Source organism: Electrona antarctica, assembly GCF_951216825.1.
Source record: "Electrona antarctica genome assembly, chromosome: 10".
NCBI lineage: Eukaryota > Metazoa > Chordata > Actinopteri > Myctophiformes > Myctophidae > Electrona > Electrona antarctica.
Genome location: NC_136791.1, coordinates 2,331,619 through 2,403,707, shown reverse-complemented (window position 1 = coordinate 2,403,707; position 72,089 = coordinate 2,331,619). Strand labels below are relative to the sequence as shown.

The 72,089-nt window shown below is 44.0% G+C and overlaps 4 protein-coding genes across 5 annotated transcripts; 3 read left to right on the top strand and 1 right to left on the bottom strand.

Moving 5' to 3' along the window:
* The first annotated feature begins 12,261 nt into the window (after nucleotides 1-12,261).
* LOC306931098 (non-structural maintenance of chromosomes element 4 homolog A-like) lies at nucleotides 12,262-34,203 on the top strand. The gene is made up of 11 exons (XM_079512299.1): nucleotides 12,262-12,520; nucleotides 14,944-15,145; nucleotides 16,183-16,263; nucleotides 18,396-18,526; nucleotides 19,338-19,489; nucleotides 21,166-21,265; nucleotides 28,100-28,190; nucleotides 28,296-28,390; nucleotides 31,403-31,451; nucleotides 31,926-32,011; nucleotides 33,775-34,203. Exons 2-11 carry the CDS (start codon nucleotides 14,974-14,976, stop codon nucleotides 33,838-33,840), a joined length of 1,023 nt encoding a protein of 340 aa, XP_079368425.1. The 5' UTR covers nucleotides 12,262-12,520; nucleotides 14,944-14,973; the 3' UTR covers nucleotides 33,841-34,203.
* Nucleotides 34,204-37,037: 2,834 nt separating this feature from the next.
* On the top strand, nucleotides 37,038-56,870 carry LOC306931099 (non-structural maintenance of chromosomes element 4 homolog A-like). 2 transcript variants are annotated; one of them, XM_079512300.1, is made up of 11 exons: nucleotides 37,038-37,153; nucleotides 39,759-39,867; nucleotides 44,992-45,078; nucleotides 47,766-47,896; nucleotides 48,282-48,427; nucleotides 52,174-52,273; nucleotides 53,447-53,537; nucleotides 53,622-53,716; nucleotides 55,187-55,235; nucleotides 55,740-55,831; nucleotides 56,652-56,870. In XM_079512300.1, the coding sequence occupies exons 2-11, from the start codon at nucleotides 39,762-39,764 to the stop codon at nucleotides 56,715-56,717; spliced, it is 963 nt and encodes a 320-aa protein (XP_079368426.1). In that variant the 5' UTR covers nucleotides 37,038-37,153; nucleotides 39,759-39,761; the 3' UTR covers nucleotides 56,718-56,870. The 2 variants fall into 2 exon arrangements, 1 of the variants encoding a protein (XP_079368426.1); XR_013790965.1 differs by lacking the exon at nucleotides 53,622-53,716.
* A 3,329-nt stretch (nucleotides 56,871-60,199) lies between these two features.
* Nucleotides 60,200-63,227, bottom strand: LOC306931495 (uncharacterized protein; the record flags this gene model as incomplete). The annotated part of the gene is made up of 7 exons (XM_079512894.1): nucleotides 60,200-60,240; nucleotides 60,399-60,574; nucleotides 60,731-60,879; nucleotides 61,184-61,355; nucleotides 61,470-61,730; nucleotides 61,910-62,096; nucleotides 63,162-63,227. 6 exons carry the CDS (start codon nucleotides 63,225-63,227, stop codon nucleotides 60,408-60,410), a joined length of 1,002 nt encoding a protein of 333 aa, XP_079369020.1. The 3' UTR covers nucleotides 60,200-60,240; nucleotides 60,399-60,407.
* Nucleotides 63,228-66,042: 2,815 nt separating this feature from the next.
* LOC306931494 (optic atrophy 3 protein homolog) lies at nucleotides 66,043-66,728 on the top strand (the record flags this gene model as incomplete). Its single annotated transcript, XM_079512893.1, has 2 exons — nucleotides 66,043-66,170; nucleotides 66,359-66,728. 2 exons carry the CDS (start codon nucleotides 66,043-66,045, stop codon nucleotides 66,726-66,728), a joined length of 498 nt encoding a protein of 165 aa, XP_079369019.1.
* Between the last annotated feature and the right edge of the window lie 5,361 nt (nucleotides 66,729-72,089).

Below are 72,089 nucleotides of genomic sequence, written 5' to 3'. Positions count from 1 at the left end.
CCTGGCATCATCCACACAACCTGACTCCATGAGGAGTCACACAGGGAAGAAACCTTTTAGCTGTACAGAGTGTGGCAAAATGTTTCAATACAAGGGTGATCTAAATAAACACACAATCATTCACACAGGGAAGAAACCTTTTAGTTGTACAGAGTGTGGAAAAATGTTTAATCTAAAAACCAATCTGAAGAGACACATGAGGATTCATACAGGTGAAAAGCCATTTTCTTGTACAGAGTGTGGCACAATGTTTAATCACAAGGGACATCTAAAAACACACATGATAAAAACACACATGAGGACTCATACAGGAGAAAGGCCCTTTTCTTGTACAGTACGTGGTAAAGCCTGTGCTAACACAAGTAATCTAAAAACACACATGGGGACTCATACAGGAGAAAAGCCCTTTTCGTGTACAGTATGTGGTAAAGCCTGTGCTAACACAAGTAATCTAAAAACACACATGAGGACTCATACAGGAGAAAAGCCCTTTTCGTGTACAGTATGTAGTATAGGTTGTCGTGACAAACATGCTCTAAAATCACACATGAGGACTCATACAGGTGAAAAGCCTTTTTCATGTACATTATGTGGTAAAGGCTTTACTCACACAGGTGTTCTAAAAACACACATGAGGACTCATACAGGAGAAAAGCCTTTTTTGTGTACAGTATGTGGTAAAGCCTTTGTTGACACAAGTAATCTAAAAACACACATGAGGACTCATACAGGCAAAAAGCCTTTTTCGTGTACAGTATGTGGTAAAGGCTTTACACAGACGTGTAATCTAAAAAGACACATGAGGACTCACACATGAGGGGAAGCCTGTTAGTATAAGTTAGTCACACACAGACACACATAGAGATAGATAGATCTTTATTGTCATCAACATGTAATGAAATGATTACTATATTCACCCAGGGTATCTGGGCTAAGCTCAATAACTTGTTTCCAGCCAGGCCCTGCTCATAGCACATTTCAATGTAGTGGTTCAATGCCTTGTTCAAGGGCACTTCAGCGGTGGTAATTTGAACGTGTCGGACCGCTGATTCGAACTGGCGACCTTCCGGTATCAAGACCGCTCCGCAATCCGTTCGGCCACCGCTGCCACACATGTACAACGACATTAAAAGTGCCAACCAATCAGTGCATCAGATCACAAAACAACATAAAGATAAAACTATGAAACAACAAAACACACATGACTTCCTGTTGATCATTCAGTCTTAATACTGGATGTCATGTTCAACCCAGATTCGGCACAAACAAGGGACTCAATGTTATTTATTTTTGCTTCTGCTTCCTCTTGGAACAACATATTTTCAGACGGGGTTCTGAGGCCAAATACAGATTATTCTTGACATGAAATAATATGATGACCACTGGCATAGAAACATAGGTTTTAATAATATGACAACCACTGACATAGAAACATAGGTTTTAATAATATGACGACCACTGACATAGAAACATAGGTTTTAATAATATGACGACCACTGGCATAGAAACATAGGTTTTAATAATATGACAACCACTGACATAGAAACATAGGTTTAATAATATGATGACCACTGGCATAGAAACATAGGTTTTAATAATATGACGACCACTGGCATAGAAACATAGGTTTAATAATATGATGACCACTGGCATAGAAACATAGGTTTTAATAATATGACGACCACTGACAGAAACATAGGTTTTAATAATATGACGACCACTGACATAGAAACATAGGTTTTAATAATATGACAACCACTGACAGAAACATAGGTTTTAATAATATGACGACCACTGACATAGAAACATAGGTTTTAATAATATGACAACCACTGACAGAAACATAGGTTTTAATAATATGACAACCACTGACAGAAACATAGGTTTTAATAATATGACAACCACTGGCATAGAAACATAGGTTTTAATAATATGACGACCACTGACATAGAAACATAGGTTTTAATAATATGACAACCACTGACATAGAAACATAGGTTTTAATAATATGACGACCACTGACATAGAAACATAGGTTTTAATAATATGACGACCACTGACATAGAAACATAGGTTTTAATAATATGACGACCACTGGCATAGAAACATAGGTTTTAATAATATGACAACCACTGACATAGAAACATAGGTTTTAATAATATGACGACCACTGGCATAGAAACATACGTTGTAATAATATGACGACCACTGACAGAAACATAGGTTTTAATAAACAGTTTGCATACAGAGTCAATCGCTCCACAGATGACACCGTCTCAACTGCACTCCACCTCACCGTGTCCCATTTAGAGAAGGAGAACACCTACGCCAGGCTCCTGTTCATTGATTTTAGCTCAGCATTTAACACCATCATTCCACAACAGTTGGTGGAAAAGCTGCGGCTGCTGAATGTGGACCATGGCACCTGCACCTGGATCCTCAACTTCCTGTCTCAGAGGCAACAGAGAGTCAAAGTCGACGGCCAAACATCTGGGACCATCACAGTGAGCACAGGATCGCCTCAGGGCTGTGTCCTGAGCCCCCTGCTGTTCAGCCTGCTGACCCACGACTGCACTGCCAAATTTGGCAGTAATCACATCCTCAAGTTTGCAGATGACACCACTGTGGTGGGGCTCATTAGTAAAAAAGATGAGTCTGACTATAGGAAGGAGGTGGATCTACTTACAGTGTGGTGCAGTTCACATAACCTCTTTCTGAATGTGGACAAAACAAAGGAGATGGTGGTTGATTTTAGGAGGAGAGCCAGCGGCTGCCATGATACACCACTGACCATCGGTGGTGCCCCTGTGGAAAGGGTCAATAGTATCAAGTTCCTAGGGGTGCATTTGGCAGATGATCTGACCTCCACGATCAACACCACGGCCATCATCAAGAAGGCTCAGCAGAGTTTTTACCCCCTCCGGAGGCTAAAGAAGGCGGGCCTTCCCACTCCCCTCCTCACCACCTTCTACAGGGGCACCATTGAGTCAATCCTGACCTATAGCTTCACATCTTGGTTCGGCAGCCTCAAGGCACAGGAACAATACCAGCTGAATCGGGTGGTGAAGACAGCTGGGAGGATCATTAGTGCCTCTGTTCCCCCCTTGTTGGTGCTCTATAAAGAGCGCTGTGCCAGAAGAGCCACCAGCATCATTGGGGACCCCCATCATCCCTCCCACGGCCTGTTTATGCTCCTACCCTCAGGGAAAAGGTACAGGAGTATTAGGGCAAGGACAACTAGGATGAAAAACAGTTTTTCCCAAGTGCAGTGAGGCTCGTAAACGAACTGCGCCCTCTCCCCCGGCAAAACTGAATGAAGCATTGGACTGAATTGGACAAAAAATGCACTTTTGATGCACAACAGCACTTTAAAAAAAACGGTGCTGGAAACGTTTTGTTTTTAAGGATAGCACCATGCCACTTTATTTATTTATAGGTTGTGCTGTTGGTAACTCTTAACTTTTCCATATGAATTGCACGTCATCATACATACTGGGGCTCTTTTAAAATGTTTGTCCATGTTTTGTTTTAGTTTTTAGCTTGTGTTTTTAAATAGGCTCTATGTTTTATGTTGCACTGCCAATAACTGAGGGGAAACGGTATTTCATGTTATTTTGTATGTAAGTACATAATTATGGAAAATGACAAATAAAGTGATTCTGATTATGGGGGTTCTGAATAAGCCAGACTCAAATCACACTGTCGTGGCTAATAAGCCAGACTCAAATCACACTGTCGTGTGGCTAATAAGCCAGACTCAAATCACACTGTCGTGGCTAATAAGCCAGACTCAAATCACACTGTTGTGTGGCTAATAAGCCAGACTCAAATCACACTGTCGTGTGGCTAATAAGCCAGACTCAAATCACACTGTCGTGTGGCTAATAAGCCAGACTCAAATCACACTGTCGTGTGGCTAATAAGCCAGACTCAAATCACACTGTCGTGTGGTATTTGAGTCTGGAGATGCTGTGTATGGATCTTGTTTCCCGGGGGGGCGGGTTCAAACATTTTCTCTTTGACGCAATTGGTCAGAGCTACTGTCAGTCAAAGGTCTCAAGCATTGAACGTCACTGTACCAAAGCCCGCACATATTGCATGCCATGTCCCGATTGGCCACACCAGTTCTCTGGTGTAGGAAATGGGCGTACAATTGAGCCTCTCCAGACCGTAATCCGCCGGCAGGTAATTTTTTTTTTGCCAACGGCTGATTTGGTCTGGCTTATTATCCAGGCTAAATCGAATGAGCTCTCCATGGTTTTGACCAGATGGATATACTAAGCTCTTCATTTCTGACTTCAACATGCCTCTCGTTCAAAATATGAACGCGAGGGATTATCCAGCGACTTTATCATAATCATAGCCAGGTAGGCAAGCAACATTATGCGTCCCGTTTTTTGTACGGAACTGAAATTGGGGGGCTTTCAGAGTAAAAGCTGCCATATCTGTGCGGCACCCCGAGCTGCTATTTTGAAGAAGAAATCCGTCTAACTGGGATAAAATCTGTAAAAGAGAAGTCCAGTTCTGGTCCATTTATTGCATTGTGCAACGTAATCAAAAAAGTCAACCATAGAACAAGATTCCTCTACAGGATCTCCTCACTGGTCAACAAAAACACCTTGAAGACCTTAACAGGAGCCCTTGTACAGGGTTTCTTTGACTATGCATGCACCTCCTGGTACCACAGCACCTCAAAGGCCCTTAAAACCAGGCTCCAGACTTCCCAAAACAAACTGGTCAGGCTCCTACTTGATCTAGCCCCCCGAACCCACCTCACCCCTGCCCACTTCGACAGGCTGGAATGGCTTAGGGTCGACGACAGAGTACAGCATCTTGCAATGGGTCTGGTCCACAAGATTCGATACACCACCAAGATACCCATGTACCTGTCTAGATACTTCCTTAATGTTAACGAAGTCCACACCCACAACACCAGAGGGAGTGCAACGAACCATGTACAACCCAGATTCGGCACAAACAAGGGACTAAATTCTTTTCGCTCCTATGCCACCAAAATGTGGAACGCCCTACCAACTGTCATTAAGACATGCGAATCCCTTGACTCCTTCAAAACCGCTCTCAAAGGGCACCTACGGATGGCTGCAATTCGAAACTGGCCCCCGTAAAATCTGAATCCCCCCCCCCCGCCCCCCCCCCCTTTTTTCCCCTCACTGTATATATTTCTTTTCCCTTTTTACCTCCTTTATGATGAATTCCTGTTCTGTCTATAGAAGTGTCTATTTGTCTCTAAATGTTTTGATGATTTGAACATGGTGGACCCTATTGGAAACAAGTGTAATGCTTAATTGGGTCGTCCACTCACAGTTAACAGCCTTTGTATTGAGTTTGTGCTTGAAATGTACTGTAATTCTGCAAACTGTTAATAAATTCTTCAATCAATCAATCAATCAATAGAGCGGACCTGGGTGTCACAGTCAAAGCGGTCCATCTAGAAAAGCGGCTCTGTGGTTTGTCTGTCCGCGCTGCACAATGCAATAAATGTACCAGAAGTGGACTTGGGAGACTGGGAGAGCTGCACAATGCAATAAATGGACCAGAAGTGGACTTGGGAGACTGGGAGAGCTGCACAATGCAATAAATGGACCAGAAGTGGACATGGGAGACTGGGAGAGCTTCATGGCTGTCTCTATATTTACACTGATTCTTCCTGAGCCGTGCACTCAGTAAACCATGTCTGAGACGAGAGTGCTCGTTTTTTCTCTTCCTCTAATTGGGATAAGCACCAGTTTGTCCATTTTTCAGTCATTTTTTGTCCTATGCCAGGGGTGGGAAACTGGTGGCCCGGGGGCCACATGTGGCCCCCACCTTCACTTAATGTGGCCCTCAGGTTGATGTCAGAATACTGATATAATATTGGTTTCAGCTGTTTACAATTCCACAACATGCAAACATGACCCGCTTTAATTACTTCAGTCTAAATTAGTAGCTCATTGCTCAACACAAGTATAATTAATGGCATTTGAAATGACATGAAAATGTTAATTTTCAGGATTCAAAAATAGCAAAAATTCAAGATTTCAATTTGAATATAGCAAAAATAGCCGATTTGAGCTTGTAGATCGGCTATTTTTGCTACGACAGTAATATATGGCCCTAGGGAGTGAGTGTGGAAATATAGTGGCCCTCTCCATGGTCAAAGTTGCCCACCCCTGTCCTATAAATATAGTGGCCCTCTCCATGGTCAAAGTTGCCCACCCCTGTCCTATATGAAACATAGTGGCCCTCTCCATCGTCAAAGTTGCCCAGCCCTGTCCTATGCATTCATATTCATGCAATACTTCTTCTGTTCATTGATATGCAGTAGATAATGGTGCTGACAAGCTGCTGGGTTTGTGTAGCTGTTCACTGTGTTGACATGTGTGTTGTTTACATTGTTACATTATCACAGTACAATATGGTAGATTCCACAGTGTTTACATTCTACATAGTTTTGTTGCCTTATAGCCTTAAACCCTTTTATAATTGGGAAAATAAATATTCGTAATGTTTGTGTTTGTTTTAATAAAGTTTTCAACACTACAGGTTCTCTGTGTGTGCTTTATCAGCTTGTAGATCTGTTTTTGTTTGTTTGTTTGTCTTCTGTTTCATTTCTATTTCACAGTATGTAGAATGGGTACATTTCATTATTTCACAGTATGTAGAATGGGTACATTTCATTATATTTCACAGTATGTAGAATGGATACATTTCATTATATTTCACAGTATGTAGAATGGGTACATTTCATTATATTTCACAGTATGTACAATGGGTACATTTCATTATATTTCACAGTATGTAGAATGGGTACATTTCATTATTTCACAGTATGTAGAATGGGTACATTTCATTATATTTAACAGTATGTAGAATGGGTACATTTCATTATATTTAACAGTATGTAGAATGGATACATTTCATTATATTTCACAGTATGTAGAAAGGTACATTTCATTATTTCACAGTATGTAGAATGGGTACATTTTATTATATTTCACAGTATGTAGAATGGGTACATTTCATTATTTCACAGTATGTAGAATGGGTACATTTCATTATATTTCACAGTATGTAGAATGGGTACATTTCATTATATTTCACAGTATGTAGAATGGGTACATTTCATTATATTTCACAGTATGTAGAATGGGTACATTTCATTATATTTCACAGTATGTAGAATTGGTACATTTCATTATATTTCATAGTATTTAGAATGGGTAGATTTCATTATATTTCACAGTATGTAGAATGGGTAGATTTCATTATATTTCACAGTATGTAGAATGGGTACATTTCATTATTTCACAGTATGTAGAATGGGTACATTTCATTATATTTCACAGTATGTAGAATGGATACATTTCATTATATTTCACAGTATGTAGAATGGGTACATTTCATTATATTTCACAGTATGTACAATGGGTACATTTCATTATATTTCACAGTATGTAGAATGGGTACATTTCATTATTTCACAGTATGTAGAATGGGTACATTTCATTATATTTAACAGTATGTAGAATGGGTACATTTCATTATATTTAACAGTATGTAGAATGGATACATTTCATTATATTTCACAGTATGTAGAAAGGTACATTTCATTATTTCACAGTATGTAGAATGGGTACATTTTATTATATTTCACAGTATGTAGAATGGGTACATTTCATTATTTCACAGTATGTAGAATGGGTACATTTCATTATATTTCACAGTATGTAGAATGGGTACATTTCATTATATTTCACAGTATGTAGAATGGGTACATTTCATTATATTTCACAGTATGTAGAATGGGTACATTTCATTATATTTCACAGTATGTAGAATTGGTACATTTCATTATATTTCATAGTATTTAGAATGGGTAGATTTCATTATATTTCACAGTATGTAGAATGGGTAGATTTCATTATATTTCACAGTATGTAGAATGGGTACATTTCATTATTTCACAGTATGTAGAATGGGTACATTTCATTATATTTCACAGTATGTAGAATAGATCAATACAATTCAGAACTAGTATATTCGTATGGTCCCTGTACCCAATATGGTGTACAATTCTCAATGCTCTTTTCTGGAGTATACATAAAAGTTGTTCAATAAGCATTCCTCCAAACCTCAGTAGGGGATAGGGCACTACAAGTGAACATTGAACGATATAAAATATACAACATGTCACCAAACCAAGCAGAATATAGGCTTTGCTGCCATCTTGTGGTGACAACGGGACATGGCAGAATACATCAAACATTCCTGTTCACACTTTAAATTGCATGAGTGAAGCTTATGTAAAACATAACTATGTTAACTACTAATATTGCTAGCGTTTTTAATGACTCACTGGATTCTTGTTGAGAGTTATTAATTTTGAATAAAATAATAATAATAATAATATATGTTTTTCTTGTTGATAATATTAATTGGTGTTAACATTAACATTTACTCCAGTGCTGTAAACTACTTAAGTAACATTCTTTTTCATTTTTCATTTCAACCTTTATTTCGTTCTCGGAGAACACACTGAGGGCTGAGACCCTCTTTTTCAGTGGTGCCGAGATTACAACACATCAACAATGTACAATGGGGGGGGGGGGGGGGGGGGGACAAAGAAAACAAAACATAGATGAATAAAGTAAATGACTGGTAATAATAACATAGTAATAACACATTACATAGTGATCAACTCAATTAAAACAGGTACAGTTGATATTTACCAACGTTGATATATCAAGTTGAAAGCGATATATATAGAGAAGGAAGAGAGCTGTACTTTAGTGAAGTTTGTAGGGTGTTCCAAGTGTGTGGGGCAGCGCACTTGAAAGCAGATTTTCCAGAAGTAGTGGAGGTATGTATGGTCTCAAGCATCAAATAATCTTGAGAGCGTGTATGTTTTCCATTGTAAAAGAGAGTTTAAATAAGAAGGTGAGTTCCCAATTAGAGCTTTATAGATAAATAAAAACCAGTGTTGGTCTCTTCTTGACGCAAGTGAGGGCCAACCAACCTTATTGTACAGTATGCAATGATGGGTGTTATAGCTGTCGCCTGTTATAAATCTGAGGGCAGAATGGTAAACTGGGTCTAAGATTTGAAGTGTGGTAGCTGATGCGTTTCTGTATATAATGTCCCCGTAGTCCAAAGCGAAGATGAAAAGTGCTTCAATTAGTCTCTTTCTAGTAGGCCAAGGAAAGCAGGATCTGTTTCGGTAAAAAAAGCCAAGCTTCATTCGCAATTTCTTTGCTAAAATTCTGAGGTATTTGTTTTACGTCACTGGAGTATTTCCAATTGTCTGTACTTTTACTGCTACTCCACTACATCACAGAGGCAAAGAGTACTTTTACTGCTACTCCACTACATCTCAGAGGCAAAGAGTACTTTTACTGCTACTCCACTACATCTCAGAGGCAAAGAGTACTTTTACTACACTAGAATTATTTGAAAACTTGAGTTACTTTGTAGATTTGTATTATTATTATTACACAACATAGGCCTACATTAACCATTTCAGCCTTATTTAAACTTTGGCCATTTGCAAATAGCAGATCTACAAGCTCACAACGTGCCACAATGTGACATATTGTGAGCTTATAGATCTGTTTTATATAGTAAAACAATACTATCATTCTGCTAACACTGTGAATACAGTAGCATCTGAACGTCTAAATAACAACAGTTAATTTTCAGATTAATTGAGTATGAACTGAAGGACCTCAATGGAAACAAGCCATAGGCTTTACTGAGTTATAAATCCTCTTATTGTATTGAACTCTACTTTACTGTGCTCTCTAAATGTTTTGATGAATTAAACATGGTGGACCCTCTTGTAAACAAGTGTAATGCTTAATTGGGTCGTCCACTCACAGTTAACAGTCTTTGTATTGAGTTTGTGCTTGAAATGTACTGTAATTCTTGTCCAAAATGCAGCAGCCAGAGTTTTAACTAGAACTAAGATGAGAGAACATATTATTTTTATTTTGTTATTCATGTCATCACTGTATTGCATTACTGCTCTTGTTTTTTTAATGTTTATGCCTTGCTTTTCTTTTCTTTTTTTCTCTCTTCATTGCTCTGTAAAGCACTTTGAGCTGCATTTCATGTCATGAAAGGTGCTATACAAATAAAGTTTTATTATTATTATTATTATTAATTCTGCAAACTGTTAATAAATATTTCAATCAATCAATCAATAAATCAATGCTTTTCTTTTTTCTCCTGCAAACTGTTTAAAGTCAATCAATTCAATTCAAATTAAAGCTGCAAGCAGCGATGACCAGGCCCTCGCGATGACCAGGCCCTCGCGATGACCAGGCCCTCGCGATGACCGGGCCCTCGCGATGACCGGGCCCTCGCGATGACCGGGCCCTCGCGATGACCGGGCCCTCGCGATGACCAGGCCCTCGCGATGACCAGGCCCTCGCGATGACCAGGCCCTCGCGATGACCAGGCCCTCGCGATGACCAGGCCCTCGCGCGTGTACGTTACAGGCAAATATCGACCAATCAGAACTGGGAGCAGAGACTCTACTGAATGACAACGATTTCCAACTGAGTCCAGTGAGGTGACTCATGACTCTGTACCACAATCTGTTCAAAGGTTATGGCAAATCATAGGAACTATAGCATATTGATCAGAAGAGGGGGCGGGGCTAAGTTTCACCAATGAAGGTCAAGGACTCAAAACCAAGTCCGATGACACCACCCACAAGTCTGGATGTAAAACCATTGAATGAAAGGTTATAGGACAAAATTGGAACTATCAAATATCGACCAATCAGAAGAAGGGGCGGGGCTAAGTTACACCAATGAAGGTCAAGGACTCAAAACCAAGTCCGATGACACCACCCACAAGTCTGGATGTAAAACCATTGAAAAGTTATAGCAAAAAAAAAGAACTATCAAATATCGACCAATCAGCTGCTATTATCACTTCCTTGGCGTTGAAATGTGACGCGTGGCCACGGTCACGGCAACGTTTGTGTTTTTTTGTGTTGTCTTTTGTGTGCAGAGCGAGTTTTATGTGGAACGGACCATCCTGCTAGGAGGAGTTTGTTAAAGTGCGACACGTGGAAATGGCATAAATTGCGGCAAACCACCACAATCAATTCAAAATGGCCTATTTCCTGTTCGGTTTAGGTCATGGCGCCAAGAGACTTTTTTATAAGTCGGGACATGATACAGGTGCGTATCGATTTGCATACATGTAGGTGAAACCGTATTGTGGGGCTTGAAGTGCAAAGTTGTGTAGGGGGCCATTACACACACACACACACACACACACACACACACACACACACACACACACACACACACACACACACACACACACACACACACACACAGAGAGAGAGAGGTAGAAATAGTTTGCTGTCGTTAGTTCAGACTCTCGCCTAATGTGGACCGGCAATATGCCGTGGACCAATCAGGGTCATGGAGTCGTTAAGCCTCTCCACCAACGGCAAGGTCACAGCAATGGGAGAGGGAGGTGGCCCTTAAAAGGGCCGTTGGGGGGAGGGGGGTGTTAGAGCTCCCTCCACTGGCAGACGCTGTCTCTGCACAGAGGACAGCGTGCCAGGCTGCCAGCCTGTGCCAGCCTCTCGGCACAGAGGCGGCAGCAGCAGGCGTGTCCACAGGGCACGAAGACCACCTGAGTCCGGGCGTCCATGCACACCACACACTGGAGAGGAGGAGAGGGGAGCGGAGCTGCCGTCCGACCCACAGCCGACCAGTGGCTGAGCTCACACTCCACTTCCCACTCCCTCTGCAGCGCGCAGATGAGCGCCCGGCGCCGTGTGGACACCTGGCGCTCCAGGCGGGACTCCAAGCCCAGGCGGAACTTCAGTCTGCGGAAAGCTGCAGCCAACGAGCGCATCCTGGACCTTCAGCCACTCTCACTCTGACTGGAGGAGATGTGATGATGGAGACAGAAACACAATGAGCTTCTCTGAAACACGCTGGTCCTTTTATCAGGACGTCAGCCAATCGCAGAGTTCGCTGACGTGGAACATTTGAATAAAATAATACACAAAACGCTCTGGCGTTGCCATGGGGATGCAGCGCTGCGCGCGCACCCGTCAACACCGCGGCGCGACGATGACGTCGGGTCGAGTGACGCGGTCAACTGTGATTGGTCGACTCAATGCTGCACAACTAGGCGTTTGTTGATACTCTATGGTGCTGTCCCATTCCTTTCACAACAATTTGGAGCCCTTGCAGCCTCTCCCTCAAGCACTTACAGCTGACGTCACTAAAGTCAATGAGGGTTCAGGGCTCAGGGCTTGAGGGAGGCAATTGGGATTGGGCCTTAGTGTGCCATCTAGTGTCTATATCTAAGGCTCTGCCCCAAACTAAGGCAGCAGAAGACAGACATCACAGACGGTGGAGAGATGACAGTGCTCCGCACTAACCAGAAGGTGGCGGTAATGCGACAATACTACCAACCAACTGCCATCAAAGGTGAAGAAAAGTCCGCCATTGTCATTACTTCCGGTGTTGATGCGAGCTGCAAGAAGGTAAACATTTATCGACATAAATATCAAAATATTATTATTTCCCCACAGAAACACGCCGTACGGCTAACTATGATTAAAGGCTTTAGTCGATCACTTAGAATAGATCATGGCTCCTTCCTGGCAAAACATTTTCTTCGCCATTCTAGTATCTACAGTGCAAAATATTAAAAAGTAAAAGATAGTTAAAACGGTCATAGCTACTCACAGATGCCAGTAGAAACACTGATTACGTTTTTCTTTTGTTTGTACTATGGATTACTTTTTTATGGGTACTGTGAGTCCGAAACAAAATCACTGGTGGTATTTCTAATCAGATTTAAGAACATATGCTTATTATCGGTGTGCGTGCGGACATTATTTTGGTTTTAAGGTTCAGGAAGAAGGAACTGCCCTTGCATTGCTCGCCTTGCTCACAGTACAGTCTTTCAGTGTTAATTTACATTTGTACAATCATAATGTAACGTAGCCTAAGATTTAGACTCATAGATGCATTTATCGATTCTGACTGAAATACATCTAGGCTACGAGAGTCTAAATCTTAGGCTAAATGTAACGCTGCAATGATGCAATCTGTAACCATTATGTCCTGGGATTTGTTTGATTGATTGAATACTAACGGTTTGCAAAGAAAAGCACAGACGCACATACAATACTAAGAGAGTGACAAACTAATAGCCTAGGAGACACACAGCAGGAGATAATCAATTTAGAAAGTGAGACAAAACCAAGCGTGGGAAAAACCAAACAAAAATAGAATCAACAAGCAAAATGTATATTTCAAATTCTATGCAAAAACATCAAACGAGTACGAGTGAAGTGGATCTTGTGCACCAGGACCATTGCAAGTTTCTGATTGATTGAAATATTTATCAACAGTTTGCAGAATTACAGTACATTTCAAGCACAAACTCAATACAAAGACTGTTAACTGTGAGTGGACGACCCAATAAAGCATTACACTTGTTTACAAGAGGGTCCATCGTGTTCAATTCATCAAAACATTTAGAGACGTACAAATAGACACTTCTATATAGACAAAGTACAACAGGAATTCATCGTAAAAAGGGAAAAGAAACATATATATATATACTCTCGTCTCTTCTACCGTGAGCCACCCCCACCCTTACAAAATTAGCAAGGGTTAGTTGAGTTGTAGGTGTGAGGCCAAGTAGTAGCCTGACCAATTTTCCTGGGGACCCCCTGGAACGCCCTCAAGGACCCCTGGGGGTCCCCCTACTTGGGGGTCCCCCTACCCCCACTTTGAGGTAAAGCAAAGAAAAGAAAAACAAACCACGCAGCGAACGCACAAAGGTTCTTGGTTCTCAGCACACTTGACTGACTGGGGGTCTCAACCGTGTTCTCTGCCAACATGGGGGTCTCAACCGTGTTCTCTGCCAACATGGGGGTCTCAACCGTGTTCTCTGCCAACATGGGGGGTCTCAACCGTGTTCTCTGCCAACATGGGGGTCTCAACCGTGTTCTCTGCCAACATGGAGGGGCCTTGAGGCGAACCAGAGAGGTGGAATGATGCCGTTTAGCAGATAGGTTTATCAGACGACCATGTGACTCGTAGGCTTCAATCCGCTTCATGCTGGCCTATTTGGTTTTTAAACCCATGCTTGTGGTGTGAACCGTTTAGTGCTAATAAAACCTTCATATAAATACTGGAATGGCTTACCTCTATGTGCATGCTTCATTGCTTTCCCTTACAAATTTAAGTTTAAAAGTCTCTTTATAGCTCTAAGTCAGCTCAGTTCAACAGACTAAATAATTCCCCAAACTCCACAACAAAACTCGGTGGCAGAAGCTATCTTCCTAGCCTGGCGGGGCCAGACTCATAGCAGAGATTCACTGACGCTTCCTCACCGCATATGAGGGGAGGAATCTTCAGTGAATACCCGCTATGAGGCTGGCCAAGCCAGGCTACTATCTTCCCCCAAACATATCTCTTGAGGCAGCATGTACTAACTAGGCAGTGTACCACCCCACAACAGCTATAAAGATAAATTCAGTGAACAAAAAAATACCTTCACTTTGTACCCTGCTACCTCTAAAATATGTTTCAAATATTGCAGTGATGTAAATAGGTTTTCAATGTAATGAGTAACTAACCCTAACCCGGGATGCAGGGATGGTCTTTTAGATGAGTCCCAGGGACATTTTATGAGTCCCACTTCAACCACGTTATAGGAGTCATATTTTTACAAATTGCAGAATTTAACAATTACAAAAGCATTTCATTTTATATGGTTATAATGTAGTTATATTCATGTAGAATAGAAGAAGAAGAAATGATTAATATAACTAAAGCTAGCAAAATAAACTAGAATTAAAAAAACAGTACAGTAGTACAGTAGACCTGCATCCTGTGGATGCAAAATGCACCCTATTTTAATCTCTGTATTGTATGTGTTTTTTATTAGTAGGGCTACTATATCTACATATCTACAGACATGAGACGAGGAGGAGGAAAGCGAGGTAGCGGAGGGGCCACACCTCGGCAGAATGGCAACGCTGGTCGAGATGAAGATGTAATGCCTGCTGGGGGGCTAGAGGAGGAGGATGATCCCGCCCTGAGGAGAGAGATCCGTACCAAGTACAGGGAGCTTATAAACTCGGTTCAAGGTGAGTAGCATGAATGAATGCCTTTATTGCAGACTTGGGGTCCATAGAGAAACATACAAAACACAAAATACAATATACATCCAATAAAAAAACAGTCCAAATGTACATGTTAGACAGGCATTTGTGACAGTTATAAATAAAGGCTTTTAAGCCAATGTCTTCAAAGGCTAGAGGAGTATCTAGTCCAGCTTTTGACAGGGTTACTTATACTGACGATGATGCTATTCACACACTCATCCAAGCGAACATGAATCTATGCATTAAGTTCCGGAGAACAGCTTGAAAAGTATTGACTCTTGCAGCCACAAACATTTCACTTGCACTGCACCATCTAGGCTTTTTGAGTAAAATTCTCATGGCATCATTATACGCTACTTGAAGTTTCATGAGTGAGGGCAGAGTGGGGTTATGCTGTAATTGATATTTAGAATTGTGGTGGTAGCTTTAATAGTTTCTACTTTGCTGCGTGTTGATTGATACAGTATGTCTTGATTGATACAGTATGATTGATACAGTTGATTGATACAGTATGATTGATACAGTTGATTGATACAGTTTGATTGATACAGTTGATTGATACAGTATGTCTTGATTGATACAGTATGATTGATACAGTTGATTGATACAGTTGATTGATACAGTATGATTGATACAGTTGATTGATACAGTATGATTGATAGTTGATTGATACAGTATGATTGATACAGTTGATTGATACAGTTGATTGATACAGTATGATTGATACAGTTGATTGATACAGTATGATTGATACAGTATGATTGATACAGTATGATTGATACAGTATGATTGATACAGTATGATTGATACAGTTGATTGATACAGTATGATTGATACAGTTGATTGATACAGTATGATTGATACAGTATGATTGATACAGTTGATTGATACAGTATGTCTTGATTGATACAGTATGATTGATACAGTTGATTGATACAGTATGATTGATACAGTTGATTGATACAGTTGATTGATACAGTTGATTGATACAGTTGATTGATACAGTGTGTCTCTTACAGAGGACCGAGAGCAGATGCTGAGTCCTGCCAATAACAAGCTGACCGAAGTCTTGGAGGAGGCAAACAAACTTTTTAAAGATGGTAGGTGCAGAATGCAACAAATCTCAATGTGGGGTGAGAAATGAGAATTAAGGTCCTTGCAGACTGGACACGTTTTTTTTGGAAAACCGGCGGAAAGACGCTGCTAAAAACCCGAAAAAGTCGGGAACCCCTTTTTCAAGCATCATGTCATGCTTTAGCTATTGAAAAATAGCAGATCTACAAGCTCGTAGCGCGCCACCGAGTGGCGCGCTACGAGCTTGTAGGTCTGCTATTTTTGAAAATGTGGTGCAAATCTTTCAATATATATTATTACAGAGTGAACATTGTAACTCAAATCTTTGCTTCTGGGTTGGGGTCCCTGGAAAAACATTTTTTCAGATGGGGGGGGGGGGGACGGAGGCATATTACATATAATTTTTGGGGTCCTTGAAATTAAATATTGAGCACCACTGATACAGAAACACAAGGTTTTTCAGAAAACTGTCAGGATTTTGAAGACATTTTTTAAATTTCGACGTCGGGCCTAAATGGGTTAAGAAGACTGGCATTAATATTGTTAATAATAAGAAATGTGTAAAACTCTGGCCTCTGTATAACTGAAGTCCCAGAAATCCTGAGTTCTGTCAGGGTTCATTCAGCAGCACTCTACAGCGGGACTACAGCTGAGTTCTGTCAGGGTTCATTCAGCAGCACTCTACAGCAGGACTACAGCTGAGTTCTGTCAGGGTTCATTCAGCAGCACTCTACAGCGGGACTACAGCTGAGTTCTGTCAGGGTTCATTCAGCAGCACTCTACAGCGGGACTACAGCTGAGTTCTGTCAGGGTTCATTCAGCAGCACTCCTACAGCGGGACTACAGCTGAGTTCTGTCAGGGTTCATTCAGCAGCACTCTACAGCGGGACTACAGCTGAGTTCTGTCAGGGTTCATTCAGCAGCACTCTACAGCGGGACTACAGCTGAGTTCTGTCAGGGTTCATTCAGCAGCACTCTACAGCGGGACTACAGCTGAGTTCTGTCAGGGTTCATTCAGCAGCACTCTACAGCGGGACTACAGCTGAGTTCTGTTAGGGTTCATTCAGCAGCACTCTACAGCGGGACTACAGCTGAGTTCTGTCAGGGTTCATTCAGCAGCACTCTACAGCGGGACTACAGCTGAGTTCTGTCAGGGTTCATTCAGCAGCACTCTACAGCAGGACTACAGCTGAGTTCTGTCAGGGTTCATTCAGCAGCACTCTACAGCGGGACTACAGCTGAGTTCTGTCAGGGTTCATTCAGCAGCACTCTACAGCGGGACTACAGCTGAGTTCTGTCAGGGTTCATTCAGCAGCACTCTACAGCGGGACTACAGCTGAGTTCTGTCAGGGTTCATTCAGCAGCACTCTACAGCGGGACTACAGCTGAGTTCTGTCAGGGTTCATTCAGCAGCACTCTACAGCGGGACTACAGCTGAGTTCTGTCAGGGTTCATTCAGCAGCACTCTACAGCGGGACTACAGCTGAGTTCTGTCAGGGTTCATTCAGCAGCACTCTACAGCGGGACTACAGCTGAGTTCTGTCAGGGTTCATTCAGCAGCACTCTACAGCGGGACTACAGCTGAGTTCTGTCAGGGTTCATTCAGCAGCACTCTACAGCGGGACTACAGCTGAGTTCTGTCAGGGTTCATTCAGCAGCACTCTACAGCGGGACTACAGCTGAGTTCTGTCAGGGTTCATTCAGCAGCACTCTACAGCGGGACTACAGCTGAGTTCTGTCAGGGTTCATTCAGCAGCACTCTACAGCGGGACTCTACAGTGGGACAGTTCTGTGTTCCCCAGAACTGTAATTATGAAAAAGATCATTAACATGGTGAAACACATCTTGATGATGTCATCAAGATGTGTTTCACCATATTAATGATTTTTTTCAGACCTCTAGTTCTAGGAAACACAGAATGGGGGGGACTTTTTTATTATTTCCACACAACAGCTCTAAGGTATATTAATGACATAGTAAAATGTTGAAAATTAGTGGAATGCCCCTTAATGAGTTGTTCCCTGGCAGTCCGCCAGGCTCGAGAAGCAGCCCTGGACACCCAGCTACTGGTGGTGACCGCAGACCTGTGCAAGGAGAAGGCCAGCCAGCTGACCTTAATGAGACCTTAATGAGACCTTAATGAGTTGTTCCTTGTCAGTCCGCCAGGCTCGAGAAGCAGCCCTGGACACCCAGCTACTGGTCGTGACCGCTGACCTGTGCAAAGAGAAGGCCAGCCAGCTGTTTGTTGAGGGCAGCGCCTTTGACCCGTCTGCCTTCGCGGAGCACCTCGTGAGTCCAAATGTGAAGTAGATTTCCAACCCGGTCTCACCCAAACACGGTGAAATGGCACGAATGGCACAATTCTGTACATACACGCCTAGAAACCCCCCAAAATCCGTACATATTACACTGAAATCCTCCCCATAGACTGTGTCTAGACTGTGTCTATGGGGAGGGGTGCCATCTCTACCGAACCTGAGCCACGAGAGGGACCACCAGTGAGTGTGCAATTTGCCGTGTCGAACGTTGCGAAGTTCGGTAGAGCCGACTCGGCTCTGTCCGAGTTAACCCATTTTGGGCGGGAACCCCTTTTGGTGTTAGCATTATGTTATGCTTTAGCTATTGAAAAATAGCAGATCTACAAGCTCATAGCGCGCCACCGAGTGGCGCGCTACGAGCTTGTAGGTCTGCTATTTTTGAAAAATCGAAGAATGACATAGCTTTTTCAGAAAACTGTAGGATTTAGAAGACATTTTTAGAATCTGATCTCAGGTCAAAATGGGTTAAACCCAATGGCACAGAATCGTGAATAATGTCAAACTCATGAAAAAGTGTCCATGAACATGCACTACTAGTGAAAGCCATGCCTCTGTCGTGGTCAAAACAGTAGTAGTATGATATGTATGGATTTGGGGTTTTTCTAGGCATGTATGTATGGAATTGCCAATCCGTGCTATTTCACTGTGTTTGTTTGGGTGAGATTGGGCTGCGATTTCACTAATTTGCACATTTCAATTGAACAATTACACATGGCCATTATTCACACATATATAACCGTGTTGGCTGATGTTTCTCTCATTATCATCTGTCCGTCTGAAAGCTGAACTTCATGGGGCTTAACCGACTGGAGAACGAGGACGAGGATGAGGAAAACGGAGTGGCAGCCGACGGCTACCTTCCCCAAGACGCCTGGCATCGGGTCGCCAAGAGAGCCCAGTGCTGCTTCAAGACGGCTCCAACCTTCCATTACATGTGAGTGGCCCCATCACTTCACCTGCCATTATCTACTGCAGGGCTGGGCAACTGGCGGCCCCCACCTTCACTTAATGTGGCCCTCAGGTTAATGTCAGAATACTGATATAATATTGATTTCAGCTGTTACTATTCCACAACATGCAAACATGACCCGCTTTAATTACTTCAGTCTAAATTAGTAGCTCATTGCTCAACACAAGTATAATTAAAGGCATTTGAAATGACGTAAAAATGTTAATTTTCAGGATTCCAATTCAAAAATAGCAAAAATTCAAGATTTCAATTCGAATTTTGCAAAAATTGCCGATCTACAAGCTCAAAACGCGTCGCAGCGCGGCGCGTTTTGAGCTTGTAGATCGGCTATTTTTGCGACGACAGTAATATATGGCCCTAGGGAGTGAGTGTGGAAATATAGTGGCCCTCTCCATCGTCAAAGTTGCCCACCCCTGATCTACTGTATCTTCATAATAATAATCTTCATTAATAATAATAATACTCTTCATTCTCTACTGTAGTTGGGTCTGACTGTTTCATACATTTACCTGCAGAGTAATATCTTTGTGGATTCCTGAAAAACTCATATTTTTGTCGGAAAATTATAAACTATTTTCTCCCATTACTCTGTAAAGACAATATCATTATATTATATTACAATTTATGATTATGGTATAATCCTACAACAATGTAGGAAGATCAAGGAAATTGAATGGTTATTGCTTTTTGATGTCTGTCTATTTATGCTTTTTGATTTCATTTCAAGAATCGAGCAGAATTTGTAATATTTGTTTGAGAGAGAGAGAGAGAGAGAGAGAGACAGTCTAGAGCTGGCAGAAGGCACTGTAAAGCAGGGTGGCACAGTTGGTAGTGCTGTCGCCGCACAGCTAGAAGGTCCTGGGTTCGATTCCCACTCGGGACCCTGTGGGCGCTGGCGGCGTGTTTCCTCCTCTGCGTCATCAGTGCCCATAACCGAGGCAGGGTTGGCGAAAGGGCCTTTCTGTGTGGAGTTTGCATGTTCTCCCCGTGTCCCCCTAGGGTATAACCTGACTCCGCCAGATGGGGCAGCAGAGAGTACACTGGGTTCCCCCCTCCTGCTCCCATCTGGGAACTCTCAGGCAGACTTGATGCCCGGCCACCAAATGGCCTGGCCAATCAGCAGCAGCTATCCTGCCTATAGCTGCTGCTGATTGGCCAGGCCATTTTGTACCCTCACAAAAAACATGCAGTAATCCTGGTCTCTAAACTGCCTCCCCCTGGCCAGCCGGGGCGCCTGATGGAGGGGAAAGGAACTGGTTGGAATAACGTGTTCCTTCCACGCACTAAATCCAACCAGGGAAACTCCCCCCTGTCAGGTGTAAAGGAGCAACTTGGACACTCAGGCATGAAGGAAGCATGAGTTCAAGTCCGTTGCTCTCCCCATGTCCCCCATATATGGGGACTAGGTTGGCGGAGGGTGTGTAGAGCCCAGGATCACATTAGATCATTGACACAGGGGTGAGAAATGGGTTACAAAATCGTGGGATAATTTTTATATATATATATATATAAAAAGAAGGCTGCTATTAGGGGTGGCAGTCCAAGGGTTAATGTTTATTACATCTCTTCCGCAGATGGCATCAAAGCAATCTGTTATATATGGTGGCTCTATTATGTTTCCATTGTTCTGGTTCTGGTAGGATGGGCTCATTCCTCGCAGAGCCCCCTCCTCCGAAGCAGAGGGTAGAGCGCCAGAGGAAGGCACCCACTAAGGAGACCCAACGGACCATGCCAGCTCAGGTACATTTCATTAAGTCACTAAGGAGACCCAACGGACCATGCCAGCTCAGGTAAGGAGACCCAACGGACCATGCCAGCTCAGGTACATTTCATTAAGTCACTAAGGAGACCCAACGGACCATGCCAGCTCAGGTACATTACATACACCCACTAAGGAGACCCAACGGACCATGCCAGCTCAGGTACATTTCATTAAGTCACTAAGGAGACCCAACGGACCATGCCAGCTCAGGTACATTTCATTAAGTCACTAAGGAGACCCAACGGACCATGCCAGCTCAGGTACATTTCATTAAGTCACTAAGGAGACCCAACGGACCATGCCAGCTCAGGTACATTACATACACCCACTAAGGAGACCCAACGGACCATGCCAGCTCAGGTACATTTCATTAAGTCACTAAGGAGACCCAACGGACCATGCCAGCTCAGGTACATTACATACACCCACTAAGGAGACCCAACGGACCATGCCAGCTCAGGTACATTACATACACCCACTAAGGAGACCCAACGGACCATGCCAGCTCAGGTACAACCCTAACCCTAACCCTAACCCACCCACTAAGGAGACCCAACGGACCATGCCAGCTCAGGTACAACCCTAACCCTAACCCACCCACTAAGGAGACCCAACGGACCATGCCAGCTCAGGTACATTACATACACCCACTAAGGAGACCCAACGGACCATGCCAGCTCAGGTACATTTCATTTAGAAAGGCACCCACTAAGGAGACCCAACGGACCATGCCAGCTCAGGTACATTTCATTTAGAAAGGCACCCACTAAGGAGACCCAACGGACCATGCCAGCTCAGGTACATTTCATTTAGAAAGGCACCCACTAAGGAGACCCAACGGACCATGCCAGCTCAGGTACATTTCATTTAGAAAGGCACCCACTAAGGAGACCCAACGGACCATGCCAGCTCAGGTACATTTCATTTAGAAAGGCACCCACTAAGGAGACCCAACGGACCATGCCAGCTCAGGTAAGGAGACCCAACGGACCATGCCAGCTCAGGTAAGGAGACCCAACGGACCATGCCAGCTCAGGTACATTTCATTAAGTCACTAAGGAGACCCAACGGACCATGCCAGCTCAGGTACATTTCATTTAGAAAGGCACCCACTAAGGAGACCCAACGGACCATGCCAGCTCAGGTACATTTCATTTAGAAAGGCACCCACTAAGGAGACCCAACGGACCATGCCAGCTCAGGTACATTTCATTTAGAAAGGCACCCACTAAGGAGACCCAACGGACCATGCCAGCTCAGGTACATTTCATTTAGAAAGGCACCCACTAAGGAGACCCAACGGACCATGCCAGCTCAGGTACATCTCATTTAGAAAGGCACCCACTAAGGAGACCCAACGGACCATGCCAGCTCAGGTACATTTCATTTAGAAAGGCACCCACTAAGGAGACCCAACGGACCATGCCAGCTCAGGTACAACCCTAACCCTAACCCTAACCCACCCACTAAGGAGACCCAACGGACCATGCCAGCTCAGGTACATTTCATTTAGAAAGGCACCCACTAAGGAGACCCAACGGACCATGCCAGCTCAGGTAAGGCACCCACTAAGGAGACCCAACGGACCATGCCAGCTCAGGTAAGGCACCCACTAAGGAGACCCAACGGACCATGCCAGCTCAGGTACATTTCATTTAGAAAGGCACCCACTAAGGAGACCCAACGGACCATGCCAGCTCAGGTACATTTCATTTAGAAAGGCACCCACTAAGGAGACCCAACGGACCATGCCAGCTCAGGTACATTTCATTTAGAAAGGCACCCACTAAGGAGACCCAACGGACCATGCCAGCTCAGGTACATTTCATTTAGAAAGGCACCCACTAAGGAGACCCAACGGACCATGCCAGCTCAGGTACATTTCATTTAGAAAGGCACCCACTAAGGAGACCCAACGGACCATGCCAGCTCAGGTACATTTCATTTAGAAAGGCACCCACTAAGGAGACCCAACGGACCATGCCAGCTCAGGTACATTTCATTTAGAAAGGCACCCACTAAGGAGACCCAACGGACCATGCCAGCTCAGGTACATTTCATTTAGAAAGGCACCCACTAAGGAGACCCAACGGACCATGCCAGCTCAGGTACATTTCATTTAGAAAGGCACCCACTAAGGAGACCCAACGGACCATGCCAGCTCAGGTACATTTCATTTAGAAAGGCACCCACTAAGGAGACCCAACGGACCATGCCAGCTCAGGTACATTTCATTTAGAAAGGCACCCACTAAGGAGACCCAACGGACCATGCCAGCTCAGGTACATTTCATTCACTAAGGAGACCCAACGGACCATGCCAGCTCAGGTACATTTCATTCACTAAGGAGACCCAACGGACCATGCCAGCTCAGGTACATTTCATTAAGTCACTAAGGAGACCCAACGGACCATGCCAGCTCAGGTACATTTCATTAAGTCACTAAGGAGACCCAACGGACCATGCCAGCTCAGGTACATTTCATTTAGGTTTCAACCACTAAGGAGACCCAACGGACCATGCCAGCTCAGGTACATTTCATTCACTAAGGAGACCCAACGGACCATGCCAGCTCAGGTACATTTCATTAAGTCACTAAGGAGACCCAACGGACCATGCCAGCTCAGGTACATTTCATTTAGGTTTCACCCACTAAGGAGACCCAACGGACCATGCCAGCTCAGGTACATTTCATTTAGGTTTCACCCACTAAGGAGACCCAACGGACCATGCCAGCTCAGGTACATTTCATTTAGAAAGGCACCCACTAAGGAGACCCAACGGACCATGCCAGCTCAGGTACATTTCATTTAGAAAGGCACCCACTAAGGAGACCCAACGGACCATGCCAGCTCAGGTACATTTCATTTAGAAAGGCACCCACTAAGGAGACCCAGCGGACCATGCCAGCTCAGGTACATTTCATTTAGAAAGGCACCCACTAAGGAGACCCAACGGACCATGCCAGCTCAGGTACATTTCATTCACTAAGGAGACCCAACGGACCATGCCAGCTCAGGTACATTTCATTTAGAAAGGCACCCACTAAGGAGACCCAACGGACCATGCCAGCTCAGGTACATTTCATTTAGAAAGGCACCCACTAAGGAGACCCAACGGACCATGCCAGCTCAGGTACATTTCATTTAGAAAGGCACCCACTAAGGAGACCCAACGGACCATGCCAGCTCAGGTACATTTCATTTAGAAAGGCACCCACTAAGGAGACCCAACGGACCATGCCAGCTCAGGTACATTTCATTTAGAAAGGCACCCACTAAGGAGACCCAACGGACCATGCCAGCTCAGGTACATTTCATTTAGAAAGGCACCCACTAAGGAGACCCAACGGACCATGCCAGCTCAGGTACATTTCATTCACTAAGGAGACCCAACGGACCATGCCAGCTCAGGTACATTTCATTCACTAAGGAGACCCAACGGACCATGCCAGCTCAGGTACATTTCATTAAGTCACTAAGGAGACCCAACGGACCATGCCAGCTCAGGTACATTTCATTTAGGTTTCACCCACTAAGGAGACCCAACGGACCATGCCAGCTCAGGTACATTTCATTCACTAAGGAGACCCAACGGACCATGCCAGCTCAGGTACATTTCATTAAGTCACTAAGGAGACCCAACGGACCATGCCAGCTCAGGTACATTTCATTTAGGTTTCACCCACTAAGGAGACCCAACGGACCATGCCAGCTCAGGTACATTTCATTTAGGTTTCACCCACTAAGGAGACCCAACGGACCATGCCAGCTCAGGTACATTTCATTTAGAAAGGCACCCACTAAGGAGACCCAACGGACCATGCCAGCTCAGGTACATTTCATTTAGAAAGGCACCCACTAAGGAGACCCAACGGACCATGCCAGCTCAGGTACATTTCATTTAGAAAGGCACCCACTAAGGAGACCCAACGGACCATGCCAGCTCAGGTACATTTCATTTAGAAAGGCACCCACTAAGGAGACCCAACGGACCATGCCAGCTCAGGTACATTTCATTTAGAAAGGCACCCACTAAGGAGACCCAGCGGACCATGCCAGCTCAGGTACATTTCATTTAGAAAGGCACCCACTAAGGAGACCCAACGGACCATGCCAGCTCAGGTACATTTCATTTAGAAAGGCACCCACTAAGGAGACCCAACGGACCATGCCAGCTCAGGTAAGGAGACCCAACGGACCATGCCAGCTCAGGTAAGGAGACCCAACGGACCATGCCAGCTCAGGTACATTTCATTAAGTCACTAAGGAGACCCAACGGACCATGCCAGCTCAGGTACATTTCATTAAGTCACTAAGGAGACCCAACGGACCATGCCAGCTCAGGTACATTAACTAACACTAAGGAGACCCAACGGACCATGCCAGCTCAGGTACATTTCATTAAGTCACTAAGGAGACCCAACGGACCATGCCAGCTCAGGTAAGGCACCCACTAAGGAGACCCAACGGACCATGCCAGCTCAGGTAAGGCACCCACTAAGGAGACCCAACGGACCATGCCAGCTCAGGTAAGGAGACCCAACGGACCATGCCAGCTCAGGTACATAACCCTAACCCACTAAGGAGACCCAACGGACCATGCCAGCTCAGGTACATAACCCTAACCCACTAAGGAGACCCAACGGACCATGCCAGCTCAGGTAAGGAGACCCAACGGACCATGCCAGCTCAGGTACATTTCATTTAGAAAGGCACCCACTAAGGAGACCCAACGGACCATGCCAGCTCAGGTACATTTCATTACTAAGGAGACCCAACGGACCATGCCAGCTCAGGTAAGGAGACCCAACGGACCATGCCAGCTCAGGTAAGGAGACCCAACGGACCATGCCAGCTCAGGTACATTTCATTTAGGTTTTTTTCTGTGTAAATTAACACTTTATTTTTGCCTAGGAATCTTTCAGAATAAAGGCGCTAGAGTGCCCAGCAGATGAGGCAGATTTTACTTTGAAAAGCTGCCTCAAACCTGTGTCTTTTCCCCTTTGGACGAGACACAGTAACAGCTGATACATAATAATTACTGCAAGAATCTGCATCCTGGTTTAATATGATGATTTAGAATTTCAAAATCAAACTTTTAATTTCAATTTCAGAATATAAATCGTGAGCACATTGAGTATGATTGCAAAGAAAACGGTTTAGTGCTGCAACATAACTAGAGTGCCATAATAACTAGGGTGCCAACATAACTAGGGTGCCATAATAACTAGGGTGCCAACATAACTAGGGTGCCAACATAACTAGGGTGCCAGCCACCAGGTAAAGGTTTAGTGCTGCAACATAACTAGGGTGCCAGCCGCCAGGTAAAGGTTTAGTGCTGCAACATAACTAGGGTGCCAGCCGCCAGGTAAAGGTTTAGTGCTGCAACATAACTAGGGTGCCAGCCACCAGGTAAAGGTTTAGTGCTGCAACATAACTAGGGTGCCAGCCGCCAGGTAAAGGTTTAGTGCTGCAACATAACTAGGGTGCCAGCCACCAGGTAAAGGTTTAGTGCTGCAACATAACTAGGGTGCCAGCCACCAGGTAAAGGTTTAGTGCTGCAACATAACTAGGGTGCCAGCCACCAGGTAAAGGTTTAGTGCTGCAACATAACTAGGGTGCCAGCCGCCAGGTAAAGGTTTAGTGCTGCAACATAACTAGGGTGCCAACATAACTAGGGTGCCCGCCGCCAGGTAAAGGTTTAGTGCTGCAACATAACTAGGGTGCCAGACACCAGGTAAAGGTTTAGTGCTGCAACATAACTAGGGTGCCAGCCGCCAGGTAAAGGTTTAGTGCTGCAACATAACTAAGGTGCCAGCCGCCAGGTAAAGGTTTAGTGCTGCAACATAACTAGGGTGCCAGCCGCCAGGTAAAGGTTTAGTGCTGCAACATAACTAGGGTGCCAGCCGCCAGGTAAAGGTTTAGTGCTGCAACATAACTAGGGTGCCAGCCGCCAGGTAAAGGTTTAGTGCTGCAACATAACTAGGGTGCCAGCCGCCAGGTAAAGGTTTAGTGCTGCAACATAACTAGGGTGCCAGCCGCCAGGTAAAGGTTTAGTGCTGCAACATAACTAGGGTGCCAGCCGCCAGGTAAAGGTTTAGTGCTGCAACATAACTAGGGTGCCAGCCGCCAGGTAAAGGTTTAGTGCTGCAACATAACTAGGGTGCCAGCCGCCAGGTAAAGGTTTAGTGCTGCAACATAACTAGGGTGCCAGCCGCCAGGTAAATGGCAAAACCTGGCATCATGTCTATAAACGGCATGCTATCTTTTGAAAGTATTTTGAATACAAAACAATAATATATACAACTGATTTTGTTTCAGCTACATTGTATATCCACTGCTGACTTTCTTTGCTACACTCGCAGTGCATGCTGGTCAAAGACAATGTTCTTGTCATTTTGTTCAGCATGTAATAACCCATTTTGACCTGAGATCAGATTCTATAAATGTCTTCTACATCCTGACAGTTTTCTGAAAAAGCTATGTTTCTATGTCAGTGGTTCTTCGATTTTTCAAAAATAGCAGTCTGCTATTTTTAAATACCTAAAGCATAACATAATGCTAACACCAAAAGGGGTTCCCGCCCAAAATGGGTTAACAAAAACAACACACACACACACACACACACACACACACACACACACACACACACTGAACAGTGGATCATTGACAATAACCCATTATTCAGCTCAGCATGTACAGTAATTGTAATTTATTGAGACTCACTTATGTCCAAAAGATACATTACACTAGATGTTATTATTCAAGTCTACAAAGTTAATGCATCTTGTCCATTTTCTTGTCTTCAAGTTGAAGCAAATGGAAGAGTCTCACCAAGAGGCCACCGAGAAGGAGGTAGAGAGGATTCTGGGATTCTTGACGAGTTACCATGCAGAAGATCGTGAGTTCAAACTCCACAACAGGAATAATAACTTTCAAACTTTCAAAAGAATAATAAGTTTCAAACAGACAAATGTCTCATTTAAATTTTTCTGTCAATTTGCAGCAACTTCACCCATATCCTACTATGAGTTTGTTATTGATCCCACGTCGTTCTCACATACAGTGGAAAACATGTTTCACACATCGTTCCTCCTCAGGGTGAGTCATCTGTTTAAATGTTCACATCAGAGTTTGGAAGCTTGAGGGGACTTAGCTCTGGTCCATAGCCTTCTACTGCTTCTACGATTCTGCCCTGCAGTAAAGGCTATGGGACTTTCGTTTTTTTCTTTAGTGGAAATCTCACAAACGTTTGACCTACTCACCAATACAAAGACGGGCTGTGTCAATAGAAAGCCTACTTTCCTTAGTGGACGCACTCTGAGCCCCCCACCACACGTATAAACGGTACTTTTTGGTCAAAAAGGGATTTTGTTTCCACCGGGAAAGAAAATACTTTTAGTTACTCCAGTTACTTTTAGTTACTTTTAGTTACTCCTCTACCGATATTTCCCAGAGAACTCCCTCATAGAGAATATTTTTCCTCCGGTGAAAAATAATCTCTTTCTGGCCAAAAAGTACCGTTTATACGTGTGGTGGGGGGCTCAGAGTGCGTCCACTAAGGAAAGTAGGCTTTCTAATGACACAACCCGCCTTTGTTTTGGTGAGTAGCAAAAACGTTCTTTTAAAATACGCTAAAGAGGAGAGGCTGGTCTGATTTCGATTTGAGATTTAAAACCGAAAGTCCCATAGCCTTCTACTGCAGGGCAGAATGGTAGAAGCAGTAGAAGGTCCCATAGCCTTCTACTGCAGGGCAGAATGGTAGAAGCAGTAGAAGGCTATGGACCAGAGCTTGAGGGGACTTAGCTCTGGTCCATAGCCTTATACTGCAGTAAAGTTCTCAAACTCTGCCCGAACCCGACCAGGCCCGACCAGGCCCGGCCCGACCCGACGTTTTCGGGCCGGGCCGGGCCCAAACAATTATGCTAATTAGTCGGGCCGGGCCGAGCCTCGGGCTCGGTGATTTTCCGCGATTTTTTTCTTTTTTCTTTCTTTTTTTAAAAGAGTGTTATTATAATAAAAATAGCAATTCTGTTATTTGTGTAATGTTATTGTGTTGTACTGTATGTATTTATTATGAAGAGGGCTGCGCTAGTCGATTCACTTGTGACAGGAGGAGGACTGGAGACGGGGGTCGCATCGCACTGGCATTTCAGACTCAGAGGCCTCTTACACACATGTCGAACCACGTGACTTCCATTGGAAAAGCATTGAGCTTGAGGCGGCCATGAACACAGACAGAACAGATCATGTCCGTCCGGCATGTGTGTACGAGGCCAGAGCAGCAATTGCAAATTTGCAGCCTGCCCCGCAGTCCTGCACTGCGCGCAGGCAGTACAGAGAGAACAGTGAATGGTGTGAGACTTGCTTGCTTGCCTTGCTACCGCTGGTTTCCCTCTGGTTTGCGCACCAAAGGAGCTACTAACCACCAGTTAACTTGCCAAGTTGCCATATGCTTAAATATTTTATAAAATCAATCGGATTATCACAGCTGAAGAAGCGTCAGGTTTTCGTCATGTTGCACTGAGTCTCGTTAACCCAGCTGGCTGCGATAAATAAAACCTAATTATTAATCAACGTAACCAAACGACCCATGGTGATATATAACTACACGCTACACGTATAGCAACTTCACTTCAGAGGAAACTAAGGGAGGGAGCTGCAGCTGCTATTCGTGTTTAGCCTACTCACCAGTCAGTCACCACCACCACTGTATGGAATCCATTAGAATGATTTGAAATGGAAGTTATGGAACATTAATAGCCTATTCTAACGTGAGTTACATACATCCTTTATTTCGATAAATCCGTTGATCTCCGTTCTCACTTTCACACAGAGACACGGCGCCGCTGTGCCGCAACGCCGATCTACAAGCTCACAACGCGTCGCGCTGCTTTTTTTTCTCTCTTTTTTTTCTGTCGGGCTTTTGTCGGGCTTCGGGCTTAACATTATGGTAATTGTTAGGGTCGGGCCGAGCCTCGGGCCGACCCAGTTAGGGTAGGGTAGGGCCGGGCCATAATTTTTGGGCCCGTTGAGAACTTTATACTGCAGGGCAGAATGGTAGAAGCAGTAGAAGGCTATGGACCAGAGCTTCTACTGCAGGGCAGAATGGTAGAAGCAGTAGAAGGCTATGGACCAGAGCTTCTACTGCAGGGCAGAATGGTAGAAGCAGTAGAAGGCTATGGACCAGAGCCTTCTACTGCAGGGCAGAATGGTAGAAGCAGTAGAAGGCTATGGACCAGAGCTTCTACTGCAGGGCAGAATGGTAGAAGCAGTAGAAGGCTATGGACCAGAGCCTTCTACTGCAGGGCAGAATGGTAGAAGCAGTAGAAGGCTATGGACCAGAGCCTTCTACTGCAGGGCAGAATGGTAGAAGCAGTAGAAGGCTATGGACCAGAGCTTCTACTGCAGGGCAGAATGGTAGAAGCAGTAGAAGGCTATGGACCAGAGCCTTCTACTGCAGGGCAGAATGGTAGAAGCAGTAGAAGGCTATGGACCAGAGCTTGAGGGGACTTAGCTCTGGTCCATAGCCTTATACTGCAGAATGGTAGAAGCAGTAGAAGGCTATGGACCAGAGCTTCTACTGCAGGGCAGAATGGTAGAAGCAGTAGAAGGCTGTGGACCAGAGCTTCTACTGCAGGGCAGAATGGTAGAAGCAGTAGAAGGCTATGGACCAGAGCTTGAGGGGACTGTACTGTATCTTCATTGTGATGTTTGTTTTGCAGGATGGTATGGCCAGGATGTACCTGGATGTTATGTTATGTTGTGTTATGTTGTTTTGCAGGATGGTATGGCCAGGATGTACCTGGATGGTTGTATATTCATTGTGATGTTTGTTTTGCAGGATGGTATGGCCAGGATGTACCTGGATGTACTGTATGTACTGTATATTCATTGTGATGTTTGTTTTGCAGGATGGTATGGCCAGGATGTACCTGGATGTACTGTATGTACTGTATCTTCATTGTGATGTTTGTTTTGCAGGATGGTATGGCCAGGATGTACCTGGATGTTATGTTATGTTGTGTTATGTTGTTTTGCAGGATGGTATGGCCAGGATGTACCTGGATGTACTGTATGTACTGTATATTCATTGTGATGTTTGTTTTGCAGGATGGTATGGCCAGGATGTACCTGGATGCAAACAAGCTGCCCTGTATTGGTAAGACTGCTGTTTTGTCATATCAGCATTTTTACATTTTTGAGAAATACAAATCTATAGTTGTCTAGATACAGGACAGAATATGGAATGGAAATGCAAACGACATCAATGGGTGCATGGTGCGTTTGTGGAATATTGGATGAACAATAATCTTATTGTACAATAATGCTTAGTGACAAAGGTAATATTAATTGATATTCTTTCAATTACTATTTTACAATGATAATAAGTATTTTCCATATGTTTTTACCATGGCTGAGTCCCCTTTTGGCATCTCTTCTATGCTTGTCAAGCTTTCAACCCCGCAGTGATAAACAAGACTGTGGCATATCAATCATTTTCAACTATTTCAATGAGTTTTGCGTGTGTGGCCAGCAGAGACCAAACATATTTGTGAATTAATAGAGTGTGTGTGTGTGTGTGTGTGTGTGTGTGTGTGTGTGTGTGTGTGTGCGTGCGTGTGCACGCTTTCAGCCCCTGTGACATCAGGGGAGACTGACAAAGCAGAATCGGCCATCCGTAAACAATGCATCATGTCCATCAGCATGCAGAGCTGGAAGGTGAGCGACTGTAGCCTGGCTAATAAGCCAGACTCAAATCACACTGTGTGTGGTATTTGAGTCTGGAGATGCTGTGTATGGATCTTGTTTCCCGGGGGGCGGGTTCAAACATTTTCTCTTTGACGCAATTGGTTAGAGCTACTGTCAGTCAAAGGTCTCAAGCATTGAACGGCACTGTACCAAAGCCCGCCATATTGCATACCGTGTCCCGATTGGCCACACCAGTTCTCTGGTGTGGCCAATCTCCAGACCGTAATCCGCCGGCAGGCAATTTTCTTTTGCCAGCGGCTGATTCGGTCTGGCTTATTAGCCAGGCTAGAGCGACTGGGCCATTATGGACCGTTTCAAGAATACAAGTGGTGCCTCTAGATCCAGAACCACTGCTTGTGTCACTGTGGCATAAACCAAATCATTCTGGTATAAAAGCATAAAGAGACATGCATGAACAGTACAGTACAAACAGGGCTGACATACAGGACATGGCATACAAATACCTAGTGCATTTCTAACGTATTAAGACTAGTAAGAATAAAAATAAGAAAAGATTAAACCCTAATAATAGTTTAATCTTTTCTTATTTTTATTCTTACTAGTCTTAATACGTTCGAAATGTACTAGGTATTTGTATGCTATGTCCTGTATGTCCGCCCTGTTTGATGTACTGTTTGATGTTCGATGTCTGGGGACTGCAGATGGAAATTAGCATGTTTTGCTAAATCTGGTATATTTACACTGCATTTTTAAAGGTATATTCAGTGATTTGACTTAATTCAAATATCACTTATTTTTTTCTGGATAATCCTCCTAGAGTGTGCTGACCATATAAGGAAATCCTCCCTGTCCCCAGTGAGCCCCTGGGGTCAAAAAACCCTAGTTTCAGTTTTGGTGGCGGGTGGCAAAACCTTCATCCAATCAGGATGAGAGGGGCCTTCCTCCATCATGATCGAGTGGGGGCGGGCCTTGGTGCACATGCTGTTGGCCTGTTGCACTTCCCCCCACTGTAGAGCGTGCATGTGCACATTTTGTTACCGGGGCGGACTGGGTGGTTTTCCAAATCACCCAAATCACTGAATGCTCCTTTAATGTAATGTTCATTAATGTACATTGTCCCGACTAAATAAACAAATAAAGTAAAGTATGAGACGTGCATCCAATAGTACTTATGTATTACTTGTATGGTCTGAACAATCTCTATCATAATTAAATTCCGTTTCAGTTGAACCTGTGAACACAAGGCAGTGACGGCACTCCTTCACAAAGCTAGAAAACAAAGAACAATGACTTTAACCCGTTTTGGGTCGGGAACCCCTTTTAGTGTTAGCATTATGTTATGCTTTAGCTATTGAAAAATAGCAGATCTACAAGCTCATAGTGTGCCACCGAGTGGCGCGCTATGAGCTTGTAGGTCTGCTATTTTTGAAAAATTTAAGAACGACTGACATAGAAACATAGCTTTTTCAGAAAACTGTCAGGATGTAGAAGACATTTTTAGAATCTGATCTCAGGTCAAAATGGGTTAAATTGGGATGATTTTAACTATATTCAAGCTGCTGCTAGAGAACGCATACTTTCCTTACTGTGACTTTAACAACATGCCCTTTTTTAGAAAATGTTTGCAAAAGTAATTCAAAATTGCACCTTTTATTGCAATGGTGTGCTTCTCAATTCCTGTTTTTTCCTGTGGCCCATAACTGTCACACTTGGTATAACATTGTATTTTGAGACGACACATAGTAATTTTTATTTTATCATTTTTTTCCTAGGACCTAATTGAAGCTTTTGAGATCACGGCGCCCATGATCCCAGCAAATAGTCAAAATGTGGAGTAATCTTTAATGTTGTTTTTTTTTGTTATGGCTGCATAAAAATGTATCTATGGAATGCAGCACGTGTAAATACTAAATACACTATTTAGTATTTACATGTGCTGCATAAAATATTGAATAGCTGATCTACAAGCTCATAATGCGTAGCATCGCGATGCGTTGTGAGCTTGTAGATCTGCTATTTTCACATGTGTTTCCTTTTTTACAATCATTTGATTCATCGTTGTTTTGGTAATCTTTAGAAAATGTATGTTTGTTGTAATGTTGTTTTATCGTTATTGAGCCACACATTCTTTGTGATTTTAAGGCATATTGCCCAGCCCAACTGTAATTTTATATTTTGAATAATAAAAGAGAAAATAGTAAGTGTTTTTTTTTTTTATTAACTGCTTTTCAAGTGAATGCCCTAATGCATTCTGAGCAGTAGAGCCTTCTGACTTGAGTACATTTACTCAAGTATGTACAATTTCATGGTACTTTTACTTTACTTTTTATTTCCATTTCTTTATACTTCTACTCCCACTACATATCAGTGGGAAATATTGTACAAATGACTGCTACAGTTATAGTTACTAGTTCGTAATTTATGAAGTTATTAATAAATCATATCAATCTTCAGAAAATGGCAGATCTACAAGGTCAACACATTGCAACGCAACATGTGAGCGTTTGAAGATCGGCTATTTTAAATGTTTTAAATGGGGCTTCAGTAGTTAATGGTCAAGTACATGAACTCAAGTACTGTACTTAATATTGTTTAATATTGTACATTTTTGAAGTATTTTTGCTTTCTTCAGTATTTACATTTACTTCTACCCGACTAAAGTATTGTACTTTTACTCCACTTTACAATTATATGGAAATTAGTTACTTTTTTTATTTTGATAATTATTTAAAAAAACACTAACCACTTCAGCCGAATACTCCCCAGTCACCCCGGTGGACACCGGCGGAACTGCTCAGCCTGGTATTACTACACATAACGTAAGTAAACTGCTTAAACGGTTAAACCTAACCTTATTCCCAACCTTCACCTCAGTAAAACGGTGCCAAAACCTAACCATTGGTGTGAGGTTGGGGAGAGTGTTTTAACCCATTCTGGACGGAAACTCCTTTTGGTGTTTTAACTAAGCATTATGTTATACTTTAGCTATTGAAAAATAGCAGATCTACAAGATCATAGCGCGCCACCGATATATCTCTATATCGGCCATTTGAAAATAACAAATGTATGTATTTCTACATTGTGGCATTGCTACTTTTGTTTTTTAATTTTACAACAAGAGTTCTTTTCTTATTCCACCACTGCTTCTGAGCAGTGGCTCGGAAGAGCGTTGTAAGCTTGTAGATTGGCTATTTTCACTACTTTGTTTTCTAATTTGTGGAATTTCTTTTAATTTTGTATTAATTCATGCTATCAACTTGCTTTTGGGAACTTTTTAATTTCTTTTACACGTTTCGAAATAAAATGTAGGAAACTACACAATTAAATGAAAGGGACTCATGTGTCTGTGAGCCACAAATGGGTCTCGACCCAGTGTTTGGGAACCAGTACTCGATCACTACACCAGCTCAGTGGCCTTGTGGTTAGAGTGTCCGCCCTGAGACTGGGAGGTCGGGGTTCAATCCCCGGCCGGGTCATACCAAAGACTCTAAAAATGGGACCCAGTGCCTCCCTGCTTGACACTCAGCATCAAGGGTTGGATTGGGGGTAAGGCCCTGCGACATACTAGCGTCATGTCCAGGGGGTGTACTTGTACATCAAGCTGCCTCACGCTACAGAAACAGGAGATAGGCTCCTGCCCTGTGGGCCTCATGGCTCGGCAAGGCTACTTTACTTTACTCGATCACTGAACCCGTAACCGACCAATTAAATGGTTTCTGATCACTGAACCCGTAACCGACCAATGAGCATGGTTTCTGCTGGTGTCTGTTCCCATAACCGACCAATGAGCATGGTTTCTGCTGGTGTCTGAACCCGTAACCGACCAATGAGCATGGTTTCTGAACCCGTAACCGACCAATGAGCATGGTTTCTGAACCCGTAACCGACCAATGAGCATGGTTTCTGAACCCGTAACCGACCAATGAGCATGGTTTCTGCTGGTGTCTGAACCCGTAACCGACCAATGAGCATGGTTTCTGCTGGTGTCTGTTACTATGAATGGGGAAATGTAATGCAGGCTTTGGATAATGCACCCTTTTGTCATTTAATGTCAAAGTTCTATTCTGTGAACTTTAATTTTCATACATTTTAAGGCGAGAAAGGATACTGCCAATGTGTTCTTTTTATTCAGTCGTATGCATTTAACCCATTTTGGGCGGGAACCCCTTTGTGTTTTAAACATGTTATAATTTAGCTATTGAAAAATAGCCGACCTACAAGTTCATAGCGCGCCACCGAGTGGCGCGCTATGAACTTGTAGGTCGGCTATTTTTGAAAAATCGTGAAAATGTGGCACAAATCTTTGAATATATATATTCTTTCAGAACGTTTTTAACTCAAATCTTTGCTTCTGAGGGGTTCCTGGACCAACATATTCTCAGATGGGGGTCGGTGGCCGATTATATATAATTTTTGTGGTCCTTGACTTGAAATATTGAGCACCACTGATACAGAAACATAAGGTTTTTCAGAAAACTGTCAGGATTTTGAAGACATTTTTTAAATTTCAACGTCAGGCCTAATCATATATATATATATATATATATATATATATATATATATATATATATATATATCATATCCTGACCCCAATCAAAATCTCTTGTCAAATTGTTTTCACTCAAATACTGAATGGCTAGTTCGCACGAGAGACAGAAATTATGCTTATTCCCATGTCACATACCCAGCATAAGTTCTATTGATCTTTTCAATAGTGTTATGAATATGAACAGCACATTTAAATAGTTTTGATTACTTGAAAGGGACTTACTTTACATTTACCCAAAGTGGCCATGCTAGATTCAAATTAACTGTTTTGGTATCAAATAGCCTGCTGCTATTAAATCCCAGGTCAATAATGGGTCAAACTCAATAATCTCATATATAATTCATAGCCTATTAATGTTGACACAAGTACTAAATATGAATGTCCACGAGTGCACTACAGTGCCACCTACTGGTGTAAATTGCACATGCTTCGCTGCAAGTTTGCTTGGTACTCTCTCGTTGACTCACGTGACACGTCAATAAAGAGGGCGGTGCTTTTCCTTTGTTTTGCCAATGGGTTCCCAGATTGTTTGATTGGTGACACGTGTTCATTGGACAGCAGGTTAGCCTATAATCATCTGCTGAGACCGGCTGAGACTGTCTGTAAGTACTCTAGCATTTGTACGTAACCTAAACCCAAAACATTTCTATGAAAAGCAGTAACTAAATATGTAATATAGTCTTAACTCTTAAGTGTGCCTATTTGATTCATGGTAACTGTAAAAAATGCCAAACCGTTTTGCTGGCTTATGTAGAGAGTTAGAAACAGTTTAACCTAGCTAGGAAAATTCGGCATTTAGCTACAAACAACGATCTGCTGTGAAGGTTTTGGTACTGTAGACACAGCTAGTAAAGCAATAGGTTTACCAATGACAGCCAGCCACTGTAATAAGTTAGATTTATTGAGGCTGGAGTGGAGAAGATAATTGTAAACGTTGTTGTACCTGCTTGTTACGTCCCGATATGGCGGCCTAGGCAGTAGGCAATGAATCGTCGGACCAAATACATGTAACCGGGCTCTAAAGGGACAATATAACATATCCAGTGAAAGAATGGAGGAATTGATTGAAATATTTATTAACAGTTTGCAGAATTACAGTACATTTCAAGCACAACAACTCAATACAAAGACTGTTAACTGTGAGTGGACGACCCAATAAAGCATTACACTTGTTTACAAGAGGGTCCACCTTGTTCAATTCATCAAAAAAACAACTGATGGATGAAATGCAACAAGAGTTTATTTTAACATGTTAACCTCTGAACAAAGCCAGGGGAACAAACTGGTGAGTGCCAAATCAAAATAGCCTACCATAAAACAACATACTGTCAACTGAAAAATGTAAATAACTTCTAAACCTGCTATACACAAACAAAAATACAGAGGGTGGCACTCACACCTAACCTAATGTTTTTAACAGAAAATAACTACGTGTTGAAAATGTACATTGTACAGGGTACCCTAGCTCTGGTCCATAGCCTTCTACTGCTTCTGCAGGGCAGAATCGTAGAAGCAGTAGAAGGCTATGGACCAGAGCTAAGGGTACCCCAGCTCTTACCTAGTTTCCCTGAAAGAAACAATTTAGTGAAGGCTGAGACACAAAGCCTGTACAGTGTACTGGTTGTGTCTCTGTCTGACATGGTGGAAGGGACAGGGGCTGTGATTGCAAGTGTTGACCTTTATTTAACCAGTAAAAACCACATTGAGACTGAAGTCTCTTGTGAACTGGCCAAGAGAAGAGGCAACATAAGTGACACAGCTCTGCCAGTAACAATAAATACAAGACAACAACAAAAAAACAGGACAAACATACAATGCTCATAAATACAGAACCCACTACCGAAGAAGCTCAAAGGGAGAAGAGGAACGTCTAGTAGTAACACAACCAATAAAGACTAATCAATAAAAACGATTAAAGCAACTATGGCGACTGTGGCTCAAGAGGTAGAGCACGTCGTCCAATGATCCAAGGGTCGGCGGTTCGAATCCCGGCTCCTCCTGTCTACATGTCGAAGTGTCCTTGGGCAAGACACTGAACCCCAAATTGCTCCCGATGTGCTGGTTGGTACCTTGCATGGCTTCCGCCGTAATCGGTGTATGAATGTGTGTGTGAATGGGTGAATGTAATGCACAATCTATGTAAAGCGCCTTGGATAAAGGCGCTATATAAATGCACCATTTACCATTTATGAAATTTGTTAGTAAACTAAAAAGAAAGAGAGCATTTGCTATACGTCAAAGCTGCAGTGTTTGGGAAGTATGTGCCCCATGATGGCAATCCTTTTAACCCATTCTGACCTGAGATCAGATTCTAAAAATGTCTTCTACATCCTGACAGTTTTCTGAAAAAGCTATGTTTCAATGTCAGTCGTCAGTCATTTTTCAAAAATAGCAGACCTACAAGCTCCTAGCGCGCCACTCGGTGGCGCGCTATGAGCTTGTAGATCTGCTATTTTTAAATAGCTAAAGAATAACATAATGCTAACACCAAAAGGGGTTCCCGCCCAAAATGTAAAGCTCACTAGGGGAATCACAGCAGCCAGTCTGAGTCTGGTCTGTAGGTCATTCCAAGACCAGGGTCCGAAATAAGCAAGGTTTTTTCCCCAGCCTCAGTACACAAGTACACAGGTGCTTCTGGGACATTGAGATGATTGGTTGGCTGATTATTGGCGGACCAATGAGATAGTGAGGCAACACAAAATGTGGCACTCCTCAACAGCTCAATAGCATTGCTACAGCAACTTTATTTTCTTACTGCACATAATACTAGTAATATATTATGTAAAATGTGCTGTCTGGTACAACCTATAGGTAGTACCATTGCTATATGTCGGTGACAGTAAAGGCTCATACATAGTCTGGATTTTCGGTGGTTAGGTGACCACCGAACTACAACATGACGTCACTGAGCCGCGGTGAAGAGCAAACCACCGCCACCACTCCAGCCCTTCTCTCTGTTTTTACTCACCACCGCTCAACGTTATTTGAGCTCCGGTGGTCAGCTCACCACCGGAGCGGTGGTCACCTCACCACCGGAGCGGTGGTCACCTCATCACCGGAGCGGTGGTCACCTCATCACCGGAGCGGTGGTCACCTCACCACCGGAAATCCAGACTATGAATAGGCCTTGAAGCAACAGTTTATCCACACTGTGACTTGAGTGAAAATGGAACAAGCACCTTTTTTTTGTTTTGTTTTTTTGTTAAGAAAATGGAAGGCAGTGGTGAAGAAGAGCTGGGCACATCTCAGGCTCACTCCCAGGAGGGCTTAAGAGATGTGAAGGGAAGGTACAGGGCGCTGTTCAACTTAGTTAAAGGTGAGTAAGACAGAGATGTGAAGGGAAGGTACAGGGCGCTGTTCAACTTAGTTAAAGGTGAGTAAGACAGAGATGTGAAGGGAAGGTACAGAGCGCTGTTCAACTTAGTTAAAGGTGAGTAAGACAGAGATGTGAAGGGAAGGTACAGAGCGCTGTTCAACTTAGTTAAAGGTGAGTAAGACAGAGATGTGAAGGGAAGGTACAGGGCGCTGTTCAACTTAGTTAAAGGTGAGTAAGACAGAGATGTGAAGGGAAGGTACAGGGCGCTGTTCAACTTAGTTAAAGGTGAGTAAGACAGAGATGTGAAGGGAAGGTACAGAGCGCTGTTCAACTTAGTTAAAGGTGAGTAAGACAGAGATGTGAAGGGAAGGTACAGGGCGCTGTTCAACTTAGTTAAAGGTGAGTAAGACAGAGATGTGAAGGGAAGGTACAGAGCGCTGTTCAACTTAGTTAAAGGTGAGTAAGACAGAGATGTGAAGGGAAGGTACAGAGCGCTGTTCAACTTAGTTAAAGGTGAGTAAGACAGAGATGTGAAGGGAAGGTACAGAGCGCTGTTCAACTTAGTTAAAGGTGAGTAAGACAGAGATGTGAAGGGAAGGTACAGGGCGCTGTTCAACTTAGTTAAAGGTGAGTAAGACAGAGATGTGAAGGGAAGGTACAGAGCGCTGTTCAACTTAGTTAAAGGTGAGTAAGACAGAGATGTGAAGGGAAGGTACAGAGCGCTGTTCAACTTAGTTAAAGGTGAGTAAGACAGAGATGTGAAGGGAAGGTACAGGGCGCTGTTCAACTTAGTTAAAGGTGAGTAAGACAGAGATGTGAAGGGAAGGTACAGAGCGCTGTTCAACTTAGTTAAAGGTGAGTAAGACAGAGATGTGAAGGGAAGGTACAGGGCGCTGTTCAACTTAGTTAAAGGTGAGTAAGACAGAGATGTGAAGGGAAGGTACAGAGCGCTGTTCAACTTAGTTAAAGGTGAGTAAGACAGAGATGTGAAGGGAAGGTACAGAGCACTGTTCAACTTAGTTAAAGGTGAGTAAGACAGAGATGTGAAGGGAAGGTACAGAGCGCTGTTCAACTTAGTTAAAGGTGAGTAAGACAGAGATGTGAAGGGAAGGTACAGAGCGCTGTTCAACTTAGTTAAAGGTGAGTAAGACAGAGATGTGAAGGGAAGGTACAGGGCGCTGTTCAACTTAGTTAAAGGTGAGTAAGACAGATGTGAAGGGAAGGTACAGAGCGCTGTTCAACTTAGTTAAAGGTGAGTAAGACAGAGATGTGAAGGGAAGGTACAGGGCGCTGTTCAACTTAGTTAAAGGTGAGTAAGACAGAGATGTGAAGGGAAGGTACAGAGCGCTGTTCAACTTAGTTAAAGGTGAGTAAGACAGAGATGTGAAGGGAAGGTACAGGGCGCTGTTCAACTTAGTTAAAGGTGAGTAAGACAGAGATGTGAAGGGAAGGTACAGAGCGCTGTTCAACTTAGTTAAAGGTGAGTAAGACAGAGATGTGAAGGGAAGGTACAGAGCGCTGTTCAACTTAGTTAAAGGTGAGTAAGACAGATGTGAAGGGAAGGTACAGGGCGCTGTTCAACTTAGTTAAAGGTGAGTAAGACAGAGATGTGAAGGGAAGGTACAGGGCGCTGTTCAACTTAGTTAAAGGTGAGTAAGACAGAGATGTGAAGGGAAGGTACAGAGCGCTGTTCAACTTAGTTAAAGGTGAGTAAGACAGAGATGTGAAGGGAAGGTACAGAGCGCTGTTCAACTTAGTTAAAGGTGAGTAAGACAGAGATGTGAAGGGAAGGTACAGAGCGCTGTTCAACTTAGTTAAAGGTGAGTAAGACAGAGATGTGAAGGGAAGGTACAGGGCGCTGTTCAACTTAGTTAAAGGTGAGTAAGACAGATGTGAAGGGAAGGTACAGAGCGCTGTTCAACTTAGTTAAAGGTGAGTAAGACAGAGATGTGAAGGGAAGGTACAGGGCGCTGTTCAACTTAGTTAAAGGTGAGTAAGACAGATGTGAAGGGAAGGTACAGAGCGCTGTTCAACTTAGTTAAAGGTGAGTAAGACAGAGATGTGAAGGGAAGGTACAGGGCGCTGTTCAACTTAGTTAAAGGTGAGTAAGACAGAGATGTGAAGGGAAGGTACAGAGCGCTGTTCAACTTAGTTAAAGGTGAGTAAGACAGAGATGTGAAGGGAAGGTACAGGGCGCTGTTCAACTTAGTTAAAGGTGAGTAAGACAGAGATGTGAAGGGAAGGTACAGAGCGCTGTTCAACTTAGTTAAAGGTGAGTAAGACAGATGTGAAGGGAAGGTACAGAGCGCTGTTCAACTTAGTTAAAGGTGAGTAAGACAGAGATGTGAAGGGAAGGTACAGGGCGCTGTTCAACTTAGTTAAAGGTGAGTAAGACAGAGATGTGAAGGGAAGGTACAGAGCGCTGTTCAACTTAGTTAAAGGTGAGTAAGACAGAGATGTGAAGGGAAGGTACAGAGCGCTGTTCAACTTAGTTAAAGGTGAGTAAGACAGAGATGTGAAGGGAAGGTACAGAGCGCTGTTCAACTTAGTTAAAGGTTAGTAAGACAGAGATGTGAAGGGAAGGTACAGAGCGCTGTTCAACTTAGTTAAAGGTTAGTAAGACAGAGATGTGAAGGGAAGGTACAGGGCGCTGTTCAACTTAGTTAAAGGTGAGTAAGACAGAGATGTGAAGGGAAGGTACAGAGCGCTGTTCAACTTAGTTAAAGGTGAGTAAGACAGAGATGTGAAGGGAAGGTACAGAGCGCTGTTCAACTTAGTTAAAGGTGAGTAAGACAGAGATGTGAAGGGAAGGTACAGGGCGCTGTTCAACTTAGTTAAAGGTGAGTAAGACAGAGATGTGAAGGGAAAGTACAGGGCGCTGTTCAACTTAGTTAAAGGTGAGTAAGACAGAGATGTGAAGGGAAGGTACAGAGCGCTGTTCAACTTAGTTAAAGGTTAGTAAGACAGAGATGTGAAGGGAAGGTACAGGGCGCTGTTCAACTTAGTTAAAGGTTAGTAAGACAGAGATGTGAAGGGAAGGTACAGGGCGCTGTTCAACTTAGTTAAAGGTTAGTAAGACAGAGATGTGAAGGGAAGGTACAGAGCGCTGTTCAACTTAGTTAAAGGTGAGTAAGACAGAGATGTGAAGGGAAGGTACAGAGCGCTGTTCAACTTAGTTAAAGGTGAGTAAGACAGAGATGTGAAGGGAAGGTACAGAGCGCTGTTCAACTTAGTTAAAGGTGAGTAAGACAGAGATGTGAAGGGAAGGTACAGAGCGCTGTTCAACTTAGTTAAAGGTGAGTAAGACAGAGATGTGAAGGGAAGGTACAGAGCGCTGTTCAACTTAGTTAAAGGTGAGTAAGACAGAGATGTGAAGGGAAGGTACAGGGCGCTGTTCAACTTAGTTAAAGGTGAGTAAGACAGAGATGTGAAGGGAAGGTACAGGGCGCTGTTCAACTTAGTTAAAGGTGAGTAAGACAGAGATGTGAAGGGAAGGTACAGAGCGCTGTTCAACTTAGTTAAAGGTGAGTAAGACAGAGATGTGAAGGGAAGGTACAGGGCGCTGTTCAACTTAGTTAAAGGTGAGTAAGACAGAGATGTGAAGGGAAGGTACAGAGCGCTGTTCAACTTAGTTAAAGGTGAGTAAGACAGAGATGTGAAGGGAAGGTACAGGGCGCTGTTCAACTTAGTTAAAGGTGAGTAAGACAGAGATGTGAAGGGAAGGTACAGGGCGCTGTTCAACTTAGTTAAAGGTGAGTAAGACAGAGATGTGAAGGGAAGGTACAGGGCGCTGTTCAACTTAGTTAAAGGTGAGTAAGACAGAGATGTGAAGGGAAGGTACAGGGCGCTGTTCAACTTAGTTAAAGGTGAGTAAGACAGAGATGTGAAGGGAAGGTACAGAGCGCTGTTCAACTTAGTTAAAGGTGAGTAAGACAGATGTGAAGGGAAGGTACAGGGCGCTGTTCAACTTAGTTAAAGGTGAGTAAGACAGAGATGTGAAGGGAAGGTACAGAGCGCTGTTCAACTTAGTTAAAGGTGAGTAAGACAGAGATGTGAAGGGAAGGTACAGAGCGCTGTTCAACTTAGTTAAAGGTGAGTAAGACAGAGATGTGAAGGGAAGGTACAGAGCGCTGTTCAACTTAGTTAAAGGTGAGTAAGACAGAGATGTGAAGGGAAGGTACAGAGCGCTGTTCAACTTAGTTAAAGGTGAGTAAGACAGAGATGTGAAGGGAAGGTACAGGGCGCTGTTCAACTTAGTTAAAGGTTAGTAAGACAGATGTGAAGGGAAGGTACAGAGCGCTGTTCAACTTAGTTAAAGGTGAGTAAGACAGAGATGTGAAGGGAAGGTACAGAGCGCTGTTCAACTTAGTTAAAGGTGAGTAAGACAGAGATGTGAAGGGAAGGTACAGGGCGCTGTTCAACTTAGTTAAAGGTGAGTAAGACAGAGATGTGAAGGGAAGGTACAGGGCGCTGTTCAACTTAGTTAAAGGTGAGTAAGACAGAGATGTGAAGGGAAGGTACAGAGCGCTGTTCAACTTAGTTAAAGGTGAGTAAGACAGAGATGTGAAGGGAAGGTACAGAGCGCTGTTCAACTTAGTTAAAGGTGAGTAAGACAGAGATGTGAAGGGAAGGTACAGAGCGCTGTTCAACTTAGTTAAAGGTGAGTAAGACAGAGATGTGAAGGGAAGGTACAGAGCGCTGTTCAACTTAGTTAAAGGTGAGTAAGACAGAGGCCAGTCTATGCTCTAGTCAGTATTTTTGAGTGGTGCAACCGCTCCAAGGAACAGCAATGTCCGTGTTGTTCACCTATGTGTTGTTCACCAACCACTCCCAAGGAACAGCAATGTCCGTGTTGTTCACCTATGTTTGTGACTATGTATGTTTGTGTGTGACTCATGTGTGTGACTCATGAGTACCAGTAGGGGCGCTGTTGTGCCAGAAACAGAGACAGAGAGATAGTATTGCACTGTTGACTGTTAATTACAGAGAGAGAGAGAGAGAGAGGTGGGGGGTGGAAGGGGGGGAGTTGCACCACTCAGTTCACACGGGTGTGATTTTTTTTTTAGACCTGTTCTTTTTGGTACCACTGACAGCTTTCTTGTATGTTTGATCTGTGTTTTCCAGAGAACAGAGATGAACTGATGAATCTGTCCAGCGATCATGGGCTCAATGAGGTTATGGATGAGGCATCCGGTCTCTATTCACATGCAGGTAGGTCCAACATCACACATCCGGTCTCTATTCACATGCAGGTATAGGTCCAACATCACACATCCGGTCTCTATTCCCATGCAGGTATAGGTCCAACATCACACATCCGGTCTCTATTCACATGCAGGTATAGGTCCAACATCACACATCCGGTCTCTATTCCCATGCAGGTATAGGTCCAACATCACACATCCGGTCTCTATTCCCATGCAGGTATAGGTCCAACATCACACATCCGGTCTCTATTCCCATGCAGGTATAGGTCCAACATCACACATCCGGTCTCTATTCACATGCAGGTATAGGTCCAACATCACACATCCGGTCTCTATTCACATGCAGGTATAGGTCCAACATCACACATCCGGTCTCTATTCCCATGCAGGTATAGGTCCAACATCACACATCCGGTCTCTATTCACATGCAGGTATAGGTCCAACATCACACATCCGGTCTCTATTCCCATGCAGGTATAGGTCCAACATCACACATCCGGTCTCTATTCACATGCAGGTATAGGTCCAACATCACACAAGTCATCTTAACCCATTTAGGCCTGACCTCGAAATTAAAAAAAAGTCTTCTAAATCCTGACAGTTTTCTGAAATACCTCATGTTTCTGTATCAGTGGTGCTCAATATTTCATGTCAAGGACCCCAGAAATTATATTTAACTGGCCACCGACACCCATCTGAAAATATGTTATTCCAGCAACCCCCCAGAAGCAAAGATTTGAGTTAAAAACGTTGGCTCTGAAAGAAAGATTTGTGCCACATTTTTCAAAAATAGCAGATCTACAAGCTCATAGCGTGCCACCGAGTGGCGCGCTATGAGCTTGTAGATCTGCTATTTTTCAATAGCTAAATTAAAACAATGTTTACAACACCAAATGGGGTTCCCGCCCAAAAACTAAACCCCTATATACTTTTTTTGGTCAAATTCTACAAGCACACAACACATTGTGAGCTTGAGGTTCTGCTATATTCACAAACATTTCTGTCAAATGTTATTCTATTTTTTGCAGAATGTTAACATGCCCAGAATAGGGGTTCTAGGCTTCATGTGTACTCTTACAGGCCAATGTCTACAGGTGTGGAGAGAGAGATTGTGGTATAGCTGTATATAGTTAATATTCGAGTGGTTTCGGATTAACAATTTCAGGTCATTAATTTAAGCAGGGACATGCGATGCGAAAATGTGATGGTCCGACATGCGCTGCTCCCGTGCTTGCGATTATGGTTAGGTTAGGGATTGAGGTTTCGGATCAATAGTATGTCGGAACTAAAGCCTGTACCCCAGTCACCTGTCTCATCACAGTATGACACCCACATTAGTAAACGTCACCCTCTGGGACATCACATCACCATAATCAGATGATCATCATATTAATAATAGCAGCAATAACTAAGAAACAATGGAAAAGCAAAAGGTCTTCTATTATTATTATTATTATTATTATTATTATAATAATTCAGTTCACTCTTTTTCCGTATTTTTTTGGTTGCACTTGCACATAAGTTAAATGTGTCCTGGAAGTCCCATTCTAACTATTTGGAGCAGTATGTGCTTTTAATAGCATCGCCCTTAGAGATAGGGTGAGAAGTTCAGTCACGCGAGAGACTCGGAGTAGAGTCGCTGCTTCTTTGCCTGGAAAGGAGCCAGCTTAGGTGGTTCGGGCATCTCGTTAGGATGCCTCTCGAGCGTCTCCCTAGGGAGGTCCTCGATGCACGTCCCACTGGGAGGAGACCCCGGGGCAGACCAAAAAGCAAAGTAAAGTAAAGTTCTTTGTTTACCCAGGGTGAATGGACTAAGCTCGAGATGCTTGTTTACAGCCAGGCCCTGCTCATAGAACATTTCATGGTAGGGGTTCAATGCCTTGCTCAAGGGCACTTCAGCGGTGGTAATTTTAACGTGCCCGTCCGGGGATTCAAACTGGCGACCTTCCGATAACAAGACCGCTCCGCAAACCGTTCGGCCACCCCTGCCACCAAGGATCACGTCCCACTGGGAGGAGACCCCGGGGCAGACCAAGGACCACGTCCCACTGGGAGGAGACCAAGGCGCAGATGGAGGGATCACATCGACTCACTGGCCTTATAGCGCCTCGGGACCCCCCCCCAGGAGGAAGTTACTAATGTTGCTCTGGAGAGGGAGGTCTGGAGCTCTCTGGTGGAGCTGTTGTCCCCGCAACCCGACTACGGATAAGCACCGGTGGTTGAAGGATTTATATATGGATGGATGGAGGTGCTTTTAATACAGCTTTTATTTTATTTTTTTAATTCTTTATTTACCCAGGGAAGTAGCTGAGCACAGGTGCTCATTTTCAGCAACGCCCTGCACATAGAAACAGACAGACACACACACACACACACACACACACACACACACACACACACACACACACACACACACACACACACAGGTTGGGGGTTCAGTGCCGCACTTCAGCGGTGTTGGGTGAGTGATGACAATCACTTTCCTGCCCATCCGGGGGAAATGAGGGAAACCTCAATGTCTCTCGAGAACAAATAAAGGTTTGAATGAATGAATGAATTAGTTTGTATTTACTAAATAAATAGCTAAATAAATAAGTTACAGTATATCTTACAAAAAAAAAGCCTTCCATCTTTGACTCATGTGCATATTATGTCTGGTAATAGTTTCTTCTTCTAATGTTCCTTGCCAGGAGCTTCTGCTCAAATACAAGCCCTGGATGCCCAGCTACTGGTTGTGATCACAGACCTGTTGCAAGAGAAGGCCAGCCAGCTGTTTGTCGAGGGCAATGCTTTTGACTCGTCTGCCTTTGCTGAGCACCTCGTGAGTGATTATGATTATGTGGAGTAGATTTCATGAAGAAACAAAGTGGAATGTCCGCACACGATATATCTGCTCCCCTTTTATTACAACCTATAAATACAACAACGTTTCGCCCCTCCGGGCTTTCTCAAGTAACGTTGTTGTATTTATAGGTTGTAAAGACGGGGAGCAGATATATCGTGTGCGGACATTCCACTTTTTATTCTTCATTCAGTCATTGTTTGGGTCCAGCACCGTATTCTGAAACTGGGATGTGCATACCGTTTTCCTGCTTTACAAGTAGATTTCACTAATGTGTACATTTCACATAACCATTATTCACACACACATACCGGTACCCGTGCTGGCGGATGTTTATCTCGTGATTGTCTCTTTATCCGAACAGCTGAACTTCATGGGATTTAACCGACTGGAGGATGAGGATGAGGAAAATGGAGTGGCAACTAATGGCCGTCTGCCCCAAGACGCCTGGCTTAGGGTCGCCGAGAGAGCCCAGTGCTGCTTCAAGACTGCTCCAACCTTCCATTACATGTGAGTGGCCCCATCACTTCACCTGCTATTGTTAGGAAAGCGGAAGCAAATATCCCATTTCAACCTACTTTATAGCAATGTATATGTTGGGGAAATAATGTGTTCCAGACTCCCTTTTAATATTTTATTAGGGTAGGACAGGCTCAGAGGCAAAGGCTATGTTTTTGCTTGTGTGCGTGTGTGTGTGTGTGTGTGTGTGTGTGTGTGTGTGTGCGTGTGCGTGTGTGTGTGCCCATGCCCGTACAGGCAATCTCCTAGTTAATCTCGGACACTGCGATTGTTGTTGATTGCGATCAAAGTTGCCGTGTACGGTGTACCATGATTAGGGGTGTCAAAAAAAAATCAATTCGAATTAAAATCGCGATTCCCGGTATTCATAATTTCCAAAAAAGAATTTCTGGTTACAGTTACAGGAGTTTTCACTACATGGTGTTTGTGATATGAAATGTAAGCTCACCCTAATCACAGTAAACATCATGTCTTCAGTCATTTTCAAGTTACTGTAGTCACTTCAGTTGGCTGGAGTAGATTGTGATGAAATCCTATTCGATTTTGAATCGAATCGTGACCCCCAAGAATCGGAATCGAATCGAATCGTGGGACACCCAAAGATTCACAGCCCTAACCATGATGCAACTCCTCACAGGCCACGCCCATTTCCGCCTGGGCGTGGCCAAGAATGTCCATGTCATCTTCAAAAACCCACTTTTTTTGCTGCTATTCCTAGATCCAAACTCACACCAATAAATACACAATCCCTGGAGTCATGTGATTAACATGACATAACATTTATTTGAGGATACGAGTTCACACAAAGGCACCAGATGTCCTTCCTCCCAGGAGAACACACTTTACCAGAAGAAATAACTTTTTTATTGTTTGATGTTTGATTTCTTTGTTTTTTTATGTTATTTTAGAGTGGTCCTCTTGAATCTGTAAGAAACATCATAATTGTCTCCACCAGGCCGAAGGCATGGGGAGAGAGTATGTTTTGCACTCCGTCCGTGTGTGTGTGTGTGTCCGTCCGTCCTTCCGTCCGTTACCAGCTAATCTCCGGCACCGTTAACCCGATCGATGCCAAACTTTGCACACACACTCCCTGGATGCCAACGATGAACCTCTGCCCCACATTTTCCAGAACGGCCTGTTATAGCGCCACCATGAGGCAGCTTTTCACATTTTGTACCTAAAACTGCACCTATCTGCGTGAAACGTTGCATGCACACTCCCTAGAGGCCAAGGACAAACCGTTGACCTGCATTTTCCGCATCTGCCTTTTATAGCGCCACCAGGAGGCCGACTTTTGTAAAACACATTTTTTGATATTACTCCTCCAGATTCTGTCCAAAAATCTCACAAATCGTTACACAGTATCTCTATGGTCATGTGCTCAAGTTGGATCTGTCCGATATTTCATATTCCATCCTAATTGGCTATAATTGGCTTTCACAGTTTGCAAGATTGCCCCGTTTTGAACAAAAGCCTCAAATCATGAACGCAGCATGCAATTTACGTGAAATCTTTCACACATTTTCTTACTAGGCTGAGGAATATATCCCACCCTTTTCACATTGGCCTGTTATAGCGCCACCAACAGGTAGATTTTTGCAAAACACATTTTTGGAACAAAATGCCTCAAAAACATTTATATTAATCCTAAACATTTTGCCAAACATCTCACACAGTCCTATCCTCCTGGTGGAGACCTGTGCCCAGAAGGGCACTTTTTCTAGTTCATACTGATATGCAATGATGTTTTCTAATAAAACCTGAACTTAAAAGGTGTAATATTATTTAGATTACATTCTGATTGGCTATGATTGCCTTCCAAAGTGGAGTCGACCATTTTTATAAAATATGCCAAGAATTACCCCAAATTTCAGCGACACATTGAGTGGCCCTAGCATTACGTTATGCTTTAGCTATTGGAAAATAGCAGATCTACAAGCTCGTAGCGCGCCACTCGGTGGCGCGCTATGAGCTTGTAGATCTGCTATTTTAGAAAAATGGAAACATAGCTTTTTCAGAAAACTGTCAGGATGTAGAAGACATTTTTAGAATCTGATCTCAGGTCAAAATGGGTTAAATACAAGAGGCAACAATTCCCCATGCTACAAATGTCAGTGCATGTTATGGAGACTCATTAGAGCGCACCTCCAAGAGTGCTTCCTCCAGTTTCTTCAAGTTGAACGGCATGTCGCAGAGACACACGACAGACTGACACACCCCTGGATAGTTCACCCAGAGACACACGACAGACTGACACACCCCTGGATAGTTCACCCAACCTGGTGGACATCTGGTGGGCCCATAATTCAGCCCGGGAAGTGGAGTTGTGGAGGCCCTCTAGGGGCCGCGCGCCTATTTTATTAATACAAAAAAAAAAAACGGCTGGCCCAGACCGGCCTGGACTGGGAGTTGTCCCGAATTTCCCAATGGCCTGCACGCCCCTGGTTGAGGCACCAGGGAATGGCCAGCACGTCTCCCTGGTTGAGGCACCAGGGAATGGCCAGCACGCCCCTGGTTGAGGCACCAGGGAATGGCCAGCACGCCCCTGGTTGAGGCACCAGGGAATGGCCAGCACGTCTCCCTGGTTGAGGCACCAGGGAATGGCCAGCATGTCCCTGGTTGAGGCACCAGGGAATGGCCAGCACGTCTCCCTGGTTGAGGCACCAGGGAATGGCCAGTACGTCCCTGGTTGAGGCACCAGGGAATGGCCAGCACGTCTCCCTGGTTGAGGCACCAGGGAATGGCCAGCACGTCTCCCTGGTTGAGGCACCAGGGAATGGCCAGCACGTCTCCCTGGTTGAGGCACCAGGGAATGGCCAGCACGTCTCCCTGGTTGAGGCACCAGGGAATGGCCAGCACGTCTCCCTGGTTGAGGCACCAGGGAATGGCCAGGACGCCCCTGGTTGAGGCACCAGGGAATGGCCAGCACGTCTCCCTGGTTGAGGCACCAGGGAATGGCCAGGACGCCCCTGGTTGAGGCACCAGGGAATGGCCAGCACGTCTCCCTGGTTGAGGCACCAGGGAATGGCCAGCACGTCCCTGGTTGAGGCACCAGGGAATGGCCAGCACGTCTCCCTGGTTGAGGCACCAGGGAATGGCCAGCACGCCCCTGGTTGAGGCACCAGGGAATGGCCTGCACGCCCCTGGTTGAGGCACCAGGGAATGGCCAGCACGCCCCTGGTTGAGGCACCAGGGAATGGCCAGCACGCCCCTGGTTGAGGCACCAGGGAATGGCCAGCACGCCCCTGGTTGAGGCACCAGGGAATGGCCAGCACGCCCCTGGTTGAGGCACCAGGGAATGGCCAGCACGCCCCTGGTTGAGGCACCAGGGAATGGCCAGCACGCCCCTGGTTGAGGCACCAGGGAATGGCCAGCACGTCTCCCTGGTTGAGGCACCAGGGAATGGCCAGCACGTCTCCCTGGTTGAGGCACCAGGGAATGGCCAGCACGTCCCTGGTTGAGGCACCAGGGAATGGCCAGCACGTCTCCCTGGTTGAGGCACCAGGGAATGGCCAGCACGTCCCTGGTTGAGGCACCAGGGAATGGCCAGCACGCCCCTGGTTGAGCGCCCTTGTCTTGCTGTACCTTCCTCACAGGAGCCAAAGACACATTTTCGTCCTAGTTATTCACTTTTTCAATTGTTCTTATTCCCATGTTTATTTGATTGCATAAAGACAATCTGTTATACTTATGGTGGGTGTATATACTGTCTGTTTCCATTGTTCTGGTTCTGTCAGGATGGGTTCATTCGTCGCAGAGCCCCCTCCTCCGAAGCAAAGGGTGGAGCGCCAGAAGAAGGCACCCACTAAGGAGGCCCAAAGGACCATGCCAGCTCAGGTAGATTCGTTTTGGTTTTTTGTGTCAATTAACATACCGTTTGGTGCAGTGTTGTTCTCGTCAACGGAAACTAAAACGAAATATGTTCGTCAACGCCCATTTTTCACCGCACGAAAACTAGACTAAACGAGACAAAAACCCACGTGTATAAACAATAATTGGACTAAATCATTATGCAATTTTGTTGATAAATAAAGACGAAACGAAAATGTAGTTAACAAAAATAAAGACTGAACTAAAATCTGTCTTCATTTTGTTCACTAACAAAGACTAGACGAAATATATTTTATTTATCGTATCATTTTCTACCTGTGAGCACATCATGCATGTGCCACGCACGCACGCAGCCACGCGCACACACTAGAGTTGAATGGACATGCATGCTGTGCTCAGAACAGCTACAAAAGTTACTAAACTACGGAACGCACTGGTGCAACTCACATCTATAACATTGCTTATTTTCTTTCTGAATAGCTAACACTATTATCTTTGATAACTGAAAACATTCAGGATGTTATGTTCTCAAAATATGGTTCATATACATGGAAATATTGAGAATGCTTATCGTGTGCAAAGAAAACTATTTAGTGCTACAACATAACTAGGGTAAACTAAGGTAAACATCAGACCTAGTCTTAACATCTAAATAACAAGTATAAGTATTTTGAATTAAAAAAATCACCTGTGTGAACTGAGTGGTGCAAATCACCCCCCCCCCCCCTCTCTCTCTCTCTCTCTCTCTCTCTCTCTCTCTCTCTCTCTCTCTCTCTCTCATTAGCAGGCAGCAGTGCAGCACTATCTCTCTCTCTCTGTTTCTGGCACAACAGCGCCACTTTTGGTACTCATTGGTACTGGTGCTCATAGTGACATAGTCACACACAAACACGGTTGTCACACACAAACACGGTTGAACACGGACATTGCTGTTCCTTGGAGTGGTTGCACCACTCAAAAAAAATCTATATTACTGAAAATCAACTCATTTAAAGGTTATGTAAATTACACACACACTCGCTGAACAGTGGATCATTGACAATAACCCATTATTCAGCTCAGCATGTACAGTAATTGTAATTTATTGAGACTCACTTATGTCCAAAAGATACATTACAGTAGATGTTATTATTCAAGTCTACAAAGTTAATGCATCTTGTCCATTTTCTTGTCTTCAAGTTGAAGCAAATGGAAGAGTCTCACCAAGAGGCCACCGAGAAGGAGGTAGAGAGGATTCTGGGATTCTTGACGAGTTACCATGCGGAAGATCGTGAGTTCAAACTCCACAACAGGAATAATAACAAAGTTTTAAAACAGACAAATGTCTCATTTTAATGTTTCTGTCAATTTGCAGCAACTTCACCCATATCCTACTATGAGTTTGTTATTGATCCCACGTCGTTCTCACATACAGTGGAAAACATGTTTCACACATCGTTCCTCCTCAGGGTGAGTCATCTGTTTAAAACCCATTTTGACCTGAGATCAGATTCTAAAAATGTCTTCTATATCCTGACAGTTTTCTGAAAAAGCTATGTTTCTATGTCAGTCGTTCTTCGTCGATTTTTCAAAAATAGCAGACCTACAAGCTCGTAGCGCGCCACTCGGTGGCGCGCTATGAGCTTGTAGATCTGCTATTTTTCAATAGCTAAAGCATAACATAATGCTAACACCAAAAGGGGTTCCCGCCCAAAATGGGTTTGTTACAGGTACAGTAAGATAAAGTAAACACTAAACACCACCCCTGATGCTTTTTCTTTTCTTTTAGTTTTCATCTTCTTGGCGGTTTTGCTTAATATTTTTTCCAGTTAGCTGCATTGCTCTGAATGAGCAGAGATGGAAGCTTGAGGATATTGTACATTATTAAACCCATTCTAGGCGGGAACCCCTTTTGATGTTTTAAACATTATGTTATAATTTAGCTATTGAAAAATAGCAGATCTACAAGCTCATAGCACGCCACCGAGTGGCGCGCTACGAGCTTGTAGGTCTGCTATTTTTGAAAAATCGTGAAAATATTCATTTCAGAAAACTGGAGGATTTAGATGAATTTTTTTAAATTTCGAGATCAGGCCTGAATGGGTTAATAACCACATAATGGCTGAGTGGTGTCCCTCAGGGCTCTATGCTAGTGTAGTTTCTGTTTTCTGTTATTGTGGGGAAAACAGATGTTGCGATGCGTTGTGAGTTTGTCCATCGTCTACTTTCAGCGAAAGCTTTCCTCACACTGTGGAGGCTGGAGTTATGTGGAGGCTGGAGTTATGTGGAGGCTGGGGTTATGTGGAGGCTGGGGTTATGTGGAGGCTGGGGTTATGTGGAGGCTAGGGTTATGTGGAGGCTGGAGTTATGTGGAGGCTGGGGTTATGTGGAGGCTGGGGTTATGTGGAGGCTGGGGTTATGTGGAGGCTGGGGTTATGTGGAGGCTAGGGTTATGTGGAGGCTGGAGTTATGTGGAGGCTAGGGTTATGTGGAGGCTGGGGTTATGTGGAGGCTGGAGTTATGTGGAGGCTAGGGTTATGTGGAGGCTGGGGTTATGTGGAGGCTGGGGTTATGTGGAGGCTGGGGTTATGTGGAGGCTGGAGTTATGTGGAGGCTGGAGTTATGTGGAGGCTAGGGTTATGTGGAGGCTGGGGTTATGTGGAGGCTGGGGTTATGTGGAGGCTGGGGTTATGTGGAGGCTGGGGTTATGTGGAGGCTAGGGTTATGTGGAGGCTGGAGTTATGTGGAGGCTAGGGTTATGTGGAGGCTGGAGTTATGTGGAGGCTAGGGTTATGTGGAGGCTGGGGTTATGTGGAGGCTGGGGTTATGTGGAGGCTGGAGTTATGTGGAGGCTGGGGTTATGTGGAGGCTGGGGTTATGTGGAGGCTGGGGTTATGTGGAGGCTGGGGTTATGTGGTTAATAATGCATGTGTTTTGCAGGATGGTTTGGCGAAGATGTATCTGGACACAAACAAGTTGCCTTGCATTGGTGAGAAAAAATGCTTGTTGTTTTCCCCCTTCTTCAAAAGTTGTCAGAATTTGTATAATTCCAAGTGCTAGCAATGAACTCAATTCAATCAGATAAATGGACGAACTGAGAAGATACAGGGCAAAGGAAAACGCTAGCCCCCCCCCACACATATGCACATATGCACGCACGCACGTATTTTTGGCTGGTTATTACATTATTGCCTGGGTAAAAATATAGCAGCCAATAATGTAATATTCTTTCCCATCTGTGGTATTCTCTCTTGCTTCCAATAAAGATAAGTAGAGTGGTTGGCTCGATTCTCACTACTGGTGAGGTGGTAGTTTCACTCCTGTGCCTTGCTTGCCTCCGTGCAGTGGCAAATTCAGGTTTCATGCTAATATTAAGCATTAACAGATTGCTGTCTGTTCATTCATATCGTGTGTGTGTGCGTGTGTGCGTGCGTGCGTGCGTGCGTGCGTGCGTGCGTGTGTGTGTGCGTGTGTGCGTGCGTGCGTGTTTCAGCTCCTGGGACAGTGGAGGAGGATCATGGTGACGTTGGAGAATCAGCCTTCCGTAAACAATGCATCATGTCCATCAGCATGCAGAGCTGGAAGGTGAGGAACTGCCATTATGGACCTGCTCTAGAACCACTGCTCTAGAACCACTGCTCTAGAACCACTGCTCTAGAACACTGCTCTAGAACCACTGCTCTAGAACCACTGCTCTAGAACCACGGCTCTAGAACCACGGCTCTAGAACCACTGCTCTAGAACCACTGCTCTAGAACCACTGCTCTAGAACCACTGCTCTAGAACACTGCTCTAGAACACTGCTCTAGAACCACTGCTCTAGAACCACTGCAGTATAAAAAACTATTCACTCGGGTTAACCCATTTAGGCCTGACGTCGAAATTTAAAAAAAATCTTCTAAATCCTCCAGTTTTCTGAAATATTTTTCAAAAATAGCAGACCTACAAGCTCATAGCGCGCCACTCGGTGGTGCGCTATGAGCTTGTAGATCTGCTATTTTTCAATAGCTAAAGTATAATTACGTCTGCCCAGGACCCAAACTAGTGGAAAAAAATGGGTCCCAACCCAGTGTTTGGGAACCGGTGATCTATAGAGAGTGATCCAATTTCTATCTCAAGTCAATTTTCAATTCAATTTTCAATTGAATCTATAGGAACACAAGCCACTTCTTTACAAAGCTAGAAAACCAAAGAACAAAGACTTGCTACTGAGATGCCGTCATCAAAATGATATCTGCTAGATTAGAGAATTAATAATTTCCTCACTATGACTGTATGCATTAGCATTAACATGGATATAGCATTTTATTAAAGTACCTGCACCTCACTGTTCATCCTCACAATTGGTATAACATTGCAATTTGAAACAAACAAACAGTAATTTTTGTTTTATCATCTTCCTTAGGACATAATTGAAGCTTTTGAGATCACAGTGCCCATGATCCCAGCAAATAAATACCAAAAATGTTGAATGTTGAACTTCATGTTTTTTTGTTGTTTTGTTATTGTTAGGGCTGGACAAAAATATATCAAAACTGTTCTGTAGGATAATCGATAATCGAGAAGTGGGGTTTTTGTGATATTGTTTTATTTCCAACCCCCTGTATTATTTTTTTGTTGTACAATGGTGGTGTACAAAAATAGCTGATCTACAAGCTCATAATGCGTAGCATCGCGAGTTTGTAGATCTGCTATTTTCACTTTTTGTATTTTTCCTTTTTTTTTCTTACTTACTTACAAATGTGCTCTAAGGCATCGATAAGGTTCCTCCACCTATCTGTGTTGAGGCAGCCGGACACAATGAATGATTTATTAATTCATTATTCATCATATTCGGTACAAAGGCATGGTTGGTGCCACGGTGGAGAATACGATAATATAACGCACATCCTCCGGTCTTGGTGCCGAGCCAAACTGTTAAACTACGACCCGTATGGTCTTTCTCAAGTATAAGTGAGATAACATGAAATTATTATTTTCATATATGCCACGGTGGACACATTCACAATATAAGCACCTGCACCACTTATTGGCATGTGAATAAAAACTCACCCGACAAGTGGAATACATATCCACAATAAATGTACCGGTATCGCTCCTGATACAATTTGTATGGGCCAATTTAATGTCAAATCGATCAAAGATTGTTATATTGGCTGCTCTCATTGCAATGGCAAACTTTTTCTGTCTCCATGGGCTATTATTTAGAAAATGAATGCCAACATTAACACACGTTTGAGCAGCTAATATCTATAAGCAGGTCGATGATTGATGTCATTATCCTAAACCATATTAATTGGGTAAATATATATATATTGATATATTATTTATGTATAGTAGGCTAGTCTACGTCATATTTAGATAGACGTCTTGTCACCATGTCAATTCAGTGCAGGTTTTAGTGGTTTAGTTCCCGAGTTTTACGCACACTGATCTACAAGCTGAGTTGTAAGCTTAGATATTTGCTATTTTCGTCAACTGCGCGAAAATAACCATTACCCAACTACCTGTAACTAAACGACCCCGTGACCCGGACTAGAACGAATTGAACATGTCTGACAGTGAGAGTGACAACAGCGTGCCGGCCTCTTCAGCAAGTTCAAGTGATGATGATGATGATGATGATGTGGCGATTGGTGGTGCAGCAGCTCACGTCCAACCTTTTAGGTTCGAACCTGTAGCAGCTGCACCTGCAGCTCAGCCTCAGCCAGGCCCAGCTAGAGGATCTCCTCCAAGAGTGGGCAACACCAATTGGTAAATAATAGTCTGCATAGTTTAAAATCGCTTTTTAAATTCATTTTCATATCAAGTAATAGTGGTAACCGTAAATCTATATTGCTGTTGCAGGTGTAACTGTGGGAAATGTGTTCTAAGGCCAACCCATGTAGAGTGTAAGTGCTGCCATAGCTATGCACAGACGCTCAGGACCATGGCTGAGACTCAAGAGCCGATTAGATGCATCACAGACCACCCTGGTTTCCCAACTGTCTGTCTGGATGTCAACGTCCTGAGAACAGCATACCATAATTGGTTCCACTACCACCAAGCTGATGCTGAGGAACTTCACACTCAGCATGAGTGAGTGTCATATACATACATAGTCATAATAATATACATCAACCAAACACTTTACCTTTCCTTGATTCCAACATGGAGCTCACGCCTCATACATTGCTTTGCTTGCCAATAATTCTAGTGGTTTTTAAATCGTCATTTAAACCTTGTAAAAGTGATGATACATCTCTAGAGGACCCCACTGACCAAATGGCTGTTACATTATCCTACTCATATCTCCTTATACAAGTTTTTTACCAAATTGACATTTGCACCATGTAATTTACCTTACAGTGCAGTAATTGATACCAACACATTACTCATTTAGTTGCCACAAAAACAATATTTCACCAAAACCAGAAAAGCTTGAACTCTTATTTCTTCTTTCTCAGGAAGTTCCGCTACGTCGCCTACAGGCAGTTTATTTGGTGGAACTGGCAAAGACTTGGGAGACGCAACAGAATCCCCATTCCCTCATGTGCTGTTAATGTCATTAGACAGACTTTTCCTAATGACCCCGGAATTCCCTACACTGGCTTCAGGCTGCCATAAAATCCCAATGTAACCTTTTAATTACAATAAATGGCTCCTCTACATATTACCAATAATGGCTTCAGGTGTTCATTTGTGCTTGTAGCAAATGTCTTTGTGCCCCTTCATATTTTGATTCTTGAACATAAATATCCAGACATAAACATGTACTCTATAGTTTGTGAAAAGTTCTTCACAGATTAGTTGGGAGTTGCCGGGTTGTAGGCATTTCAGCAGGATCACATAGCAGGCATAGTAGATTGTAAACATAGACACGATTTCCTGGATCTCAGATGTACTTATTATACTTTATTAACTAACAGCTTTGATGGATAAGCACAGGGAAGTACAATCTGCTAAAAGGATGAATCCAAGAAAGGCTATGGCTTGTTTCCGTTGGGGTCCTTTTGTACTCAATTCATCAAAACATTTAATGATAGACAAATACTGTATACAATACTATGCAAGAACATCATTAAAAGAAAACAATGTGTTGTCTTCTAGTAGACTTGTCTGCTTGGAGCTGCAGGGGCAGGTAGACCATATGACATGCCGGGTGCATGATTATGAAATTCTGACCGATATCCGATTATTTGCAGGATCATATCTGCCGATACCGATTCAGATATTATACAGATGACCACAATGGAAACAAGCCTAGGCCCTAGGGGCTTGGACCAAAGCCTGTTTATAAAGTATACAATCAATCAATACTCTATCCCAGTGGCTATTTTCACTACTGAAGGACTAACAAATGAGATTAGTACACAAATTAAATGTAGAAAAAATTAAGTTTATTACTTGATTTTACATGGTGACCACCCGAGAGATGGTTGGCAGCCGGAATGTAAGCAGTTTGGGTTAGCGCCCCAGCCTGTGTTTGCCGTGAGGATGCCCAAAAACCCACGTGAGGCCTTTAGGAGGGCCATTCAAGCCACAAGTGGAGCCTGTGGCACCACTGTTACCGTGCCGGTGGAGCCTGCGGAATTCACCACTCCCGAATGAAGTGTCTGGTGCGACGCACAGGTCCTGGGCACACCTGGTGAGAGCAGGAGAGGATCTGGTGAGGCGTAGGAGGTGCCCGGCCAGGAGTCAACCCACAGTGCCTAGTCCCTCCACGCGCCGGATGGAACGCCCAGTACCGGCAGAGTAGTTCTGGAGCAGCGGATTGTGTGTCCCTGGTTTTTCCCTAATGGGACTGATCGAGGGTAGCTACTGGGACATAAGTCGGGACTTGATCACCCCGGCTGGGTCACCCGAGTGAGGGGTATGATGTTGGAAGACCTGAAACCCGTGTATTTTTTTGGTATTTTATTTTTTTGTGATGGGTAGATCTTGGGTAGAGCTGGCCAGAGCTAGATCTCAAGTGTGGGCGCCCCTGGTTCGATGCTGGATGATTCTGGGCTGTCCTACACACACACACACACACACACACACACACACACACACACACACACACACACACACACACGCAGTATAACAATGACGAAGTATGCATAGTATAGGGATATATATACTGCAATGTAATAACTGAGTGAGACAACATAATGATATTGTAGAAACTCACCGTAGATTGCTACTTGTTCTTGAAGCGACTCACATAGGACGCTACTGCTTGGCTCATCTCAGGGCGAGTAGCATCGTGGCACAAGGGTGGTGGGGACTGAGGCATTACGATCTGGGTGACATCCATGTCTCCCGACACTTTGCAGACAACCATCTCCATCATTTTAGCTGTGTATTCTGTAACCAAATGGCAATATGTTCAAGATTTTGTATTAACTGTTATACAATTCTTAGTCGTTAGTATCTCAACTCGGCCTTGGGGCAGCATAACTGCTACAGCAGCAATAGTTGCTACAAGGCTGCTAAATTATATTGTAGAATGTAGACACTCACCATAAGTGGCTTCAGTTTTCACTGGGCGAAGTGAATACTCTCCCTTCTTGGCCTTCGGGAACACAACTGACCATCTGAGCATACCATCTTTTCGAACTGCCTGCATGCGGCCACTGTTCTCATTGTAGTGCATGGCAGCAAGGTATGTTCTAATGAACGAGTAGAGAACAAAAATAGAGCATGTCTCTGAATAGTAAAGCCATACATACAATCGTTATACCAGGGGTAAGCAACCTTTGGCACCGGTTCCAACATTGGCACAAATGAGGGTTATCACTGGCTAACTGGCATAATTCTGAGAGAGACGATTTCTGGTTTAAAATATGATGTCATTAAAATTAATGTTGACACGGCACGCTGATTATCTAGAAAATAAAAACATGGCACTTAATTTAAATAGGTTGCAGACCCCTGGTTTATACCATAACATTTTTTTCAAAATGTATTGCCTACCTGGCATGCATTCCTGTGTAGGAGAAGGCCGTGTGCTTTGGGAGGAATTGGAGGATTAGTGAATGGTAGGCCTCTAGACTGGATGTCTGGTGGTCTGTGGACAGCAGTGAAATGTCCTTCGAGATCATAGTGCCATGGAGAATCTTCTCTAGCCCAACTGAGCTGGCAGAGTCTGGCGCGCACACACACACACACACACACACACACACAGTTAACATCGATTCCACTCGGTAATGCCAATTTAAGTTTACAATGACATTCTGGAATGAATGAAATTATAACTTACTTTGTTCCAGCCACACTTTTGTCCTTTCATCCTCTTCCAGTGGATCATGGGGACACGATGGCATCAGTGGAATTGGGAGGTCTGTGTGTTGGTTCTGAAGGTGAAAGAGAACAATCTGCCACTTGGCCAAAATCATGTCTCTTTCTTCTTCTGTGCTTGATGCAGCAGACCAGTACAGGTGGTTGATGATGGACTTCCGCCAAAGCCCAGCATCAACACTTTCCTTCCTGGAGGCCAGCAAGTCGATCTGCTTGGCGATGCCTACACATAGTATATACATAAGTATATGTAATTAGTCTACAATATAAACACGATTGTTTAATTGTTATGTTACAATGACAAAATATTAGTTATTGATTAGAAATGGTGAGTTTGTTGCTTCACTAATTCAAAATAAATACAAAATAGCACAAGCACTGTAGATACACATTCGATCATACCTTTGGCAATGTGCCATATGTCAAACCGATGGTTGACTCCAATCCAGAACTCCCGGACCCACTTTGCTACCTGACGATTTCTGTCAGTGATGAGTGTTCCCACTTGTAATCCAGCAGTGTCCAGGAACACCTTGGTTCTCTGCAGTCCAACCAGTTCACACCATGATGAGCTCTTGACCTCGTTACTCTAAGATGGAGAACAAACAAAACAGAACAAAACACATGTAAAGGAGAAACCAGATGGATCAGACACTACAGATCATTGAGCATTTTACAACTTGAAATGAACACAACAGAACATGCCTGGACAATCTCAACATGCAAAATTTTGTTGATTCTCTGCTCAATGACGCTGACTGTTCCAAACTTTGCAGAGTGTCCAGGGCTGTCACTCCTTCCATCCCCTGACAACACCAGTGGTCCAGTCATCTCTTCAAGGGACCTGATGATGTCACTTTGCTCATCCTTCCACAGTTTGACAATGGCAGGTTGAAGGTGTGCTTTCTGGTGCCTAAAGAATGTGTTGCGATGGATTGTTGCCAGTCCCATAATGTTCAGCATTCGAAGAGCTTTGGTCGGCATGCTTCCCGAAACAAGAATGGCAGCGGAAAGCAGCAAATTCCCCGCAGCAATCTTCCCAATCTTTGGCTGGCTGTTCCACTGCTTCACATGGCCACACGATGTGCAAGACTGAGTGATGTAGACTGCAGTTCCATTTACTCTGACTTTGCCAGGTGTCTTCTCAAAACACAACTCACAGGTTTGGAAAAGGGTCATTAGCTGCGACTCAAAAACTATGTATTTCTGGTCCTCCACAGGACCTCGGTATGCAGTTGCTGGCTCTCTGAAAAAGAAAGAATAAATTAAATATGAACCACTTATTCTGGGACAAACATTCTCCAAAAATAACAAATCTACATGTTCACAACTTGTAACATTTACGACACATTGTGAGCTTGTAGATCTGCGTAGAGATATCCTGTACAAGGGACACTGGAGGATGTCAAATAGACTATCATAAGGAAATACAATAAATGATGGTAAACTTCATAAAGTATAAAGGGTAAGTGATAGAACTCTCAGATAGTACAGATTTAGAGCTATCAGCTATGGGTTGAATAGTTGTGATTTCATTGTATTGGAAAATACAGTTAGAGCTGTTAAACGATGGCTTGAACATCAACACACGACATGATGTGTTTTGGCAAAGAATAAATGTGGCACCAAACAAAATGGCCACTGACCGAGTCACAGATGTCATCTCCTCATCCTCTTCATCCTCTGATGGGACATAATCTTCATCATCATCATCATCCATCCCTTCCTTCTCTTTCTCTTCCTCCTCCTCCTCCTCCTCCACCTCCATGAGCTCTGGCTCACACAGGAGTTCACACTGTACCCCAATGCTGACCATTTTGGGCGAGCATTGAAAACCTGCAATTATAGTCAATTGAGTACTTGTAGTTATATGGTAAATGGTGCATTTACTAAAGTGCTTTACATAGATTGAACATTACATTCACCCATTCTCACACCGATGCCACAGGAAGCCATGCAAGGCAAATGGGATAAATTAGAGGTTCAGTGTCTTGTTCAAGGACACTTCTACACACAGGGCCACTGACACTGTTTACATTACTCACCAACGGTCTTATGTGGAGTGGCTATCCAGGAGCACTGCGTTCCTCGAGTTACAGGAACTTCAGGAAGTACAGCCATGGATATTGGCTCGGGCTGACTTGGGGTCACAGAGGAAGACGTAGAAGGAGCCTCTACCTTTTGTGTGACCGCGGCTGCCAGGCACTTTATAAAAAAAGCACAGAACATACAACCATTACAATATGCAGTGCCAATGTAATAACTGGATATGTAACATACACTTGCTGGTGTTGGTAACAAGTTTACATAAAATGGTAAATGGTGCATTTATATAGCGCCTTTATCCAAGGCGCTTTACATAGATTGTGCATTACATTCACCCATTCACACACACATTCATACACCGATTGCGGCGGAAGCCATGCAAGGTACCAACCAGCACATCGGGAGCAATTTGGGGTTCAGTGTCTTGCCCAAGGACACTTCGACATGTAGACAGGAGGAGCCGGGATTCGAACCGCCAACCCATGGATCATTGGACGACCTGCTCTACCTCCTGAGCCACAGTCGCCCGCTGTCAAATGTTCATTCATATACATTTAGACATTTAGGCCTATGATTTTGATTGACTGAAACTGAATACAGTAACAGTTTGCAAATAGTACAGTGGTATGATTTTACAATGATGCTAAAAGGAAAACAAAAAAGGCACAGTGGCTTGTTTCCACTGTGGTCCTGTAAGTGTTTCTCAAATAGGGTCAGGGGGTCCCCTAGTTAAAGACCATGTGAGTCATTTTTTCCAAATATAATGTGAGTTGCTCTGAGTGTACAAATGGAACAAGGGTCCATTTGGTTCCATGTGTACAAGATCAGATTTAAATTATTACTGATGATAGATGTGGGGTCCCAAATATCAAAATGTTACCAAATATCCTTCCCTTATGGGGATGGGGGTCCCTGACATATATTTTCAAATGGTGGTCTAGTATTCATGTCAATTTGGGGGTCCTTGGGAAAGCGAGAAACCATAACCACTGCTGTGTCATTATGTGTTAGCTACCGACTTCAGGTCTATTTGCAATTCAGTCTACTTGGGATGTCAAGCAATTATTCGATATTACATTAGTAAAACTACCTGAGTCGTTCTGAAAGCGTGAAATTATAATAAACCGCGACATTATAATAAATAATTACAATACAATGGCGAGATATTCTAAATCTTCTAAACCACGTTGGGAGGAGAGTAATCAAATAGACGTATTGTACATTTAGGCCTACATACTTCGGTAACAGTATTCTACAACAACACAAAACAAGGTTCTTATATAAACACTTACCCTGTTTACTTCCATGACGTGTAAGGCCCTCGACTTCGGCCGAACTACTGTAGCAGCGGACTGGCCACCAACAGTGGGATGTACAGAAGGGACTGCATCTTTTTTCAAACGTGGCCTCGACACAAAACCAGCCTTCCACTGCCCGTATGCTTCATAATCTGTCGGGATGAAGTGTTCTCCACATATATTGGACACGCCTGGGACTCCCTTGTTCCAATCCGAGCGTTTGATGCGTGCAAAAGTGTCCCACTTCTTGGCAATCTTTTCGTTCTTGGGCCAAACATGGATTGGAAGGCCTTCCACAGCGACATTGCTGCACCCACCGATCACGCACCGCTTTGGCATTTTTTTAAAATAAAAACGAACTAAAACACAATAAAAGTACTCCACACGACCACAACCACCAACTGACCGCAGCACTCTGCTGAGCCGAGATATTTTAGAGTGTTCCGGGGCTCGGTATAGTGGAGGCTTTCCAGCTCTGGCGAGTGGCGGAGTCGTATCGGCACCGGGCAGGCCGAGCTATTGCAGAGTGTTCCGGGGCTGGGTAGTGGAGGCTTCCCGGCTCTGGCGTGTGGCGAGACGAGGCTACTCTTGTCGTATCGGGCAGGCTGAGCTGGCAGAGTGTTCCGGGGCTAGTCGGTAGTGGAGGTTTCCCGGCTCTGGCGACGTCCTCCTAGGAGTAGCCTCGGCTACTTTCATGCACGGTGGAAACAAAGCCTCGTAGAGACTAGTGTCTCAGTCGTAAATTCAGCGGTATTTTTTAGCCTTTTCTCCCGCAGGGGCCCAGGAGTGTCCCCAGTACTGCGGGTACTGCTTCTTTTGTGAAAGTTTAAAATACAAGTGATGGAAAAACGGCCGTGCTAACTGCTAAAACAACTCACTGAAAGAAAGAAAATATCGCGGCAAGCTCTCTCTAGTCTCTGCACTCATCGGACCGGGTTTGTGCGTCCCTTTTCCCCGCGCTGCTGCTCAGCTGCTGGCGCTGATAAGGAAATGGGCGTGTCTATCCGAGTTAGCATTGCAACAAGACAAAAAGACATCTCCTGTTGACGTCACGCAACCGCGTCATCAACAGATTCCGAAGATTTTTCCAAAGTTCCCGGATGTAATGATTTTATTTTATAAACCTAAAATGTCAAATCACCGGGTCCCCACCGGACACCCAGCTCTATATAGTTTGAGTAGTTATTCAAAATGGTGGTCGGCGCCTTCCCCATCGCCAAGCTCGTCTACCTGGCGGCTGAGCAAGCGGTTGAGTGGCTGAGCAAGCCGGTGGCCAACGTGATCAAGGACGCCGCCAGACGGAGCGACTTCTTCAAGACGTACGTGTGCATGCCTCCCGCGCAGGCCTACCGCTGATGAGTGTTCCGGGGCTGGGTAGTGGAGGCTTCCCGGCTCTGGCGTGTGGCGAGACGAGGCTACTCTTGTCGTATCGGGCAGGCTGAGCTGGCAGAGTGTTCCGGGGCTAGTCGGTAGTGGAGGTTTCCCGGCTCTGGCGACGTCCTCCTAGGAGTAGCCTCGGCTACTTTCATGCACGGTGGAAACCCACCCACTACCGCTGGGTGGAGACGAGCTTCACCAAGACCAAGACCAACCCGCCGAACGAGGAGGTCGTGGAGCTCGGCGCCAAGCTGCTCGGGGAGACGGTGATCTTCCTGGTCGGCGGAGGCTGCGTGGTGCTGGAGTACAACAGGCAGGCCGCCAACTCGCGGTGCAAGGAGTGTCTGAAGTTGGAGGAGGAGCTGAAGTTGCTGAACGGGATGCTCGCGGGTCTGCAGGCCCGGATAGGAGAGCTGGCCGTGACCACGGAGACGCTCTATGCACGGCTCACGGAGGTCAACGGGATACTGCAGTCCAAGTCCCCCCCGCCCAAAAAGTAGGCCCGGTTAGAGTTCTCATCGGGCCCGAAATTTGAAGCCCGGCAATTACAGTCGGTGCGCACAGCCCACAGCCACTGTTGGACTTGCGGGCGGGCAAACAATATTTCTGCAGCCAGCGGGTGTTTATATTCACAAACCACGGTAAGAAATATGAAAACATGATTGAGCGTTTTTGTTAAAATCATTGTTATATAAACCGCGGTTTTACGAACATAACATTTTAATGAAAAAGTAATAATGACTACTATAATTTGTGTGTGTTTGTCACTCCACTACTCCTACAAAGTGAACTGAACTAAGAAACTGTGAACCCAATGTAGATATTTTCTATGCATGTATTTACTGAAATTGTTTTTGGTTTTGCAAATGTACAATATTGTGGTGACTGACTGTGAATGCTAACGCTATAGCATGATGTGGCTAGCTACTAACTAACTTGGCGTGGCTAAAGCCAGAACAGCTAACTTGAATCACAGAGTTGCCGCGTTTAGCACGGCACTTGTTGGCCTGTGTGTTGCGATAGTTTTGTTCGCCATTATTATTATTTTATTGTGAATGATAACGCTATATATATATCATGATGTGGCTAGCTACTAGCTAGCTTGGTGTGGCTATAGCCAGAGCCCAGAACAGCTAACTTGAATCAGAGTTGCCGCGTTTAGCACGGCACTTGTTGGCCTGTGTGTTGCGATAGTTTTGTGTGGTTTTCTTCGCCATTATTATTATTATTATTATTGTGATAGCTTGAGTGAATGCTGTTGCATGCACGGGATTAGAGCATGGACCAGAGCTAGGCCGCAACTGTTACTGGTGTAGCATTGGCGGCGCCGGCCGCGTGAACGCGGGACTCAGCGTTTAGCTGCAAGCCTGCACGTGCTACTACGGTAGTTAGCAACGTTAGCATCTCGTTACTGTCAGTGGTGTGGACACGGTGACTACTACGGTAGTTAGCAACGTTAGCATCTCGTTACTGTCAGTGGTGTGGACACGGTGTCTGTTTCTCTCGCTTGTGTGCAAGCATGCGTGCGAGTAAATGTAAGCGTTTAAATCATTTATTTGCACGTGTGTGTGTGTGTGTGTGCTTGTAGGCCTACACACCCCCCATGGCCAACATAATAGATATATTAAAAAAAGAACATGCAGCTCAACTGTTGAATACAGGAGCGGATGTTAAATGGACTAAGGCTAAAATCATGTAGTAAACTGACCCTGTTGACTGTAAACCATGCATTTTTATTGCATTTGGACCTGTTGCTTGCAGAAACAAGCTGACCTGTTTAAAAAAAATCACACCCCCGTGTGAAGTGAGCGGCGCTCTTAACATCGTCCATTCTGTGTCCCTGGCTGTGTCCCTGGGTCTGTCCCTGTGTCCCTGGGTCTGTCCCCGTGTCCCTGGCTGTGTACAAGTGTTTTAGTCCTTAATGGCATTGAAATGGTTGGTTGCATGCAGAATTTAAATGGCCAATCTACAAGCTCACAACGTGTCGCAGCACAGGGCTTGTGCTTGTAGATCTGCTATTTTCATCATGCAACCAAGCATAAAATGACTTGTCCCTTAGTACAGTGGTTCCCTGGGGTCCTTGAGGCAGTTCCAGGGGGTCCCCAGCTATAATGATAGTTTGTAACCAAATGAACCTTTATGGGTCTGTAACTCGGAGAGTAATGGGTCCATTTGGTTCCATTTGTACTCTCAGAGTTAAATTAACGTTGATTTTACAATATACATTGGGGGTCCCAGAGATAGAAATCCCATTAATGGGGATCCGTATATACTAATGCATGTCAAACTGGGGGTCCTTGAAATTAAACAGGTTGAGAATCACTGCTAGAGCCGTAAAAATCTTCTCATGAAATGTGATGTGGTCATTTGGGCAATTGGCTAAGCCCAAATTTAGCCCAAGGAGTGTTTTTAGTGCAAAACTAATGCCACACTAATGTCATATGCCAAACTAATGTCACATCGGCCCAAAATGTTGTGTTGTCACGATCCGAGTTGGCTTTGTTGGAGGCTTGCAGACAGGGCTCCAGACTAAATACATGACCTTATCACTGATATGGTCATGTATTTATATATTGGTGATAAGTTATCACAAGGGCTAGCAAAGGATTTCTTGGCTGAAGCATAAAAGCCTTAAATTAAGCATATAACATAAAATATTTATCTCTCACACACACACAAGCTATAAGCTACATGGCCTGGGCATGATGGCATTAAATAAACATTAAATTCTATAGGAAATTATTATAATTAATAACCTATAGTACATTTTTCCATATCGTTATTTGGCTATATGAAACAGAAATGAGACACACCCCTTACCTTCTGCATGGGCATGTTCAACCTCAACATGGCCAATAAGAATAACACTGAGGTGCCCACAATGTTTACGTGCACCGTTTTACAATGTGAAATGCCACCGAATTCATAATCCTTGCCCACTTTGCTCCTGTCTTTTCTTTATATGGAATGAAACCCCAACATGTGAAAGCTGATGTGCTTTTATTGTAAAGGGAAAAGTTTCTGAACGTCTCAGCCTGCATATTTCCATGTGCTGAAAATAGCCGATCTACAAGCTCACAAACCTCGTGTGCCCTTTTCTCTCTGTAGGCCCATGCTGTTCTGGACGGCCCTCTGCAAGTCACACTCCACTCCAACTCGGCATACCTTGTGAGTAAGGCTAATCACTTCATTACATCGCCATACTTAACCCATTTAGACCTGAGATCGATTATACAAATGTCTTCTAAATCCTGGCAGTTTTCTGAAAAACCCATGATTCTATATCGGTGGTTCTCAAATTATTTCATGCCAAGGAGTCCCAGAATTATATGCATTTGGCCACCGACCCCCATCTCAAAATATGTAGTTTCTGGGACCCCCAGAAGCAAAGATTTTAATTAAAAGCGTGATCAACTGATTTTAGACTTTTTGCATGCAGAAATTAGCCGATCTACAAGCTCACAAACGTCCTGTGCCTCTTTCTCTCTGTAGGCCCATGCTGTTCTGGACGGCCCTCTGCAAGTCACACTCCACTCCAACTCGGCATACCTTGTGAGTAAGGCTAATCACTTCATTACATCGCCATACTTAACCAAGGAGTCCCAGAATTATATGCATTTGGCCACCGACCCCCATCTCAAAATATGTAGTTTCTGGGACCCCCAGAAGCAAAGATTTTAATTAAAAGCGTGATCAACTGATTTTAGACTTTTTGCATGCAGAAATTAGCCGATCTACAAGCTCACAAACGTCCTGTGCCTCTTTCTCTCTGTAGGCCCATGCTGTTCTGGACGGCCCTCTGCAAGTCACACTCCACTCCAACTCGGCATACCTTGTGAGTAAGGCTAATCACTTCATTACATCGCCATACTTAACCAAGGAGTCCCAGAATTATATGCATTTGGCCACCGACCCCCATCTCAAAATATGTAGTTTCAGGGACCCCCAGAAGCAAAGATTTTAATTAAAAGCGTGATCAACTGATTTTAGACTTTTTGCATGCAGAAATTAGCCGATCTACAAGCTCACAAACGTCTTGTGCCTCTTTCTCTCTGTAGGCCCATGCTGTTCTGGACGGCCCTCTGCAAGTCACACTCCACTCCAACTCGGCATACCTTGTGAGTAAGGCTAATCACTTCATTACATCGCCATACTTAACCAAGGAGTCCCAGAATTATATGCATTTGGCCACCGACCCCCATCTCAAAATATGTAGTTTCAGGGACCCCCAGAAGCAAAGATTTTAATTAAAAGCGTGATCAACTGATTTTAGACTTTTTGCATGCAGAAATTAGCCGATCTACAAGCTCACAAACATCTTGTGCCTCTTTCTCTCTGTAGGCCCATGCTGTTCTGGACGGCCCTCTGCAAGTCACACTCCACTCCAACTCGGCATACCTTGTGAGTAAGGCTAATCACTTCATTACATCGCCATACTTAACCAAGGAGTCCCAGAATTATATGCATTTGGCCACCGACCCCCATCTCAAAATATGTAGTTTCTGGGACCCCCAGAAGCAAAGATTTTAATTAAAAGCGTGATCAACTGATTTTAGACTTTTTGCATGCAGAAATTAGCCGATCTACAAGCTCACAAACGTCCTGTGCCTCTTTCTCTCTGTAGGCCCATGCTGTTCTGGACGGCCCTCTGCAAGTCACACTCCACTCCAACTCGGCATACCTTGTGAGTAAGGCTAATCACTTCATTACATCGCCATACTTAACCAAGGAGTCCCAGAATTATATGCATTTGGCCACCGACCCCCATCTCAAAATATGTAGTTTCAGGGACCCCCAGAAGCAAAGATTTTAATTAAAAGCGTGATCAACTGATTTTAGACTTTTTGCATGCAGAAATTAGCCGATCTACAAGCTCACAAACGTCTTGTGCCTCTTTCTCTCTGTAGGCCCATGCTGTTCTGGACGGCCCTCTGCAAGTCACACTCCACTCCAACTCGGCATACCTTGTGAGTAAGGCTAATCACTTCATTACATCGCCATACTTAACCAAGGAGTCCCAGAATTATATGCATTTGGCCACCGACCCCCATCTCAAAATATGTAGTTTCAGGGACCCCCAGAAGCAAAGATTTTAATTAAAAGCGTGATCAACTGATTTTAGACTTTTTGCATGCAGAAATTAGCCGATCTACAAGCTCACAAACATCTTGTGCCTCTTTCTCTCTGTAGGCCCATGCTGTTCTGGACGGCCCTCTGCAAGTCACACTCCACTCCAACTCGGCATACCTTGTGACTGACCACTTGGCTGCTCAGTAAGTGTTGAATGCCAGAGTGGAAATGCAAAGACTGTGGTGTTACCAAATCAAGAAGGTCGGAGCTTCTCAAACATTACAGACTTGATCATATACAGTTTGGACGACATGGCAATAAGTACCCATGCACATATGATTCCTGCCCTTGCTCCTTCAGTACCTGGAATTCCCTGAAGTCTCATTTGTCAAGGAATCACAGTCGACTTACCACTGAAAATCCTGAACTGACAACTTTGTCATGCCTTTTGTGTGAATATAAAGACAGCACAACTTTGAAAGACTATTTGTATCACATTGGACAGCATTTGCAAAAACTTGAAACTGTTACATGTATTTTTCAAGGGTGTCAATATAAGACAAATATTGCTGGATCCTTCAGGACTCATAAGTCCAGAAAACACAACAAATGTTCTATAAATGATTTAAAGCCTGTCATTGCTCAGACTTTGAGGCCAGACCCTAGTCATCCCTCTGAAGATTCAATTGTTGGCAATGATTTGCAGGAGCCTATTTCGGATGATGAGTCCAATGCTTCTGTCCATGAAGCCCAAAATATTGAAGATGTGTCCACTACTATAGAGCGAAAAT

Coding starts and splice junctions, on each gene's coding strand:
- LOC306931099 (XM_079512300.1), top strand. CDS start 39,762: ATGGAAGGCAGTGGTGAAGAAGAGCTGGGCACATCTCAGGCTCACTCC. Junction 52,274..53,446: donor AAAGGACCATGCCAGCTCAG/GTAGATTCGTTT, acceptor CTTGTCTTCAAG/TTGAAGCAAATGGAAGAGTC. Junction 53,717..55,186: donor ACACATCGTTCCTCCTCAGG/GTGAGTCATCTG, acceptor TGTGTTTTGCAG/GATGGTTTGGCGAAGATGTA.
- LOC306931098 (XM_079512299.1), top strand. CDS start 14,974: ATGAGACGAGGAGGAGGAAAGCGAGGTAGCGGAGGGGCCACACCTCGG. Junction 16,264..18,395: donor AAACAAACTTTTTAAAGATG/GTAGGTGCAGAA, acceptor GTTCCTTGTCAG/TCCGCCAGGCTCGAGAAGCA. Junction 18,527..19,337: donor CTGCCTTCGCGGAGCACCTC/GTGAGTCCAAAT, acceptor TCCGTCTGAAAG/CTGAACTTCATGGGGCTTAA.